The 72,089-nt window shown below is 39.7% G+C and overlaps 1 protein-coding gene across 5 annotated transcripts; it reads right to left on the reverse strand.

The window, feature by feature from the left end:
• Positions 1–296: 296 nt before the first annotated feature.
• Positions 297–31,578, reverse strand: ssuh2.L (ssu-2 homolog L homeolog). 5 transcript variants are annotated; one of them, XM_018259022.2, is made up of 14 exons: positions 31,441–31,578; positions 27,966–28,039; positions 14,389–14,474; positions 13,114–13,356; positions 11,988–12,066; positions 10,760–10,889; positions 9,842–9,902; positions 8,394–8,518; positions 8,209–8,271; positions 6,271–6,353; positions 5,661–5,750; positions 3,654–3,759; positions 2,203–2,310; positions 297–1,914 (listed from the first exon to the last, which is right to left on the reverse strand). In XM_018259022.2, the coding sequence occupies exons 3-14, from the start codon at positions 14,468–14,470 to the stop codon at positions 1,774–1,776; spliced, it is 1,311 nt and encodes a 436-aa protein (XP_018114511.1). In that variant the 5' UTR covers positions 14,471–14,474; positions 27,966–28,039; positions 31,441–31,578; the 3' UTR covers positions 297–1,773. The 5 variants fall into 5 exon arrangements, with proteins under 5 accessions (XP_018114511.1, XP_018114513.1, XP_018114516.1 ...); XM_018259024.2 differs by lacking the exon at positions 31,441–31,578 and adding an exon at positions 30,439–30,620; XM_018259027.2 differs by lacking the exon at positions 14,389–14,474 and having other exon boundaries at positions 31,441–31,567.
• Between the last annotated feature and the right edge of the window lie 40,511 nt (positions 31,579–72,089).

Below are 72,089 nucleotides of genomic sequence, written 5' to 3' on the forward strand. Positions count from 1 at the left end.
CTGTGGGCCAGTCCGACACTGTGACTGATGTCCAGAGAGCATAACTAGTCCTTTGGATCAATGGCTGCTCTCACTGAGCCCAGGGATTCCATCCTGAAATGGCAACAATTGCAAGTACTGTTTGACCTTACAAGATCCCGGCTCAGTCACCATCCTTGGCGCTGTGACCCAGTGTTTAGCTTCCAGAGAACATACTTGGGACGGCCAATCAAAGCAAACCAATGAAATAGGACGTAATACCGATTAAGATGGCGAGTGTGCACAATGCTTTCAATAAATTTAGAAAAAGACGTATGGAGAGTTTCTGCACAACCTGTGTTTATTAATTACTGGAATTCATTAGGACTATGGCATTAAAAACAGTTTTTAATACTTTAGACTATTACAATATCTTGTTTACCCAATTCACAATAATGTATATCCTCTTGTTAAATGCCATTTTCTATTGACTAACTTCCATGCCCTCAATCTGCTCCAGCCACACCCATTATACCTCATGTATATGATATGCAATTAAACAGTACTGTATTATATTCTCAGGGCAATGGGTGGTATAGCTATATTGGTTAAGATCTGGTACTCTTCAGCTGTTATTGTTGATCATGCAGCAAATTTTATAAATGTATACAGTGTGTCATTATACAACAATACTATAAATGGTGGGCATAACATTCTGAACTCCATTGTTAAATATTTTGCCTTTCTCTTAAAAAAAAAAACATTGTCCCTTCCAATGGAAATGGGACTTGTTTACAGAGACTCACCATACCAGATGCCAACCCACAGCATTTCCCCTTACAAAGCTCACACAAAGAACGTTGAACCGATCCAGAGAGCCTCTCTAAACCAGATACAAACTTTATCAGCGCTGAGTGATCTTTATACAGCTTGTTTGGTTTTAATGTTATTTACTAAAATTCTAATTTATCTCATCTTTTTATTAAACCAAGCTCAACCAAACTCCAATCCACTTATGTCACTTAAACTCCCATTAAATTATTTATCAATAAAAAAAATTCGGAAAAGTTGGTGCTGGAAAAGACTCTATAAAATTGAGCGAAAACTTGAAAAAAACTTGAAAAAAACATTGCGCTTTCTTGAAAAAACATGGTGCTGATTTTTAGCAATTCTTTAACCTCTAATAAATGAGATTGCAAATGATAGTTTTAACAGGAATACAAGATATAAAAAAAATATGGATTTCTTATATGAATTTCTTATATGAATTTTCTATATGGTTAGTCCTCCCGCATATACATACACACACACACACACACACACACATAGGGGCAGATTTATCAACGGTCGAATTAAGAGTTAATGGGAGTTTGTAAAAACACCCATAAACTCCCTTGAACTCGAAACTCGACAAACAATTTTTCAAACTTGGGTGAATGGGATCAACCCGCAAACTCAGATCAAATTCAAATCGAGTTTTTTCCTCTGATGGAAGGCTGCAAGCAACTCCAAATTGATCCCAGGACGTCCCACATAGGCTAAAACAGCAATTCGGCAGGTTTAAGGTGGTGAATAGTAGAATTAGAGTTCTTAAAAGGGCTAGTACATGATAAATTTCAAAAATCGAATTTGAAATCTAATTTTAACTATTCCCTCGTCGAATTCTACTTGAAAAACTCGAAAATTCAAATTTTCACTTCGACTCTTGATAAATCTGCCCCATAATGTATGAAAGACTATAATAAATTGTAAATTGAGACACAATGTTGAGTTATATGCACACAAGATAGATATATGTGGTGTTTAGTAGAGGTTCTAGAGCAAGACGCAGCAGCACTTCTGTGGATAGTTTGTTGTGTAAACCTTGTTCTCTCTGCCATAGACAAAGTACGAGTATGGATTTCCTTTCCAGGTGTAATTCACTTTAGTGAGTGGCAGCAACTCAATGGTTTGTCTCTGTGGGGGTGAAAAAAAGAAGTCAGTCTATTGTCTGAACCAGTGATGGATAAAATTCTCACAAAAAATTTGCGAAAAAATATTGAAAATCGAAATTGACACCCGCGTCGAATTTTGGACAAATAGTCGACGCGTCAGTTTTGAGGCGAGCGACTTTGCGGACACGTGTCCAAAATTTTTTGACGCAGGCAAATTTTTTTTTACAGATACTGTTTATATAATCATGATAGGCAGAATTGCAGTTATTTGATATTTAATAAAAGAAACAAAACCTTTAATAGCACTTACTTGTTTTAGTATTCTGCTTGTAGAATTAAATTTGGAATAATGTTCATTCTGTCCATCCTGAGAAGCTTTATTAATGGATTGTTTGGGGAAAGTGACTAGTGGAGGTACCTAAGTTATAAATAACAAGAACATGTAAAAATTCCCATTATTAATGCTTATGTTTTATTAGAATACAGTGTTTTGACATTCATTACGATAGACAGACAGACAGACAGACAGACAGACAGACAGATACAGTAGATAGATAGATAGATACGATAGATAGATAGATAGATAGACAGATAGATAGATAGATACGGTAGATAGACAGACAGACAGACAGACAGACAGACAGACAGACAGACAGATAGATAGATAGATAGATAGATAGATAGATAGATAGATAGACAGACAGACAGATAGATAGATAGATACGGTAGATAGATAGATAGCAGTGTCACACTGGGACACCAGGGGCCCACCAGAAAACCTTAGACCAGGGGCCCACCAAAAGTTTTTATACCAGGGGCCCACCCTCAGTACTATTTTCTTCCTCTCCTCACTCAACCTCTATTTTCCTAGTCTCTTTTCTTTACATGCTGTAATCTATTATTCTAACTATTTAGAATAAATAGTTAGAAATTCATAGAAATAGGGAATTGCCATGAAATAGGCCAAATGTTTAGAAACAAGAGACCCACTGACACCTGGGCCCACCAGGACTTTTCCTGGTATTCCTGTGGGCCAGTCTGACACTATTGATAGATAGGTAGATATAGACAGACAGACAGACAGACAGACAGACAGATAGATAGATAGATAGATAGATAGATAGATATAGATAGACATAGATAGATAGATAAATAAATAGACCTATAGACAGATAGACAGATAGAGCAATAGATAGATAGGTAGAGAGATGGATGGTAGATAGATAGATACAGTAGATAGATAGATAGATAGATAGATAGATAGATAGATAGATAGATAGATAGATAGATAGATAGATAGATAGATAGATAGATAGATACAGTAGATAGATGATAGATGATAGATAGATAGATAGATAGATAGATAGATAGATGATAGATGAATATTGATTTGTATTCTTCAATATAATCAGCTATGGGCAATTTGTAAAAAAGTTGACCAAATCAACCCAAGTCAAATTCATCTTGTGTTGGCAGCTTAGCAGTACTTCCAGCTGATCAGGTTGGGTGAGGATTTCTGCCCTTGAAAGGAAAATGTCTTTATATAGCCATAGCCCATGTCCTTAAGTTAGACATATCTGTACTTTTTTTGTACATGGCAAGAAAAAGTATGTGGCTTTCCAGCTGCAGTTTACACAGAGGACAAACAGAGGAAAGATGGAAACTGAAGCCTGACCACAGGCCCCTGATCTCTTGGTGATTTTTGTTCTACAATATCTTAGAATAACCAGAGTATGTTCTGACCCTTTACATTTTTCTTACCAAGTGTTGCTCATCTGTGAAAATCTTCTCTCCTGTCACCTTCTTGAAGTTATCAGTAGGAAAATCTGAGTTGTGATCAGCAACAAACTCAAATATGTTATTTCTCCTATAGGGGCACAAAAAAAAGTGAAGATCATTGCAAATTACATCCTATTCTCACTATCCTTGTCCTAAATGCCTTATTAACTTGCACATTGTTCTTTATGCACCACTTAAAGCCTAGCAAGCCTCCTTTTTCACCACCTAAAAACACCTACTTATTTATCATACTGCTTAAAATAATTAACTCCAAAAAATCAAGTGTAAAAAGTTGTGTCAAATAAACAGCAAATGTATGAAGTTGTGTGGATAATTTACTGTGGATTTACTGGGGAGTCTTAAACTTAGTGCATTACTGCTAGTTATTCATGCAAGTCCAAGTTTTCTAATCTTACACAGTAATCTATTAAAGTCAATGGAAAAAAAATCAAGTGGCATGTAAGTTCCAGCTGGAAAAAAGGTGAAAAATAGGAATAGGAATATTTCCCATAGCATATTTAAGCGGCAGGGTATGCGATCACTGAAAATCAATACACAGTTTGTTGAGTACAAAATTACTATAAGTAGAAATTACAGCAGTGTCTTTTTATGCCTTCAGTGATTTCTTGTGGCCCATTGTAAATCCCTGTAATGTTGTTCTCTATAAATCTTTGGTTCAACAAAAAACAAAAATAATTCAAATAAAATTAAACTTTAAAGCTGTTGTGGGCATCATTCCCAAAAACTAGCACCGTGTACTACCAACTAAAAAGCCCAAACATCCCTACCACATGAGAAAACAACCGTGATAGTAACCCCCTTAACCTCCCAACGTAACTGCAATCCAATATTGTTCCAAAAAAGGTAGGACAAATAAAGCAGAAGAACAAGCCCCTTGTTGACACTGTCTGTATGGCACCAATAGAGGACTATAGTATATCATGGTGTGAATATCAACAAAGATGTTGCTTCTCACCAGTTAATGGATGTTGATGTACCTTTATTTTGTTTATATCTCTTTTTCTAAGAGAACATTTGTTTTAAGAGAACAAAATATATTTGTGAACCTTGAATTATTGAGGACTATAGAGCATGATTTGTGTCCACTAACTTCTCCCACTTGCAGAGTAACATTAAAGGACACCATGTAACAAGAAACCCAAATTGATGATATATTTAAACAGGGGCGGACTGGGCCGGTGGGACGCTGGGAAAAAACCTGGTGGGTCCCGCCGACCCAGACTCTCTGTGACTGCTGCCCTGAATGTTCTCCTCCTGGCCTGGTCGCACAAGGTACGAGGGGGGGGGAGGTGCATGCGAAGCTGGGGGCCCGGAGGGAGCTTTACAATATGGGTGGGGGTGGCAGGGGCCCCTGAGACAGCAGCCCCGTTGGGCCCTGGGCCCCCCAGTCCAACCCTGTATCTAAATCAAACTATATGCCATCTAGTAGAGTAGAAAAAGATATATCTATGGATTGCACAATCAGACTTATATAAATGAATCAAAATTTATTGTATCATACTATTAAAAACTTACAAACATCATAGAAAAACCGACGCGTTGGTCGAAACGCATCGGTTTTTCTATGATGTTTGTAAGTTTTTAATAATATGATACAATAAATTTTGATTCATTTATATAAGTCTGATTGTGCAATCCATAGATATATCTTTTTCTACTCTACTAGATGGCATATAGTTTGATTTAGATACAGGGTTGGACTGGGGGGCCCAGGGCCCAACGGGGCTGCTGTCTCAGGGGCCCCTGCCACCCCCACCCATATTGTAAAGCTCCCTCCGGGCCCCCAGCTTCGCATGCACCTCCCCCCCCTCGTACCTTGTCTGATTGTGCAATCCATAGATATATCTTTTTCTATGACATGTTTTAGGAGGCTATGATTGGGCAGCCCCCCTTGGATTAGCACCTCAGCATGCTAACGGGTGTGCGCCTTCCAAATTTAATTTTGATCTAGTAGAGTAGAGACTTTACCATGTGACGGTCAGTTGAATGTAGTTCACAACTTTCCCCTTGCCAGAGCATCCTTCGCAACACTGCATTGCACCACTACATGATCTACAGCTGTAGGTGGAGAAGTAGACATATATTTGGTTTTGGAGCATTAAAAAAACCTAAAAGCAAACACAATGCAAAATAGCCAACCTTAAGCTCTTCAACTATTGCTCAACTACACATGTAACACATCCCTCTTTTAAGTGGGATTTTTCAAGTGTCAAGCAATAAGAGGGCAGCCATTCCTTAAGACTTGCCATCATGCAAGGAGAGCAAATAAGAAAAATTGTAGAAAAAATGTAGGCAACCAGACTAGACAATTAACAAAATGCAAAAAGTACTTTTGGCTAGAACCAGAAGGACAGAGACTTGAAAACAAATTGTAGGATGGATAAGCCACACAAGTTTCATACATGATCTTAGTGGAAGTGCAGTGGTCATGCATCTAAACCACAAGTTAGACTGCCCCATTGAATAAATATGGTGTCAAGAAATAAATAAAATGATGTGCCTGTAGTTAGAATCCCCAGCACTGGTGAGCTGACAGGTTAGAATAGAGGAGCCCTGGGGGGCTGAATTTAATGATCACCTTTCAGTTCCATTGCCGCTACAGGTGGAGCACTGTTCATCATCTACATGTTTTCCTGTCCCATGACACCAAGTGCACTTCACCTGTATCGATTTTGGATAAAAAATACAAAGATAAAGCAAAATGCTCTTGCTTGAAATTTCTTCAAAAGTTTTACACATAATAGCTATCCAGCTTTTTTAGGTTCAGCTGCTTATGGCTGGTCACACCCCTTGTAGGATTACAAGCACAAAAGGAGGTCTATGTGAGGGGATTACAAAAATCTTGGGAACAAGGTGAAGAACAATGCTAAATCTGCAAGCTGTGCCAGTAGGACAAATAAACCGCACTCACAGGTCTTTTAAAAACAAAAAAATTGTGATTATATTTCAACTCCTAAACCCGAGCCTTCTTCAGGAAGTGCAAACACTGCAAAACAACAACCCCTTATAAAGATCATAATGGCGCCAAAAAGCAATAATGACATGATGACAAAGTGTTTACGGTGCATGATTATCCAGGCACCGTAACGCCCATGGAGCTGTTCATTGTTATGTGCCGATTTATCAATAAGATATTTATCTATTAGCGCGGAGACTGTTTATCTGTGTCATACTCATTTTACCCTCTGTTATCTGAGATAAATAGATGTTGGAAGCAGAGCGTTTACTAAGTGTGTGTCTATGTGGCTGTAGAAATATAGGGCGGTCCTAAGCATTTTATATGGGGTATAAACGCCAACAGAAATCTGCTGTTTGGCCCTGGGCTTAAGGGCTAGTCCACACGAGGAGATTCAGGGAGATTTTCAGTGAGGCAACTTTGGGCGACTATTGAAAACGCATCGCCGCGTGTGCATTAGCGCAGGCCACTTTGCATTGTAACCTATGGGGAAAACCGCAGAGGCAGTTCGGGGAGATAGTCGCTCAAAAGACAAGGTGATTAGTCGCCAGGCGACAAAATCTCCCCAAATCTCCTCGTGTGGCCTTACTCTATACAAAATTAATTTATAATGAGAGTGAGTTACCCTTGTAATGGTGCTGAAAGTGTATTTACCCCAATGCGAGTCTTTAAAATCTTTACAAAAGCATTTACTGCAGCACATATCTGACAAATAAAAACACTACACATACCTCTAATATAAGGAATAATGTTATTTTGATTATAAAATATACTAGTGACAGAGGAGATTCATAAACATATAAAAGGCATAAGGCTCACCAGCAGTGACATCATTAAGCACCAATTAAAACCTATGACATCACCAAGTACTGTGTCCAACTATATGGCTTATGGTTTGCATGAGATGTTATCCTAAAAGCGATGTTTATCTTAAATATGTGCATATGTTTTAAAAAAAATGGGCTAATGCATATTTATTAAATAAACTGGATAATATGGAATTAATTGGCAATGGGGCTCCTCATGGGGATGTTGAATGTGTCACTTCCAGTTGTTATTGGTGGGATCCCAGGGGTTGAACATTTTTCTTTCCAAGGGGGCAGGCCTATTTCGATAAACAGACAGCACCACACTTGAGGTAAATTCTTAAAAGGCCTTTATTCCAAAAGGGCTTATTTCAGGATAAACAAATAGCAGTGACGTTTCAGGCTTTTTTCAAGGGGGCAGGCCTGTCTCATTTGCTAGACCTACACCCTTGTCTCAAATCCACAACCTGCACACTACCTGCTAAATGTTTATCCAGAATTCACCTGCTACCCCACCATGAAACAAAAATTGATGTTATTAGCAGGTGGTAAGACGTTGGAAAGGGAGCAGTGGTTTTGACAGAGATGTGCAGTTAGTTCAGCTGTGGGAAACCAACCTAAGCTTCTACCGGAATCTACCAAATAGTCACTCCCATACATCATGCAGAAGATATCAAGTATTTAAAATTATTTTTTATACCACATCATTCATAGAAATATAGTCTTTCTACCCTACCCATTTATACCCACTCACCCGACCAGTTCCAGCACATTTGGTGCAGACGGTTTTGCCTATGCCCATGCACTGTGGACAGGTCTGTAAATAAAAGACAATATATGAATGTATAATAGCTAGACACTGCACAGAAAGGCTAGAACACTAGAATGGCAACCAATCGCTTTCTTGCAAGGAGTGACAGTACATTATTTATCGGTTACCTTTACAGAGGAGGTGCCAGGAACAGGCATTTTCTTCTCATCATCCTTAAACAGAGTTGAACATGGCACAGGAATATCCCAAGGCTGTGGAGGAGGTCCATACGCCCCTAAATCAGTTGAATGACCTGGAGAATAAAACAGGATGGTACACTTATATTATTATAGTACACAAGGGCTATGAATAACCTGCAAGATATATCCTTATATAATAGACAAAAGCCATGAATATCCTGTAAATTATATCCTTATAAACGGTGAGTTCTGATGTCATCAGTTATAAACGGTGAGTTCTGATGTCATTTGTCACATGACTCATTGAAATTTGTGTATTATAATAAATAAAGTACCCCCAGTTGTAAAATATGAGGATATTAGAAGTTACCTCGTAGTTCCATGACCTGTATAAAAACACTCGGCCTTCGGCCTCGTGTTTTTATATGGTCATGAAACTCCTCGGTAACTTATAATATCCTTATATTTTACAAAAGGGGGTACTTTATTCACTATATAATACAGTAGTACTTAGTGATGTCATCAGTTTTCATTTGGGCTTGGTGATGGCACTTGTTTCACATGATTCATGGAAATGTGTGTATATTAAGAGGTAATGTATTCTTCATGTCAAATATGAGGATATTAGCAGCCATCTTGGAGCTCCATGACTTGAAAGTGAGTACTTGGCCTACACCTCCTACCTTTATATGGTCAATGATCTACTGTGACTTAATAGGACTACAACCTACAAGAAGGACAGACATTCAGTTGTACACAGCTGTAAATAGTGTTTTTATGAACCATGCCTTGTTGACGCTTTTCCTTTGGGATCACTGACTCCAATGTATTTATCAGTAATACCTACACGAGTTAGCTAGACAATGGGTTCACTCTGTGTCACTCTGTTAGATCCTTAACCATTTTCCATTGAAACAAATGCTGTGACATGTTGCTCTATGTGACATCAAGACAACAGGGGTACATTAAATACCCTAGGGATGCAAGTGCCAGAGCGCTAATGGGCTCAAGAGCATATCCATTATTGCTCAATTACAAAGCACATGCACCCAGATCAAAATTGTGGAACTCACTGCAGAGAGCAATGTCAGAAGGTGCTTCCAAGCCCTGCACTTATAGGGCCTCAATTCAGGCTGCACCTTCTGCAGCTCCCTACCTTGTGCCTCTGGATGATGTGCAAGATAGAGGATTAGTATGGGAAGTCTACCTGTCTCCCCTCACCCACCCCTCACCAATACAGCATTGACTAACACAGTCTACTTTGTATTAGATAGAGGAGCCCAGGTTTCTGAACTCCAAAATGGAGCCCAAAAGCCTGCAGCGAGTTACACAATTTAGGATGCATCCTGCAAACATGGCCGATTGTGTTTTGTGAGTGGGCTTGAATGCTTATCCTGTGAAAGGGACACTCATTTCAGTCTGCCATTGCTACTGACCATCAAACGGCTTTATCTGCCAGTCAAATGCCCGCGCCTCTGTGAAGGTTTCCAGTCGATACTGAAAAGTAATCAGGTGAAAAAAATAGATTACAATCTGTGACTCAAAATGGTATTGTTTTTAAATTCCTTCCTACTAGTGCTGCAGACACTGGCACAATACAGGGTTCAAAATTGCTTTTCTTGGGGCCCATGCAGGAAGCCCTACCAGTAGTATTGGTAGGTAGGGATGGGCGAATTTTTTCGCCTCGTTTCGCCGAAAAAATGACGCCCATAGACTCGTATGGCAGCGTGCGTCAAAAAAAAAAAAAGACGCGCGTCAAAACAGTTTCGCCGCGCGACAAATTTTTTTGACGCCCATAGACTTTAATGGGCGTCTGCGACATTTTGCCGGCAGCGAATTTTTGGCGAAGCGAAACGGGTCAAATTCGCCCATCCCTGTTGGTAGGTGCAGAGCACAGCAGAGTCCCATATATTTAATTCAGCAATCAGTACAACTCTTTGGGGAGAATTCACAAAAATGTTGATAACTGAAAAAGTCATATTTGCATAGACTTATTTACAGACCAATTTTGCATAATTTTTTCAACCTCTATCAACAATTTTTTGGGACATTGCTATTTTTGTAATGTATTTACAACCTTTTTTTCCACCAAAATGGCTCCGACATAATAAAAATGCCAGAAAAATGTTGATTTTGCCTGTCTGTATAAATAAATTATTATTTGTTGGACAAATGATTATTTCACAGTGCAAAAACCATAGTTTTTTTCACTTTGTATATGACACTTGAGAATTTGACAGCACTAGTTCAAATCCATAAAACTAGATACCTACTGGGAATTTGTTGTGCTTACAACATTTTTACAATTTGGCAATGGATTGGTACAGTGAAGATCACTGAAGAGAAGTACTCACCCTGTAGGTATTAAAGGGATTGAACTCCTTGAATACCATTTCTTTTGCTGCTGAGGTGCCGTAACAACAAGATTCCTTGGCGTACTGTAGAAAGGCTTCTTTGGCAGCATCTTCTGTAATATTGGGGATCCTGCAGAAGAAGGAAGACTAAACATGCTGTGCACAAATAGATCACTGTGGGTAGCAACTGCAGATATGGGTTGGACAGTAGTGAATGGATGCGGGCGTCATAATTGGCATGGGCGTCAAAATTCGCGCTTCGCTAATTTTTCACTGTTTTGCAAATTTCGCTGGAAACGGGAGAAATTCGCCCATCACTAGTTGGCAGACTGTGGATTAAAGGAGGCGTCTTTGCCTTTGAGATACATATGAGGTGCTCTGTCCCTTTACATGAGTAGTTTCCATTTTATCAGTGGAAATACAACCAACTATGAAAAATAATAGCTGCCACATGATAAATTCTTGATTCAAAGTGATTTGATGATTACATTTTTGCTTCTTTTACTCTATACATGTTTTTATGCATTCAGTATACACGTGATTACTTTAGGAGATAAACCAATACTGCTTTCAACTGCAATTCCACTTTCAAATAACTTTAAAAACGTTAGGGTCGGGTGGGAGTCGAGGGAAATCCTGACCCCGCACATCACTACTGCACACCCAGGACTGCTGCCTTCCCAGGCTCTGCAGGACCTGTCTCCAATAAGTATTTACTATTATCTTAGTACATGGTTAGTACAGTTTTATTTTTACAGAGAAAAAAGCAATATTTTGAATTATCTGCTTAAACTTAAGTCTAATGAAGATGGCCTTCCTGTAATCTGAAGCTTTCTGGATAATAGGTTTCCTGATAAAAAATCCCATACCTGTATAAACATTTGTTTTATAAACAGCTCTTAATAAAAGTTTACATAACTGATTTCTACATGTACAATTCACACTGTAATTAAGTAACACTATAGCATTACTATAGTTGTGATTTTTTAATGACCCTATTGGATCTATCAGGAACACAAACTTGTTCCATTCAGAAGCCTCAACAAAGAACAACATTAACAGATATAGCACAAGCACCCGACTAAAGGTGGCCATAGATGCAAAGATCCTCTCGTTTGGCGATGTTGCCAAACGAATCCTCAATTCGTACGATAGGTTCTGTGTGTCTATGGCCACTTTAACAGTAAAGACAAATAAAGTGGTAAGCGACAATTCTAGTGAATCTTACGCCCATTCTGCGTTTTCAGGAGACGGCCGAGCAGGACCTGGGATCAAGGCTGGAGGGGGAGGTGGTAGGAACCTGCCACCTGGAAATAAATAAATAAAATCAGTATTTCTCGTAAGAAAAATATACAGTTACCTACCAAAATAAAAGAAACATATTAACAATGGAGACATTGTAAAGTAGAAGCAGATGCTCTGCACCATGTGTGGCTCTGAAGTTGATTAAGCCATCCAGCCTTGTTTAGAGTCCAGTCACGCAAAGTTTGTCTTCACTACATTGGGCTAATTAGATTGCAGTGAGGGATTGTCTTCTGGTATATAAATTTCAGTACGGGGGTTATATTAATTGGCAGGACAGGCCAAGCTACTCAAATATGGGGTCATGGTTATTAATGGGCGAATCTGTGCGGTTTTGCTTCGCCGAAAAATTTGCGAACTTACCGCAAAATGCCAAAAAATTAGTCAAACGCATTGAAGTCAATAAGCATGAAAATAATTTCTATATGCGCGACTTTTTTGTCCAAATGCATTAAAGTCAACGGACATCTGAATAATTTTAACGTCCGTCAATTCTTTATGCGCACTACTATTGACACACAACAATTTTTTTCCGTCGCAACAGATTCTTTACCAGTGAATTTTCAAATTTATTCGCTGGCGGCAAAACGTGGAAATTCGCGCCTGTCTAGTTTATACGCCTTATCACTAATCATGGTTAAAGGAGGAAACCTCAGAGACTCAGCAAGTTCTAGCCATGTATTATCTGTACATCAGGTACATATCCAACGTGCCGTGGTTATGGTCTTCATAAACTGATGTAAATGGATTATTATTTAAGACATTTAAGACCTACGTAACACGATTCCACATTGTACTGATAGGAACATAGAAATGCTCTCATAGAAATGCTGCTACTTCTATTTCAAATAGGTTCTGACATGACTCTCAGTCTAATTAAACAGCAAATATTCTGTTTGACATATGGCTGATATGACATATGATATTTAAAGGAAGACCCCACATGGTCCTCTATACTCTTCTTCCTGTAGGACGGCTGTTCTACCCTTCACTATAGGATTAAGTCTAGAGAACCAAAAAAAGTTAAAGAATGCATGACTTGGGTCACTTACTGTTATCACCAGTGTTCATTCCTTCATAGCCAGGAACAGGACCAAACATGTCAGATGAAGGAGCAGTCGGGCCAAGTGCACCTGCACTAAGGAGAGGCACGGAGGGATTATCCATTCCAACCGGTGGATAATGAGGTGCAGCAAAATTGCTGTTTAGATTATTTGGATACGGATTTACTGGAGCCACAAAAGGAGCCGCACCCATTGGCTGAGAAGGTGGAGGAGCATACATTGTGTTCACACCTGGCATGGGAAGAGGAAGGGTTTGGAAAGGAGAGAAAGACACAGTGGAACATATGGATTTGTTAACAAAAAAAAATAAATTCTAATTCACTTTATACCAAGATTTAAGAAAATCCACCGTAATTTTAGGTGGTAGCCACTTGTGGATTTCTTGGTGTGGGAGTGCATACATGTCTTCCAGTCACCTACATTTCTGTGGGGCATGGCATGGATGGAAAGTAATAATGGATATATTTCTGAGTGACCTATTGTACCATTTTAACTTTTTGGGTGGCTAATTCACCTCCTAATGCAGCAAAGGCATTTCTGCTGTGGTGGGAATGAATTTGACACAGTTAATGACTATAATGGGTAGCACTCTTATGAAAATACCAGCAATAATCTCCTGAAAATAGTTATGTTATAATCTTAATGGTGGAACTCATCTACATCTAATAAAATGTAGAAGTGTATGAAAAGCTTTTTTAGGGTCAGGGCACAAAGGCAGATTCAGGGAGATTAGTCACCCCGCGACCAATCCCTCTTCGTCGGGGCGACTAATCTCCCTGAACTGCCTCTCTTGCCTTCCCACTGTCTTAAATGTAAATCGTCGGTAGAATGGCGATTCATTTTCCGAAGTCGACCGAAGTTGCAGGAAACTGCCTGAATCTGCCTGTGTGCCCTGACCCTTAGGGTGTACAATCAAGTGCCTTCAGGCTTAAAAAGGACCTACAAACATAGGTAGATGCTAATCGTTATACCAGCTGTAAAGGCACTTTGGGATGGGAGTTCCATCACCTGTATAAAGTCTTTGGCCATTTTCTTCTTTAGAAGCACCCCCCCCCATACTTCTTTTGGATTTTTGTACTCAACGCCAATCTTACGTTAAAAACTTGGTAGGGAAAACAATGGAAATGTCCCCAATTCCAACCACACCTCCAGTCAATCCCTACTACATGTGTTATGTTGGATTGGTTCCCTGCACTAGGTACAGGTCTGACCTTATTTTAGTGAGAGTGTATCACAAGAAGGAAATGATTGGTAATTGCTCACCAGGATATGCATTCATCATGGGTTGGGACGGGTGACCCATTTGGTGCGGTTGGTCCACTGTTCCATAATATGACCCTTCCATGTTTCTGAGAAATTAATTGTATAAAGAATGGCAAATCAAATACGGAAAATACAATTTATTTTTTTATGCATTCATTTTTTATTGAGACAGGAAACTGCTTAAAATTGTGCCGTTTTGAACATTTTATAGGGCCAATAATAATATTAAAGCATCAGCAAAATGGAATGCTGGGCCATCGCCTTCTCCAATCATTTGACTTGGCACATGGATAACCAATGCCTTGGTACCCCTTTCATTCTCCTTTAAGGGGTTCACCTTCCAAAACATTTTTCTATGTGTGCCCGTTTTTCTAATATTGTATAAGTCTCATGTTTTCACCTTTCTAAAGCAGCTCTGGGAGGGGGGTGGGTCGGAACTCTCTAAATGTTCCATATTGATATATTTAGTCAATACATTTCTTATCTTTCTCCCTGCAGAGCAAAATCCCTGAGTTTCATTACAGGCAGCTGTTAGAATTGATACAATAGTTGCTAAGATCCCACAGATGCTGCTGAGAAATGTATCAACTAAATGTTGCAAAATTGTAACAGTTCAGAGTCTGCGCCTGAATTACTGAGCTGCCAGACTCAATCACCAGAGACAGGGACATTAAACTTTAAACTTAGATTTTGGAAAAACAGTAAAAAAATAAATAATGGAAAGTAATTGAAAAAAGTATTTTTCTCTGGGGAACAATCTAAAAAACAACTCAACTGAAAAAGTGTTTGGAAGGTGAACAGCCCCTTTAAAGGAGAACTAAACCCTTAAAATTAATATGGCTAAAAAATATGACGTAAAAATCTGGGCCCCCTACCAACCCCCCCCCACACACACACATTGGGCTGGAATACAGCATTACTGGGTTGGGAGAGCAAGTAGTAGGGCGAGGATTAGGCACTCGGTCAGCTCTATGTCCTGCTCTATAAAGAGGAGCAGGACATAGAGCTAGTTATGTGATCTGCCTACAAAGACACTGCAATGATCCCTGCGTGTGATACAGAGATAGAGGAATGCAGAAAATCCCAACTTAAATAAAGAACTTAAAACAATGAATTTGATAACATAAACAAATTATCTGTTGTCGCTAATTTTTAAGTGACTCAAATTCAAATGTTAACGGTTGCATAAACTTGCCAGAAGACAATGGTCAAACCAGCATACAACTGCATCGAAACAATAATCAGATCACAGCTAATTTGCATACAATTCACATAGACAAATAGAGATATACCTGTCAGACCATCTCTTTTACATTACAAACCAGCAGAGCCCCTGTGATACGCTGCTTGAAGCACATGGGTCATGGAAAATGCAATATGAAAACTGAGCAAATCAGAGCCATGAATATGCAGTGCATAAGGCTTAACAAGTTCTTATTTAGAAATAAGCTGCAAGTCAGAATGTCTGTTGTGATCTAATTGATAGTCTGATTTAACTAAAGTAGCATGATCAGTCTGGACCAATGGTCCCCAACCAGTAGCTCTCTACATGTTGCTCTCCAACCCCTTGGATGTTGCTCTCAGGGTCCTCAAAGCAGGAGCTTATTTTTGAATTTCAAGCTTGAAAGCAAGTTTTAATTGCATAAAAACTAAGTATAGTGCCAAGTAGAGCCCCTTGTTGGCTGCCTGTCAACATAGGGGCTACCAAATAGCCAATCACAGCCCTTATTTGGCACCCAAGGGACTTTTTCATGTTTGTGTTGCTCCCCAACTCTTTTTACATTTGAATGTGGCTCACAGGTAAAAAAGGTTGGGGACCACTGCTCTGGACCAAGGGGGAAATAGAGAATTCAGGGGCAAATGCATGCACTTGTACATAATATTTAAAATGAAGGCTAGAATGTGAAGTCTCAAGGTAAAATTGTCTTTTTCACTGAATGTTTCAGTCAATAGCAGAACTACAAGAAAGCCAATAAATTTAGTGCATCGTGTAGTCTCTATCTTTCTAACCTATACATCAATAGGTCATTCTAGGTTAATATAATCAGCTTAATTTATTGCATACCTTCCAGCAGAGTGGCTCCACAGAAAATTTCCCCAACAGCAGTGGGAGGTGCCCAGCCAGCACAAAAAAACAAGTGGGGAGAGCCCGCCCAGCCAGCACAAAAAAAAGAGACCCGCCCAGCCAGCACAAAAAACAAGTGGGGAGAGCCCGCCCAGCCAGCACAAAAGAAGAAAGGCAAAAAAAAAAATTGTAAAACAAAAAAAAACTAAAAAAAAAGTCAGTGGTTCCGGCGCCCCCGAGGGAGAGCGGGGCCAGGTGCAACTGCACCCCCTGCTCCCCTGGTAGTTACGCCACTGCTAAAAATGTCATTTTATATATATTGAACTTATTGCACCAGCCTAAAGTTTCAGCTTGTCAATAGCAGCAATGATCCAGGACTTCAAATTTGTCACAGGGGGTCACCATCTTGCTTGGAAAGTGTGTGACACTCACATGCTCAGTGGGCTCTGAGCAGCTGTTGAGAAGCTAAGCTTAGGGGTCGTCACTAATTATCCAGCAGAAAATGAGGTTGTCCTTAAATAAAAGCTGACGCTACAGGGCTGATTATTAATTGATGCTAATTGCACTGGTTTCTGTGCTACCATGTAGTAATTATCTGTATTAATTACTAATCAGCCTTATATTGTGACATTTCTATTCTATGTGTACTGTATATTGTGAGTGGGTCCCTAAGCTCAGTAAGTGACAGCAGCACAGAGCATGTGCAGTTAGGGCAGCCATCAGGGGGGGGACAAGGGGGAGAGTTGTAGGGGGCCCGGCCACGCCACACTTTGATTAGCCGGGCCCCCCTGCTTTCTGAGAGCTGCTGACTTTGGGAAGGCAGGCCGGGAGCACATGGGGAGGTATCTTCTGTCCATTACTTCCCCTTATTGGTCAATAAGTTTAAGCTGCTCAGGGATTGGATAGCGGAGGTTTGAACTTCTCCTCCAGCTCATCCAATCACCATGCAGCTTTACCAGGACTTGAAATTCTGTGACCAATAAGGGAATAAAATGCTGTCACTGGAAGAAGATGCAGCCACTTGTGCTCCCCTCCTCCCTTCTGTAGTTGGCAGCTCACTGACAGCAGGTGGGCCAAGCTAATGAAGTGTAACATGGCAAGGCCCCCCTAAAGGTAACCCTTTGTGGTCCCTGTTGTGTGGTGGGGCCCTGGGCACCAAATTTTTTTTAAACTTCTGGGAGGGCAAGTGTTTTTACATGGACATTTAAGCGGGGCCCTGGCCACCAATTTTCTTATAATGTGGGGGGGGGGCTGGCCAACAATATTTTTTAATGGGGGGCCCTGACCACAAATGTTTTTTTTAATGGGGGGCCCTGGCAACAAATGTTTTTTTCAATGAGGGGCCTTGACCACCAATATTTTTTAATGGGGGGCCCTGACCACAACTGTTTTTTTCAATGGGGGGCCCTGACCACCAATATTTTTTTATAAACATGTGGGAACCATAGCCATCAATGTTTTTTTTTTTTTAGTGTGGTGGGAAGGGCGGACCTGTAGGTGGGGCTTGTGGTGGGCGCAGCCCAGGGGGCCCAGGAAATTTTTTTATATCGGCCCTGCGATTTCTGATGGCCCTGTGTGCAGTGAATCAGCAGAAAAGAAGATGGGGAGCTACTGGGGCATCTTTGGAGACACAGACCTTTACTGCTAAAGGACTGTGGTTGCCTTGGGCTGGTATAGAAGCACAAAACATAATGTACAACATTTCTACTTACTTCTTTAGTTAGGCTTTAGTTCTCCTTTAAGCCCTATAGCAACCACACAGCAGCTGACATTAGGAGGCCGATTTAAGCCAAAACCCCAGGTAGTATCTCAGGCAAGGTTTTGGGGGAAATAAAACATCATTACTTGAGGTATTTTTCCATGAACAGGCTTTCTTAAAGGGATTCTGTCATGATTTTTATGGTTTACTTTTTAATCCCAACTTACACTGTTTATAATACAAATAATTCACTACTATTTAAAGGGGTTGTTAACTTTTAGTATAATGTAGAGAGTGAAATTGTATAAAAAGCTGCAATTGGTTTTCATTATTATTTGTAGTTTTTGAGTTATTTAGCTTTTTATTCAGCAGCTCTCTAGTTTACAATTTTAGCAATCTGGTTGCTAGGGTCCATATTACCCTAGCAACCATGCATGGATTTGAATAGAGGGTCTAAACAGAAAGATTAGTGATAAAAAGTATGAATAACAATAATGAGTAGCGTTACAGAGCATTTGTTTATTTAGACGGGGGTTACTGACCCCATTTGAAAGCTGGAGAGAGTCAATGGCAAATAATTCAAAAACTATACAAAATAAAATAATGAAGGGCAATTGAAAAGTTGATTAGAACTGGCCATTATATAACATATTAAAAGTTAGCTTAACTTTGAACCACCCCTTTAAAATGTTATTCTTGAACCAACTTGTATTTTTTAAGCTGTAATATGGGTGTGGAGGCAGCCATCTCAGCGCATTGTCCCTGATCCTGAGCTTTCAGAAGGAGCCAGCACTTCAGGATGGAACTGCTTTGAGACAGCTATTGTTTTCACCCTTTCCATTGAATTACACCACGACATGGGTCGTGCTCCCCCAGTGGCACACATGAGAATAGCACCCAAGCAGGAAAAAAAGCAGGGGCTTCAGCAATCATGCAATCAAATCCTTAGAGGTGTGAGATAGCTGCTATCTGGTTAGCTACCTGCATTGTTCTGTTGACTTGCAGTGTAGCAGTAAAGAGCGAGTGAACTTTATCAGAGCACAAGTCACATGACCTGAGGGCTCCTGGGAAACTGACAATATGTCTAGCCCCATGCTAAATTTCAATTTGCAAAAATCAGTCAATGGGGACTTTATCGCACAATTTTTTTCAAACCGAGCAACATTTTTTTTTTCTCCTATACAGTCTATGGGCATTTCTGCGCAACAAAATATTATGCTAATCCCTACTTTTTCTTATTTAAGAAAGCCCATTCACTCAGGGAAAAATACCTCAAGAGGTCATTTAACCCGAAACCTTGCATGAGTTCCTATACTCACTCGGGGCTGCCATAATGACTGCACAAGATTTTAAGATAATTTAAAAAAAAACACAACTAATTGCAATTTTGCTGTTTATATCACATTATAATATAAGAAAGGTGAACTAACCATTCAGAAGAGCAGGAAGCACAGCCACTATTTGTTTTTGGAAAAGTGGGAAATGGAAACCATAAAGAAACATTCACCATCCTCTGTCTAGAAAATTCCATATTATTTCATTAACCAGAACAGCAGAGGAGTATTTTTGCGCAACAGACACTGCTTTGTCAGCTCAAGCGTGGCAATCTGCCACAAAAATCTGGGAGGATCACAGGTTGGAAATCCCTTATATATGGGTTATACTTACACCAGTTATAAGTACGAACCTTGCCATTCCAACTACAATACATTACAAGCTTAGTTAAAAAATAACCTACTTCCCCTTTAACTACTATGGATGGGGGTGAAAACGTGACATACAGTTTCCGCCGCTGTGTCACTCCCTCATTAACCCTGCTTTGTGTAAGTTGATATTCTCTATGAATACGGCACAAATCTGATCCATGAAAAATGGAAATAAAAAGGTATGGGAGATGTTATCCAGAAAGCCGTTATCCAGAAAGCTCCAAATTATGGAATGCCGTCTCCCATAGACTCAATTTTATCCGAATAATCCAAATTTTTTAAAAGTGATTTCCTTTTTCTCTGTTATAATAAAACAGTAGCTTGTACTTGATCCCAAATAAGATATAATTAATCCTTATTGGAAGCAAAACCAGCCTATTGGGTTTATTTAATGTTTACATGATTTTCTATTATCCGGAAAACCCCAGGTCCTGAGCATTCTGGATAACGAGTTCCATACCTGTATAAGGATTTCTGAAATGAATTACAAAACTACAGCCTGCTAGAAAGAGGCACACACAGTGAAACAGAGTTCTGCAACTGTCAACTCTCTCTGCAACTGTCTGTGTGTGTCTGTATTACTATGTATCACTGTGCATCTGTCTCTGACTGCCATCATGTCCCTTGCACAGCCCCTGCTAATATTATACCAACCCTCCCTGCCCTACAAGCTGAGTATACATCCCCTCTACCTGAGCAGGTTGCGTTCCTCCATTCTCTTGGAGCAGTTCTCACACAATGCCAGGGAAGAAAACTGAACTGCACTAGTCACTTCCTCGTTTATCTACTTCTTGTGTTGCAAAATGTTAACCATTACTATAGCTTCAAGGAGAAGGAAAGGTTAAAATTAAGTAAGCCTTATCAGAAAGGTCCATCTAAATATACCAGTAAACCCCCAAAGTAATGTTGCTCTGAGTCCCCTGTCAAAAGAAACACTGCATTGCTTTCCTTCTATTGTGTACACATGGGCTTTTGTATCAGACTTCCTGCCTACAGCTTAAACCTCATTGCCCTGGGCAAGAGCATGCTCAGTTTGCTCCTCTCCCCCCCCCCCACCCCTCCCTTCTCTACTGTAATCTGAGCCCAGAGCAGGGAGAGACTCAGGCAGGAAGTGATGTCACACCATGTTAATACTGCAGCTCCTATCCTAAACAAACAAAGTTTCTAGAGCTTTTTACGCAGGTATGGTAAAACATTCTACAGAATAAATATAGCATTCTAGCTTGAGTTATTGCAGCTTATCTATTGGCAATAAAATGCCTCCGTAGCTTTCCTTCTCCTTTCATATCAGTTAACATTTGCAACCACTAAATATAAACCACTAACATCACATGATCACAGAATAAATGTATCAACGCAAGGAGTCGCCTTTTAACAAAATGTTATTAATTCTGTTTACACTATGCATCAGAAATATAACTCGGCAGTAAATATTTAAAATTTTTAGATTTAATTACGAGATCACAAAATATTTAGCAAATATGAATTGTATACTAAAAAGGTTTAGTTTGCGCTCACGTAGTTCTAAAAGTTTTACTTCTCAAGACATACTCAAATTCATATGCCTCATCCTCCCCTGTGGATTACACAGCACATGATTGAAAACCTAAGGGGACGCTAACCACAATTTTTATAATCCTAACAAACCCCCTACCAGGTTTATGTTCAACCGGCAAAGCAGGGCATGCATGGGCTGGTTATGGCACACACAGGGAGCATAGGGCAGGCAAAGTATGGCACACTCAGGGAGCATAGGGCAGGAAGAGTATGGCACATACAAGGAGCATAGGGCAGGCAGAATATGGCACACTCGGGAGCATAGGGAAGGAAGAGTATGAAACACACAGGAACATAGGGCAGGCAATAAGTGAAAACTTTCTTTGTGCACCAACACTATAGGTGTGGACTGTGTGAAGGGAAAACCAGTCAGGAATGGCAAAGCAGATAGACTTAGCTCTAGTGCAAGGCCGGATCACTTTGATCTAGAGTTGACACCTTATGGCCTGTCTAAGTCCAGGCAGGGAATGGGGTTATGACATCAGGGGCTATGATGCAGATCACCATGTCAATCCAGTGTCGGACTGGGACACCAGGGGCCCACCCAAAAACCTTTGACTAGGGGCCCACTAATTAATCTTAGACCAGGGGCCCACTCTTTATACTATTATTATTCCTCTTCTCACTCAACCTCTATTTTCCTAGTCTCTTTTCTTTACATACTATAATATAATATTCCATCTATTTAGCCACTTTGTTCTCATAGAAATAGGGAATGGCAATGAAATAGGCCAAATGTCTAGCAGCACGAGGGCCCACTGACACCTTGGCCCACCGGGACTTTTCCAGGTATCCCGGTGGGCCTGTGTCAATCATAAGAAATCCTGCCCGGTTTTCCCAATTTGAAAAATGGGGCAGGTAGTTTGGCACAGACAGGTGGCACTGATAGGAAACTGACAGGTGGCAACCCTATTTTGATCCCTATAACACTTCATGGGATTCTCTCATGCCAGCTTGGAGAGCGTTGCTGCTGTCTTATCCCAATACTTTCCTCTGTCCGTATCTGAAACCAGCTTTGTGCAGCAGGAGGGGAGCGGAGGCGGGTCAGATTACTGGAGACACACTCAGCAGAAGTAGAGTGAAAAAAAGTGCCACAGTCCCTCTGCACAGAGTACTTCAATTTACAAATTGTATACCTCCCAACTGTCCCATTTTTCGCAGGACAGTACTGATTTTGACAGCTCAACCCACAGTCCTGGATTGTTACTGAAATGTCCCGACTTAATTGGCCCAGAATATGTGGCGGGTGCACTTGGATACTTTTGTAACAATTTAAGATGAGCAAAGAAACAATTGTAACTATTTCAGATAAGCAGGTCTCTTGGGGAAACGGTGACTTGTAGCTTAAAGGGCAATATACCTTCATTAGCAAAACTGTGATAACACATAAAACCTGACCCTAACAACCTCCAGAAATGTGTTCAGACTTTCTATAACCTGCCAAATTTTGTAAAATGGACATGGTAATTAGGGGTTGTAGCCATAGAATGGGTGTGGTCGAAGAATTTTCACTGCGCAGTGTGCAACGACACTTTTTGTCCCTCTTTCTATTTTCAAAATGTTGGAAGGTATGATATTGGCCAATGAGGGAATTAAATGTGGTGCTTCTTGATTGGCCAAGTTGCATAGTGAAGTCTTCTATGTGAAGGACCTGCTAAGCTCACTGCCTGAATGCCGCCGATCCCTGGGATTCACAGGGGCCAAGGGGACTGCAGCTCTGAAACGGGGTAGATCCCCGGCATTTGGGGATGGACGTTAACCTTATATTGGGGTCCTTTGTTGACATTATTAATGTCAAATTCAGGAAGATGGATTAAAATTGGAAAAATGCTTGTGCTTTCAACTTTTTAAAGTTATAAAAAGGACTTTGTGGTAGGGTGTTGCAATAATTGTATTCAGATGGATGTGACTGTTTTTCAGTGATTTTCTGGCATACATTTTTATATAAGTCAGTGCTGCTTCTGCTCTTTAGAGACTGAATAAACTGAAAGATCCTTGCAGGAACCTTTGTATTTAGTGAAAGTTCTCAGCAACTTCTCCACATTACAGATAACACAGAGCTCAGTCACAGCCTCTGATGTTGCACATAAAGCAATACAATTGCCCATAGGACATGGAGCTATCTTGGGCTACTGGTATAGGATCCGTTATCTGGAAGCCTGTCATCCATAAAGCTCCAAATTACAGGAAAGCCATCTTCCATAGGCTTCATTATAATCATATCGTTTACATTTTTAAAAACAATTCTTTTTTTCTCTGTAATAATAAAACAGTACCTTGCACTTGGTCCCTACTAAGATATAATTAATCCTTATTGAAGGTGAAACAATTCAGCCCCCTGGGCAACGAGGCTGGAGGGCTCTCATGTCGGTCCTGCGACAAGATTGTCGCAGGGCCGACATAAAAGAGGCAGACACAACTGCCTTACTGCACTGCTTCCTCCTCTTACCTCGTGCTCCAGCGACGCCCACACACAGTAGACCTCTAACGTCCATATTTAGGGTGATTTTTCTTTGTACGCAAAACATTGTGTGCGATAAATACGCAAACTGCAACATTTTTAGGCGATTTTCAGAAATGTTGTAAAAACCTCTGTTGGTAGTTTGGTGTAGAAAGACGTCTTTATCTTTGTTGGATTCGTCAGAATGTGTACTTTCCAAAAATATATGTTTTGGGGGGTCTTTGCTGTGAGGAGGGTTTTGAGGCACATAATATGTCAAAGACAACATTTCAAAAGAGAGATGTGAGTACCTCCAACAATAATAAGTCAATCAGTTAAAAAATTTAAAAATTCATTAGGACATAAGAGACAAGACCTAACGTGTTTCATGCCTGCTGGGGCACTTACTCATGAGTAAGTGCCCCAGCTGGCACGAAATGCATTAGGTCTTGTCTCTTATGTCCAAATACATTTTTCAATTTTTTAACTGATTGACTTATTATTGTTGGAGGTACTCACATCTCTCTTTTGAAATGTTGTCTTGGACTTGCACCCTGGGACTGGGGTGAATTGTGAGTAATGTATATCCTCCAAGATTTACTTAATATTTGTTTTTGAATTATTAATTATTTTGGAGTAGTACCTATTAGTATATATTTTTTTGGCATTGGCACAAACCCTACCATTATACATAATATGTCAAGTCAAGGGTCTATGTTCACAGAAGGCAAATCGGCAGCGGAGAAAACTCATATGCACTATTTTTATTTGGGGTCCGCACATGCCAGCTGCCTTGGTATATCAATGCATATTGGGCATCAAACTGTTCAGTAGACCCTTGGCATCAATATTAATGGTGTTTTGCAATTGTATGTAAGAAATTTGGTGAGATAAATGTGGCCAATTGCAATATTCAGAAATGTAAAAAACCATTGTTTTTATCGCCAAATTTCGGAAAGGCTTGCGACTTGGTACTTTGGAGTACAAAGACATGCATACCCAATTTGGATTCGGGGGAATGTGTACTTTCTGAAAATATATGGTTTTCTGGGGTGAACTTACTATATTTTTTAATTTGCCCTCCCCCCAAGCTATGTAAATGTGTCGATTTTGCAGTATCTGGAATTACAGAACTGATAGCTCAAATTGGGTGTCTACATTTTAGGGCCCCTATATGCCACATGCTTGGGTACACCTATACATATTGGGCATCAAACTGTTCAGTGGACCAGGCTTCCATATTTGGGGTGTTTTACCTTGGTACCTAATGATGTGTGGGAGATATGATGCTGTAAGTTGGAAGCTTTGAGGTAATTTTTCAAAAAATTCACCAATTTCTATAAAACATTATAACTTTAAGAAACAAACTTTAAGACACTTGGTAGCTTGGAGTACAAAGATATATTTACCCATTTTGATTCATCAGAATCTGTTCTTTCTAATAATGGGTAGTTTTCTTGGGTAAACCTATTGTTAGTGGAATGTTAGGCCTTGAAATCAGAAGTATGCCGTTTGGGGAGCGGTGCTTTGGAAATTTGGTCTTGTAGTGCTTAGAGATTTTGATCTATACAAGTGAGAAATCTCCAAAAAACTATATATATTTGGTATTGCTGCATTCAGGAGACATAGACCTTTCCAAATCGGCTGTGTTCTCATACATAAAATAAATGATGTTTCTGATATATGTGATTGTTCTTTGTGAAACATGATTTTTTTCATTTTATTAGACACTTAGAAGCCTATATTTTTTTTACAGAAGTAAAATTACACCAACATTCTTACATATTTTGAAAGTTCAGGTTGTCCTGAAAAAAACAATATATTGTTTTCCTGGGTAAACTAAAAGACCACCCCAGGAAAGGCCCTTAAAGTGAAAGAGTACAAAATGACTAAAAACTGCTTGGCAGTAGATGTTCGCATCTAGGACAAAACGGCTGGCAGGGAAAGGGTTAAGTAACCCATACTGCAGTGGAAAAGCCAACACCCAAGAGCTATAGCTAAGGGGCCATTGGTTGGACAAACAGATTTGATAGCTAATGCTGAATTATTGAGAGGTTTTATTGTAGCCCAGGCCACCCACTCACTGCAGACTACTCTGTTTCCCAGTTGGTGCACAACTTGCTTCATGCTCAACTGCAGGGAAGGAATTTTAATCCATGTTTACTTTTCTTTACTCCACCTTTAGTTGTTAAATTTTTTGTGTTAATCCAGGTATCTGTATCATTGCTATGCTGTATTGTAGGCACACTTTAAGCTCCAAAGGGGTATATATAAATATTGTATCCTTGACTCATTACCCACCCTGGGAACACTTAGCAAAAGAATTCCATCAGGGACAACTGCATAGGGGCTTTCATTATGGATATAAATTATAGGCCCTTTTATTTTTCTCATTTTAGATTAAGTCCCTTTTAACTTCCAAGAGGATAAGACACACCCAATGTTTCCTCCCCATTTTCTGGCTTACCCAGTCCTTCTACATGATATCAATGGGGCTGGCCCCACTTCCACAGCAGATCATTTAAATACCAAAGCCCACAATGGGGGAAGGGAGAATGTGGCATTTGAGATCCTGATGCAATATAATCTCATTTGCTTCCTGAAAACTCTCTGTCCGGGAAAAGCATGGAAGGAAGGGGGGCAGGGTTAAATGAATGGATCCATAATACTTGCAGAGATTGTCTGGCATTTACCAGCTTTTATTTATACATGTACAGGTAGGGGACCTATTATCCTGAATCAGGGGTGCTTCGCCAATGAGGCGAGTTGAGGCTGTGCCCCACTAGGTACCAGGGGCAACAAAAATGCTGCTCCTGGTATTTTAAGAGCGAATTTCCAGGAGAGGGGGGGCAGCAGCAGCTGCTGCCTCAGGTGGCGGAGGGGCCAGGATCGCCCCTGTCCTGAATGCTTTCTGGATACAGGGTCTTTGGATTCCCATACCTTAAGTCCGCTAAAACTTATTTATATATTAAATAAACCCAATAGGATTGTGTTGGCTCCAGTAATTAATTAGATTAATTATATCCTAGTTTGGAGTACAAGCTACTGTTTTATTATTATAGAGAAATGTTAACAAAATTTAATTATTTACTTAAAAGGATTCAATGGGAGGTGGCTTGCCATAATTTGGAGTTTTCTGGTTTCCGTTTAATGGATCTCATACCTGTATATAATCCAATGGCATAAGATTTATAGTGGCCCCACCCTTTTAAAGTTGGACCCCTATCAGTGGCGTAACTAGATATTACTGGGCCCCACAGCAAATTATTTTTCAGGCCCACAAAATGTTTTGGGGTTGACTTGTTTCTCCAATATGTATTGAAATTTTATATGAATTAGGACCTCGTGGGGCCCCTATACCTCCTGGGCCCCCCTGCAGCCGCAGGGTCTGCTTCCTCTATAGTTACGCCCCTGACCCCTATGCTTTCCACATAGTAAGTTTCAATGCAAAAGTGCATCTTTTTAACACTTTCCATGCTAAGTTATTAGATGCAATGTGGGGCACAAGGGTGTTTACTATATAACCCCATTGTGTAGAATCTAGGGTCCTACCAAGTTAAAAAGGAGAGCATATAGGGTTCTGGAGTCTATATAGGTTGGGGATATTTACTTTAGGGATGCACCAAATCCAGGATTCGGTTCGGGATTCGGCCTTTTTCAGCAGGATTCGGATTCGGCCGAATCCTTCTGTCCGGCCGAACCGAATCCTAATTTGCATATGCAAATTAGGGGCGGGGAGGGAAATTGCGTCACTTTTTGTCAGAAAACAAAGAAGTAAAAAATGTTTTCCCCTTCCCACCCCTAAATTGCATATGCCAATTAGGGTTCGGATTCGGTTCGGTATTCGGCCGAATCCTTCGTGAAGGATTCGGGGGTTCAGCCGAATCCAAAAAAGTGGATTCGGTGCATCCCTAATTTACTTACAATATTGCTATTAAGACTGATGGGGTCAGCAACACATTGCTTTTTTTTTTAAAAAAAAGAAGGGATACACATGGACACATCTGCATTCAGTGCTCAGTTAAGGGGGTGACAAAGCTCTAACCCTCCTGCAGAGCCATACAACACGTGCCCTGTTCATATAATACATGTAAATAATATGGGACGTACCGGTAATATTTCTGATCGTTCTTGTTGCTCCAGAAGCTGCTGAATGTCTCGGGATAGTCTGACTTGATTCTTCCCTGAAAAACAACACAATGTGCTGTCGCTCCTTAGGAGGATGGGAGGAGTACAAGGGGGGTTGGTCTCTTAAAGAAACAGTAACATCAAGAAAAAGTCTTTTAAAGTCATTTAAGGATAATGTCCTGTTGCCATGCATTGGTAAAACTGGTGTGTCTGCTTCAGAAATGCTACTGTAGCTTATAGAGTTATGGGACCGGTTATCCTGAATGTCTGGGACCTGCGGTTTTCCAGATAAGGGATCTTTTCGTAATCTCCATGCTTTAAGAGTAAACCACATAGGAGATTCAGTAGGATGGTGTCAGGTCGACAAAAACGCATTCTACAAGTCGGATGTAGTTGCACAGTTGTCAAAATATAATGGGACTGATACAAAAATGTGATGGGTAAACTGCACCGAAAATTTACCATCCGACGTGAGATGAATATTAGATAAAATCTGATGGTGTCTGACCAACTTTTATTTCGGACTTTCCCATCTCCCGACCTGCCACTAACCATTCAGATCAAATAAAGTAGTTAAAGAACAGATCAGCCGATGTTCTGCCCCTGACAGCAATCGTACGAAAGTTATGTCCGGCCAAAGCTGGTGACAGTCTCCCTCTGAAAATCGTACGATCGGCAATACATGCAGAGATATTATCGGCAGCCGACAGAAATCTACCAAACGACCGATCTCCGTGGGACAAAAAATGTCGGGACTCTCCACGCACGGTCCGAAAATCGTACGAATCGAGGATTTCTACAATTGGATCTTTGCGTCTATGGCCAGCTTAAGACTCTTACAAAATCATTAACAGGTAAGGGACCGGTTATCCAGAATGCTCGAGACCTGGGTTTTTCCGGTTAATGGATCTTTCCGTAATTAGGATCTCCATACCTTTAAGTCTACTACAAAATCATGTAAACATGAAATAAAGCCAATAGGCTGGTTTTGCTTCCATTAAGGATTGATATTTTAGTTTGGGTCAAGTACAAGGTACTGTTTTATCTTTACAGTTAAAAGAGAAATCATTTTAAAACATTTGAAATATTTGATTAAAATTTTTTTTTGTATAAGTTGATACCCTTTCTGTATAAACCACTTGGTACAAACAAAACACACTATGGGACAAATTCACTAACCTGCAGAGTTGCGCTAGTGCAGGCTTCGACGCACTTCGCCAGGCCGCCGCTTATTCACTAAAATCCAAAGTTGCGCTCAGGGAGGCGAAAGGTAGCAATATTGCACTAGCGTTAATTCGTCAAGCAAAGCGAAGTTACACTAGCGAAGCCTAATTTGCATACAGCGCCAAGTTAAAGTACAATGGACGTATATGTAGCAGCAAATACATACCTCCCAACATTTTGGAAGTAAAAAGAGGGACAAAAAATTTTTTCCCGCACGTAGCACAGCAATTTTTTGAGCATACCCTTTCTGTGGCCACACCCCCTAATTACCATGTTTGTTTTACAAAATTTGGCAGGTGATGAAAGTTTGAAAATATTTCTCCTCATCTAAACTGTGTTTTTGTGTCTCAAAATTGTTACAAAGTATCTTATTTGCACCTGTTAGCTGTTCTGGGCTCTCTGCTAAAAGCCAATTAAGTGAGAAATTTTTGTTTCTTTTTCTGGCTGTTCAGTGCATAGAAAAGAGGGACTTTCCAGTACAAATGATGGACTGCGGGTTGAGCTGTCAAAAGAGGGACTGTCCCTCCGAAAAAGGGACAGTTGGGAGGTATGCTACACAAGCCTGGGAAAGCTTCATAAAATAAAATAGAGTTGTTATTTTACCCGATACATGTGCCCACTGTATAGTTTAGGTGCCATATGTTAGGAAATGTAGGGGGGAAGGAGTGTACCCCCAAAAAAATTTCCGATCTTTTTCAGCCTATCACCCTTAAATGTACTGCTTGTAGATTTTGATCTATACAAGTGAGAAATCTCCATAAAACTATATATATTTGGTATTGCCGTGTTCAGGAGACATAGACCTTTCCAAATCGGCTGTGTTCTCATACATAAAATAAATTATGTTTTTAATATATGTAATTGTTCTTTGTGAAACTTTTTTTTTTCCATTTTATTAGACACTTAGAAGCCTATATTTTTTTACAGAAGTAAAATTACACCAAAATTCTTACATATTGTGAAAGTTCGGGTTGTCCTGAAAAAAACAATATATTGTTTTCCTGGGTAAACTAAAAGACCACCCCAGGAAAGGCCCTTAAAGTGAAAGAGTACAAAAGGTCTAAAAACTGCTTGGCAGTAGATGTTCGCAACTAGGACAAAACGGCTGGCAGGGAAAGGGTTAAGTATCCCATACTGCAGTGGAAGAGCCAACACCCAAGACCTATAGCTAAGGGGCCATTGGTTGGACAAACAGATTTTATAGCTAATGTGAAAGTATTGAGAGGCTTACCCAGTCCTTCTACATGATATCGATCGGGCTGGCCCCACTTCCACAGCAGATCATTTAAATAGCAAAGCCCACAATGGGGGAAGGGAGAATGTGGTGTTTGAGATCCTGATGCCCCTAATGCAATAAAATCTCATTTGCTTCCTGAGAAATCTCTGTCCAGGAAAAGCATGGAAGGGAGGGGGGCAGGGTTACGGTAAATGAATGGATCCATAATACTTGCAGAGATTTCCTGGCATTTACCAGCCTTGATTTATATAAGTACAGGTAGGGGACCTATTATCCAGAATGCTTTCTGGATAATCCAGAATGCTTTCTGGATAAGGGGTCTTTGGATTCCCATACCTTAAGTCCGCTAAAACTTATTTATGTATTAAATAAACCCAATAGGATTGTGTTGGCTCCAATAATTAATTAGATTAATTATATCCTAGTTTGGATTACAAGCTACTGTTTTATTATTATAGAGAAATGTTAACAAAATGTAATTATTTACTTAAAAGGATTCATTGGGAGGTGACTTGCCATAATTTGGAGTTTTCTGGTTTCCGTATAATGGATCTCATACCTGTATATAATCCAATGGCATAAGATTTATAGTGGCCCAACCTTTTAAAGTTGGACCCCTATGCGTTCCACATAGTAAGTTTCCATGCAAAAGTGCATCTTTTTAACCCTTTCCATGCTAAGTTATCAGATGCAATGTGGGGCACAAGGGGGTTTACCATATAACCCCATCGTGTAGAATACCAAGTACCAAGTTAAAAAGGGGAGCATATACGGTTCTGGAGTCTATATAGGTTGGGGATAATTACTTACAATATTGCTATTAAGACTGATGGGGGGGGGAACACATTGCTTTTTTTTAAAAAAAAAAGAAGGGATAGACATGGACACATCTGCATTCAGTGCTCAGTTAAGGGGGTGACAAAGCTCTAACCCTCCTGCAGAGCCATACAACACGTGCCCTGTTCATATAATACATATAAATAATATGGGACGTACCGGTAATATTTCTGATCGTTCTTGTTGCTCCAGAAGCTGCTGAATGTCTCCGGATAGTCTGACTTGATTCTTCCCTGAAAAACAACACAATGTGCTGTGGCTCCTTAGGGGGATGGGAGGAGTACAAGGTCTCTTAAAGAAACAGTAACATCAAGAAAAAGTCTTTTAAAGTCATTTAAAGATAATGTCCTGTTGCCATGCATTGGTAAAACTGGTGTGTCTGCTTCAGAAATGCTACTGTAGCTTATAGAGTTATGGTACCGGTTATCCTGAATGTCTGGGACCTGTGGTTTTCCAGATAAGGGGTCTTTTCGCAATCTCCATGCTTTAAGAGTAAACCACATAGGAGATTCAGTAGGATGGTGTCAGGTCGACAAAACGCATTCTACAAGTCGGATGTAGTTGCACAGTTGTCAAAATATAATGGGACTGATACAAAAATGTGATGGGTAAACTGCACCGAAAATTTACCATCCGACGTGAGTTGAATATTAGATAAAATCTGATGGTGTCTGACCAACTTTTATTTTGAACTTTCCCATCTCCCGACCTGCCACTAACCATTCAGATCAAATAAAGTAGAAAAGAACAGATCAGCCGATGTTCTGCCCCTGACAGCAATCGTACGAAAGTTATGTCTGACGAAAGCTGGTTTCCCTGAAAATCGTACGATCGGCAATACATGCAGAGAAATTATCTGCAGCCGACAGAAATCTTTTTATCTGTCCGATCGACCAAACAACCGATCTCCGTGGGACGAAAAATGTCGGGACTCTCCACGCACGGTCCGAAAATCGTATGAATTGAGGATTTCTACAATTGGATCTTTGCGTCTATGGCCAGTTTAAGACTCTTACAAAATCATTAACAGGTAAGGGACCTGTTATCCAGAATGCTTGAGACCTGGGGTTTTCCGGTTAATGGATCTTTCCGTAATTAGGATCTCCATACCTTTAAGTCTACTACAAAATCATGTAAACTTGAAATAAAGCCAATAGGCTGGTTTTGCTTCCAATAAGGATTAATGATATTTTAGTTTGGGTCAAGTACAACATACTGTTTTATCTTTACAGTTTAAAGAGAAATCATTTTAAAACATTTGAATTATTTGATTAAATTTTTTTTTGTATAAGTTGATACCATTTCTGTATAAGCCACTTGGTACAAACAAAGCACACTATGGGGCAAATTCACTTACCTGCAGAGTTGCGCTAGTGCAGGCTTCGACGCACTTCGCCAGGCTGCCGCTAATTCACTTAAATCCGAAGTTGCGCTCAGGGAGGCGAAAGGTAGCGAAGTTGCACTAGCGTTAATTCGTCAATTCGTTAATTGGTTAATACGCTAGCGATGCCTAATTTGCATACAGCGGCAAGTTAAAGTTGAATGGACGTATATGTAGCAGCAAATACATTACACTACACAAGCCCTGGAAAGCTTCATAGAATAAAATAGAGTTGTTATTTTACCCGATACATGTGTCCACTTTATAGTTTAGGTGCCATATGTTAGGAAATGTAGGGGGGAAGGAGGGTAGCCCCGAAAAAATTTACGATCTTTTTCAGCCTATCACCCTTAAAAAAGTAAAGGACGCCAGCGTTTTTTGGGACTTAGAAGAAATTTCAACTTTTTTTGAAGCAAGCCCTATCTACCCTATTGCACTTCACTTGGTCTGAGGTGGCGAAGGCAAGTCTGGCGCAAAAAGTAACGTTCAGTAAAATGCGCAAGTTAGTGAATTAGCGTAGTTACGTCCCTTCCTCATAGCGCAACTTCACCTGGCGTAAGGGTGCGAAGTAGCACTAGAGTAGGTCCACTTTGCTAGCGAATTTACGCCATCGCCTGTTAGTAAATCGGCGAAGTAACCAAATGACGTCACGCTGGCGAATTTGCCCCATACTCTCCAGAGTCCCCACAGTACCACTTCAGCTAATGTGTCTGGGTCTCCTAAGCAATGTGGTGGGACCCCTAAGCAATGAGCTTAGTAGACAATCTGTCTTTTCTGGTAGATGCTGATTCAGGGTGTTTTGTTGGCCAAATGAATCCAGCTAATTGTTTAATTACCATTCAAATTGATTAGATGTTATTCTGTGCAGCAAACTGCCCCTACTCATACTCTGTGCCATTAACAGTGAGAGGAAGCCTAATTGTAAAACCTGTTCTTCTGGTTTTTTTTTTGTTCTTTTATATATTTTGTTTATTTTCATGGGTGGGAGGAAAACATCTACACAACTGCAGTTTGTCAAATTCCATTTATCCTCTGTCACTATGAATGAGTACAATTTTTTCAGCTGGCGTTGATTCACAGTATAATTCCCGTTTGTTGAATGGCAAAGAATATCATGAATTTGTATGCCTACAATGTCAGACTGGGGTGTGAATACACAGTAAATGATGGGTATGTCCATTGTTTGTAAGTCTAACCAGGGATCAGATATTGTTTTGTTGCCTGTGAGAAGGGAAACCTTTCTTAAAGGAGAAGGAAAGGTTAAAACTAAGTAAGCCTTATCAGAAAGGTCCACCTAAATATACCAGTAAACCCTCGAAATAATGCTGCTCTGAGTCCCCTGTCACAGCATTTCTTTCATTCTATTATGTACACATGGGCTCCTGTATAAGACTTCCTGCTTAAACTTCCTTGCCCCGGGCAAGAGCATGCTCAGTTTGCTCCTCTTTACCCGCCCATATCTACTGTAATCTGAGCCCATGAGTGAGCAGAGAGAGACTCAAGCAGGAAGTGATGTCACACCAAGCTACAGAATAAATATAGCATTCTAGCTTGCACTATTGCAGCTAATCTATTGGCAATTAAATGCCTCCGTAGCTTTCCTTCTCCTTTAATGGGGTTATTCCCCTTTAAATTAATTTGTAGTATGAGTGAAATTCTGAGACAATTTGCAATTGGTTTTCATTTTTTAGCATTTGTGGTTTATGAATTATTTAGCTTTTTATTCAGCAGCTCTCCAGTTTGCAATTATAGCAACAATGCAGTGTTTTGAATTAGAGACTGGAATATGAATAGGAAAGGATGTGACTACAAAAAGGAGTAATAAAAAGTAGCAATAACAATAAATTGGTAATAAAAAGTAATAAATAAATATTTAATAAATTAAGTAATAAAAAGTAGCAATAAAAATAAATTGGTAGGCTGACAGAGCAGTGGTTTTTCAAGTGGGGTCATTGACCCCCATCTGAAAGCTGGAAAGAGTCCACTGAAAAAAGGGAAATAATCAGTGGTACAGGCTGATACATTAGATAGCTTTAAGAAGGGGTTGGATGGTGTTTAGCAAGTGAGAGAATACAGGATTATGGAAGATAGCTCATAGTACAAGTTGATCCAGGGACTAGTCGGAAAAAAAATAAATGATGAAGACCAACTAAAAAGTTGCTTATAATTGGCCATTCTATAATATACTAAATGTTAACTGAAATGTGAGCCACTCCTTTAAAAGCCATGGCTGTCCACCCCCCTGGCCTAAATTTCACTGTTCCCCCAACATCAACCCCAGATGAGAGCCCAGTTTTCAATACATGTGGCAAGGTCTGATTGGTAAGCAACAAAATTACCAAGCACGCGATGGCAAGTTAAGCGGAGCAACCCCCTGCACGTTTAATTGCATTGTCTGACAAAAGGGGCCGCCCCAAAATGTTGGATCAATTTACGCAATTAAACATGCAGGGGTTCGCCCCGCTTAACTTGGTAATTTTATTGCCAACAAGAGTTGCCGATCTCTCTAATTGGCACTAGGCACTTTTATTATTTGAGAGACCGGGGAAAGGAGGAAAATCATTTCTTTTTGCCAAGGTGTATTAGGTCACTGCAACAGGTAACCGCACCCACGGACCCAGGTAAATATTATATATAGGAGAAACTGGCTATTGATGGTGCTAATTCATCCCCAGAAATCCAGAGAGTTCAGAAAAAGCCAATGGCAGCACAAATGGGCATAAAAGTACCCATCCGCATACCCCAGCTGTTTTGAAAAGATTTTTTTTATCTTCTGCCATCAGTTTCTTATCTGGGCTGAGCAGCTTTCTTTGTGAATCTGTAAGGGTCAGGGCACACAGGCAGATTCGGGGAGATTAATAGCTCAGCAACAAATCTCCTCTTCTTCGGGGCGACTAATCTCACCCAACTGTCTCCCCTGTCTTCCCGCTGGCTAAAATGAAAATGGCCGGCGGGATGGCACTCGGAGCAATTTGTTTTCCAAAGTCGCCCGAAGTTTCCTCATGAGGCAATTTTCATTTTAGCCGGCGGGAAGGCAGGGGAGGCAGTTCAGGGAGATTAGTCGCCCCGAAGAAGAGGAGATTTGTCGCTGGGGCCCGGGAGACTAATCTCCCCCCAAATCTGCCTGTGTGCCCTGACACTAAAGAGGCAGAACTTTTCTGAATGTGGGTGTATTTGAGTAAACCAGGGAGTGTCTTAATCCATCATGACTGGACAGATTATGGGTGTGGCCTATAATGTTTCCATTTGTCGTTAGTTCACTTTTTTTTTGTAAACCAACCCTACTTATGTCTCATTATAATAAAACATTGGCACTTTATTATTAACCTCACTAGCAACCTTCACATGGTAAGTTCAGAGAAAAACAAAATCATTTTGAAAAATGCTTCTCAGCACGTTACCAAGACTATACATCATTCATATCAATCCCAGTGCCCTAGTGGAGTTTACAATCTAAAGTCACACACACACACGTGAATTTTATGAGAAACCAGCTTGTTTGGGAGGAAACTGGATTACCCATAGGAATTCCATGTAGACATCTTTCTCTCCAAAGTTATTTCCAATGTACAAAACTGGGTTTCTTTGAACTTCCTACCCTTAAAGGGATACTGTCATAGGGAAGAAACATTTTGTCAAAATGAATCAGTTAATAGTGCTGCTCCAGCAGAATTCTGCACTGAAATCCATTTCTCAAAAGAGCAAACACATTTTTTTATATTAAATTTTGAAATCTGACATGGGGCTAGACATTTTGTCAATTTCCCAGCTGCCCCTCGTCATGTGACTTGTGCCTGCAATTTAGGAGAGAAATGTTTTCTGGCAGGTTGCTGTTTTTCCTTCTCAATGTAACTGAATGTGTCTCAGTGGGACATGGGTTTTTACTATTGAGTGTTGTTCTTAGATCTACCAGGCAGCTGTTATCTTGTGTTAGGGAGCTGTTATCTGGTTACCTTCCCATTGCTCTTTTGTTTGGCTGCTGGGGAGAAAATGGAGGGGGGTGATATCACTCCAACTTGCAGTACAGCAGTAAAGAGTGATTGAAGTTTATCAGAGCACAAATCACATGACTTGGGGCAGCTGGGAAATTGACAATTTGTCTAGCCCCATGTCAGATTTCAAAATAAAAAAAATCTGTTTGTTCTTTTGAGAAATGGATTTCAGTGCAGAATTCTGCTGGAGCAGCACTATTAACTGATTAATTTCGGAGAAAAAAAAAAATTTCCATGACAGTATCCCTTTAAGGTGGCCATAGACTCAAAGATCTGCTCATTTGGCGACATCGGCAAACGAGCGGATCTTTTCCCGATATGCAACTAATGGCATGGCTATATCTGGGGTAATCCGAATGTTTGACCGTAAAGTCAAACGATCGGATTACGATACGCCAAGGGGCTCTGACGAGTCAGTCAGGTAAAAATCAATCATTCCTGATCGATATCGTGGCCAGATATCGATCGGGAAGACCCGTTGGAAGCCCCCATACACGGGCAGATAAGCTGTCAAATTGGTCTAAATGACCGATATCGGCAGCTTTATCTGCGTGTGTGTGGTCACCATCCTATTTCATACTGTTAGGTGGATGAAGAGGTTTGGGTCCCATTGAAAGAGATGAGAGAAGTTTCCCCAGTGCATTGATCTGCAAGCTCACCTTCATGGATCCCAAAACTGTTCCTAAACATTAGTGGAGTGTGAATTTGGTAGGTTGTTCATCTTCAAATTAACTGTTTGTATAATATAGAGAGTGATATTGTGAGATAATTCGCAATTGGTTTTCAGTTTTTATTTTTTGTAGTTCTTGAGTTATTTGACTTTTTCTTCAGCAGCTCTCTGGTTTTCTATTTCAGCAATCTGGTTGCTAGGGTCCAAATTAATCTAGCAACCATGCATTGATTTGAATAACAGACCAGAATATAAATAGGAGAGTTCCCGAATACAAAGTTGAGTAATAAAATGTAACAATAACTATAAATTTGTAGCCTTACAGAGCATTCGTTTTATAGATGGGGTCAGTGACCCGCATTTGAAAGCTGGAGAGAATCAGAAGAAGAAGGTAAATAATTCAAAAACTATAAAAAAATAAATAGTGAAGACCAATTGAAAAGTTGCTTAGTATTAACCGTTCTATAACATACTAAAAGTTAACTTAAAGGTGAACCAACTTGAAGTATCTGAGTGTGAGAAGGAATTCTGTTGCAGTTTAGTGATGGGCAAATCTGAACCGTTTCGCATCTCCGCAAATTAACAAAACGGCAACATTTGGTGAAATACATTATAGTCGATGAGCTTCAAAAATTTTTTAACGCCTGACAAATGCGTGACAAATTTTTTTATGGGCAACCAATGTTTTCACCCATTAGAAAAACTTGCCCGAAAAATTTCACACATCACTAGACGCCAATCAGTGGAAGAAGAGAAGTGAAGAGGGCTTTGTACTGCTGATATGAAATTAAAGGGCATGTAAAGTCTAAAATAGAATAAGGCTAGAAATGCTGTATTTTGTATACTAAATATAAACATGAACTTACTGCACCACAAGCCTAATCAAACAAATAATTTATGCTTTCAAAGTTGGCTACAGGGGGTCACCATCTTGTAACTTTGTTAAACATCTTTGCAAGACTAAGACTGTGCACATGCTCAGTGTGGTCTGGGCTGCTTAGGGATCACTATAAACAAAGCTGCTTGAGCATGTAAAGGCAAAAAATAAAACCCCATTTTTACTTTCTTTAATGAAAAAGAAACCTATCTCCAATATACTTTAATTAAAAAATGTGTAACGTTTTTTTAAGAACCCTGACTGTATGCAGTGAAATTCTCCCTTCATTTACTGCTGTGGATAGGAATTGTCAGATGGTCCCTAACTGCTGAGCAGGGAAACAATCATACTTATGAACAGCAGGGGGAGCCCCCGCCTTACTTCCCAGCCATGCAGAACTCAAGCAGCTTTGTTTATGACGATCCCTAAGCAGCCTAGACCACACTGAGCATGTGCACAGTCTTAGTCTTGCAAAGATGTTTAACAAAGTTACAAGATGGTGACTCCCTGTAGCCAACTTTGAAAGCATAAATTATTTGTTTGATTAGGCTTGTGGTGCAGTAAGTTCGTGTTTATATTTAGTATACAAAATACAGCATTTCTAGCATTATTCTATTTTAGACTTTACATGCTCTTTAAGCAATAAAATGACACTGGTGGAGGTTGGCCAAAAATAGTATTGGCAGGGAGGATTGCTTTTGGCTGTTTTTTGTATGGCACATATATTATAGTCTGCTGGGATAGTGAGCAAAGGTTGGTTAGTTATCATAATTTTATTTTTTAGGCAGCTTATTATTATTGCTCAATGCTGGAATATTTGCTGTTATCCAGATGATAAATTAATATTTGTTTAATAAAGCGACTGCAACATTTTCCCCACCAGCTTTTGTCTTGCATGTTTTATCATGTATCCATGAGTGTGGGAGGGACTGCCTGCTCCATGTAACAGAGAATCAGTTTACAGGCATCAGTCTGGCAATAATTCCAGAAGCTTTTACAGCTGGAGTGGGGGGTGTTAAGCAGGAGCTTCTTAAAGGGGAACTATTGCAAAAATTAAAATTTAAAATTAGCTTCATCATAGTGAAATAAGAAAGTTCCTAAATAGAATCAATTAAAAATTCTGTACCGTTTCTGAAATAAAGTTTATCTTTACTATTCCTCTCTCAGCATCTGTTTCTCCTCATTTTGTCTTCATTCAGGAGTTGGGTGTCAGATTAATGATCCTCTTGCCTAGAAGATGTATTAGAGCTCACTCTATTAAAATCACCAGAATCCTGTCTCTCTACATGCAGGATTTGTGCAAAAGACAGTTATTTTGTTAGAATTTGTTTGTACTGGAATCAGTTATTTGAGTGAGCTCTAATACATCTGCTAGGAAAGGATCCCCCCTATAAGATATATTGGATCATTCATCTGACACCCAACTGCTGCATGAAGACAGAATGAAGAGAAACAGATGCTGAGAGAGGAATAGTGAACATAAACTTGATTATTTCAGAAACAATGCAGAATTTTAATTGATTCTATTTAGAAAGTTTCTTACTTCAGTAGGGGGAAGCTTATATTAAATTTTCATTTTTGTGATAGTTCCCCGCATGAATGCATTATACATGTATACATTTTCATATCTCCGAATTTCCCATTATAAAAGTCAGAGTAACTGTCACACAGTATTGATGTTTAGGGGCAGATTTATCAAAGGTCGAGGTGAATTTTCGAATGAAAAAAAAAATCACATTTCGAGCTATTTTTTGTGTACTTCGACTAGGGAAGAATCCAAGGGGCAAATTCACTAACATGCGAAGTTGCGCCAGGCGTAGTTTCGCCAGCGGTTCGCAAATTCACTAAAATCCGAAGTTGCGCACAGGGGTAGCGTAAGGTTGCGGAGTTGCGCTAGAGTTGTTTCGCTATATAAAGCGAAGTTGCGCTAGCGAAGGCTAATTTGCATACGGCGCGAAATTCAAATTTCAATGGAGGAACACGTATCTGCACTACAAATGCCTAGAAAACCTTCAAATCTGCAAATAAAAATTTTATTTTGCCCTACACATGTGCCCACTGTATAGGTAAGTTGCCATGAGTCAGGAAATGTAGGGGGGAGGAAGGGGAGCCCCAAAAAATTTTCGATCTTTTTCAGCCTATCACCCATAATGTAGAAAACACGCCAGCGTTTTTTGGGACTTAGAAAAAAATTTGACTTTTTTTTAAACAATCCCTATCTACTCTATTGCGCTTCGCCAGGTCTGAGGTGGCGAAGGAAGTCTAGCGTAAAAGGTAGCGTTCGCTACACTGCGCAAGTTAGTGAATTTGCGTAGTTTCGTCACTAGCGAAGATTCGCCTGGCGTAAGGTTGCGAAGTAACACTAGCGAAACTACGCCAGCGTTCGTTAGTGAATTTGCGCAGTAGCGAAAATGCCCAACGCTAGCGAATTAATGCTAGCGTTCGGCGCTTCGCGCGTTAGTGAATTTGCCCCCAAATTCGATTTTAATTTGAAAAAAATTCAAAAATTTGAATATCAAAATCTTTCATGTACTATTCAACTTCGACCATTCACCATCTAAAACCTGCCGAATTGCTGTTTTAGCCTATGGGGGACCTCTTAGAACCCATTTGGAGTCAATTGGTGGACTTTGAAAAATCAAGGTTTTTTTGGGGAAAAACTTCGAATCAAATTCGATCTAATGCGATATTCCTTCGATTCGCACAATTCGAATTCGGACGAATACGGACCTATTCGATCGAAAATGGACCTATTCGACCAATAAAAAACTTTGACTTAATTTCAGTTGGTCTTTTTGAATTCGAATTTCGAAGTTTTTTCAATTCGGAATTCGACCCTTGATAAATATGCCCCCATGTGTGCCTGGAATCTGTAGGAAGAAAAATGACCAATGAATATAATATTGTTTAGAGAGAGAAGTTATTACAACAAAATAACAAAAGACTAAAGGAACAGATAAAGGGTTATAATAAAATGCATTATAGCAAATAAAATGACCGTTTATGTTACATTCAGATGAACTACTGCTTAGATGTTAGATACAGAGATATACAGTACAGTACTAGCCAAAATACTTCTAGCCTGTATAATTAAGGGGGTTATTTATGAAAGGTCGAATTTTAGAGCTTTGTGAGGTTTTTTATACCTCAAATGAACTCACAACTCGAATGGTTTATAATTTAAGAAAAAACTCGAATGAAAAAAACTTCGAATTAATAGAGTTTGCCACGGAAAAAACTAGAATCACTCGAGTTAATCAAGTTTCGAGTGAAACCCACAGAAAAAACTCGAACATTATGAAGGCGAGGGGTGGGCGAATTTTTTCGCCTTGTTTCGCCGAAAAAATGACGCCCATAGACTTGTATTGTGGCGAGCGTCAAAAAAAAAAAAGACACGCGACATGGACTTTAATGGGCGTCTGCGACAATTCGACGGCGGCGAATTTTTGGCGAAACGAAACGGGTCAAATTCGCCCATCCCTAAAGGCGACAAACATCTTAAAATGGTTCACGGGACCTTTGCCATTAACTTCTACATGACCCGAAAGGTTTTAGATGGTGTATTTACGATTTTGAACTATTTCCAGCTTTGGGGGTATAGTAAACCTAGAAAAATTCAAGTTTTTTTTTAAATACCCTCGTAAACTCAAATTTATCCGGTAAAATACTACTCCGCCTTTGATAAATAACCCCCTCGGTATGAAAATAGTACAGGATCCTTTGCTCAGTGAGAGTAAGCTTATTGAGAAATATGAACCTTTAAAAAAAAAACAAAAAAAAAAGAGCAGAATAGAAAAATACATAAAAGAGAAAGGAATATACTTGATAACTGGTCAGTCTTTTATAATACTACTATTTAGTCAACTTGAGAAGTAACAAAAACAGAGCTCCTAATCTGGTTACAATTATTTAAATTGCTCAGACTCAGGCAGAGCAAGTCTTAACAAAAGAGTTTTGTGTGTTGAGTAATGCTGAGCTTATTATAGCATTTCAACAATACAGTTGGTTTTACTTGTGCAATACCACTAGGTGGCGATCCTGCTCTACTGAACAGTTCACTGATGGAACTGCAACAACACAGTTTAGCTCAACACTGGAAATCAGAGCAGAATCAGACAGTGATTGGAATCACGTTGGTTACTGTATCTCTTATACCTTAGCAACAAGACTGTTATATTGTAGAAGCCCATCACTGTCTTTTAAAGGGGTTGTTCACCTTTAAATTAACTTTTACTTGATGTAGAGAGTCATATTCTGAGACAACTTGCAATTGGTTTTATTTTTTATTATTTGTGGTTTTTGAGCTATTTAGCTTTTTATTCAGCAGCTCTCCAGTTTGCAATTTCAGCAATCTGCTGGCTAGTGTCAGGAGCGCTCCTTCGCAGAGCGATCCACTTCAAAATTAAGATGGCGCCGCCCAGGCTGTGCCAGGCATCTGACATCATCGCGCTGAATGTAAATTCTAAATAGAAAGACGTGGGTTCAATGCCCGAGTATAGGTCTTTACTTGTAAAGTTCCTGGGTGCTCCTAAATTCCTTCCTTGATTGATTCATCAGTTCTAGACTCACCTGCTTGTTCTAGACTACATTTCCGGAAAACCCCAGTTCCTGAGCATTCTGGACAACAGGTCCCATACCTTTATTAGCAGCGCAAAAACGGCTAATATCTTGAAAACAATAGTAAAATAATTAGATTCAGCACTGACCCTAGCAACCAAACAACAGTTGCTCTACGAGACTAAAATGTTATTATTATTGTTACTTTCTCTTCCTTATCATTCTATTCCGACCCCCTTTTATTTATTTTACAATCATTCAAACTACTGGTTGCTAAGGTGATAGTGTACCAACAGTGTCACCTTTTGGTCAGTTTTCTAAATGTAATCCATTCCGGGACAATGTGACAGAAGAAAGAAGAATTATTCGGCTCTTCTCTGCTCTGGGAAGTCATGGCAACAATATGAGGTTTCTGATCCCTTCTCTGAGCAGAGCAACATTAAAAAATAGTCCTCCTTTCCTTTGTCATGTTCTTTCAACTGAATCACATTTGAATAACTGACCAGCAGGTGGCACTGTTGTTGGTAAATTCTTTATGTTACTATACATTTATCTTGAAATCTTCAAAAATAGCTCAGGGAGCTACGGTTCAGAGGCTACGGAAAGACCTTTGCGTCCAAGGCAATACATTCATTTATCAAGAAGAAAATTGCTATCAACAGCAATTTAGGCAAAGATAATTACAAGAAGGAAGTTATTAATAAGCTGCTAAAATAATCTATATGCTACAAGCCGCACGTATCTTCATTCCCAAGGACTGGAAGTTAATCATTCCCCCGACTGAGAGAAACGTGATTTCATACATTAGGGGAAATAGCCGCACTCTGACATATAGTAGGAAAAGCAGACAGTTCTGGAAAACATAGTGACTGTCTATTCCAAGGAACAGGGACACCTAAAGCCTCTACTCATCCCAAAATCTACTTTTAAAGGGGTTGTTCACATTTTAACTTTTAGTATGATGTAGACAGTGATATTCTGAGTAGAGATGTCGCGAACTGTTCGCCGGCGAACTTGTTCGCGCGAACATCGGGTGTTCGCGCTCGCCGGAAGTTCGCGAACGTCGCGCGACGTTCGCCATTTTGGGTTCGCCATTGTTGGCGCTTTTTTTTGCCCTCTCACCCCAGACCAGCAGGTACATGGCAGCCAATCAGGAAGCTCTCCCCTGGACCACTCCCCTTCCCTATAAAAACCGAAGCCCTGCAGCGTTTTTTCACTCTGCCTGTGTGTGCTGAAGAGATAGTGTAGGGAGAGAGCTGCTGCCTGTTAGTGATTTCAGGGACAGTTGAAAGTTTGCTGGCTAGTAATCGTTTTGATACTGCTCTGTTATTGGAGGGACAGAAGTCTGCAGGGGTTTGAGGGACATTTAAGCTTAGGTAGCTTTGCTGGCTAGTAATCTACCTTCTACTGCAGTGCTCTGTATGTAGCTGCAGTGGGCAGCTGTCCTGCTTCTGATCTCATCTGCTGACTGCTGCAATAACAGGCAGATTTTTCAGATACATTTTTGCCCTTGATCCCCCTCTGGCATGCCACTGTCCAGGTCGTTGCACCCTTTAAACAACTTTAAAATCATTTTTCTGGCCAGAAATGTCTTTTCTAGATGTTAAAGTTCGCCTTCCCATTGAAGTCTATGGGGTTCGCGAACCGTTCGCGAACCGCTCGCGTTTTTGCGCAAGTTCGCGAATATGTTCGCGAACTTTTTTTCCGACGTTCGCTACATCCCTAATTCTGAGACAATTTGCAATTGGTTTTCATTTTTTCTTATTTAAGTTTTTTTAAATTATTTAGATTTTTATTCAGCAGCTCTCCAGTGTAGACTTACAGAGCATTTGTTTTTGGATGGGGTCAGTGACCCTCATTTAAAAGTTGGAAAGAAGGCAAATAATTCAAAAACGATGAAAAAAATGATGGCCCATTGAAAAGTTGCTTAGAATTAGTCATTCTATAACATACTAAAAGTTAATTTTAAGATGAACCACTCCTTTAAATCATGTACAATTAGTGATGGGCGAATAAATTTGCCTGGCGCTAATTCGGGACGTTTTGCTGCCGGTGAATACATTTTCGAAACTCCCGCAAAAAATTGAATGAATTTGATTTGATCAAAAAAAATCTGGAAGTGCATTGGAAAAGTCGCTCAAAATTGACGCGAATTGACGCGGGCGTCAAAATATGAGTTTCGCATTTTTTTCAACGTTTCACGAATTTTGCTGGGAATTCGCAAATTCTTCGATGAAGCGAAACGGGAGAAATTTGCCCATCACTATGTACAATCATTGTGCCATAACAGAATTGTGTTCATATATGGAAAGAAACCGAGGTTAATCAAATGTACGAAAAGTGAGTGAAAAAAATACATCAGAGAAAGATTTTATAATAGGAAAAAATGGGAAAAAAATACTGCTCAAAATAGTTTTCTTTTGCGTTTCTATACTTAGAGAACCCAGGTGAGTATAGGGCTTGTTTAATAATACCAGAATAAAAAAATGAAAGGCAGGCCAACTCTTAAAATAAAACCCGCTGTTTATTAACCCATTAAAAAACAGGTGGCTGAAGTGTAGGGGACACCTAACGCGTTTTGGGAACACCCCTCATAGGCTATGATGAAGGGGTGATCCCAAAACAGGTTAGGTGTCCCCTACACTTCAGCCACCTGTTTTTTAATGGTCTGATAAACAGCAGTTTTTATTTTAAGAAGCGGTCTGCCCTTTCATTTTTTTATTTTGGTTTTGGTATTACGCAGTCGAGGAGCTCTGCATGGTTGTGGGCGCACCGAATCCTCTGCAGTCCCTCTGGCACAACTTGTGATGGCAGCCAGGGTGAGTCTGTGTTGAACTGTTACTAACATTTGATTTGGTAAAGCCTCAGGCTCTCAATGTTGCCTGTTCAGGAAGGTATTTGTTTTTATACACATGAGGGGTCATTTAGGACCCCAAGAGTGTACTCCTTCAAAGAATATCGGCACCCTCCAGGGCCCCAATGCGGTCTGCGCCTCCTGTTGCTCCATACCTTTTGCATCTGAAAGATGCACATGATACAGGTTAGGTAGGGGGTGGTGGGGGATTGTGCTTACATACCTCCCAACTGCCGCCTGTCTCAAATCAAACATTGCCTAAAGCAGGGGTCCCCAAACCTTTTTACTTGTGAGCCCAGGCCCGGACTGAGAATTAAATAGGCCCTGGCATTTCAGGTACACAGAGGCCCAATCAGCCCACACAGAGGCCCAAACAGCCCCCACTAGCCCACTAAATACTGACTTTCTATGGCACCTTATAGCAGCCCCTCTGGCATTTGCCAGAACCCACAGATTGCATGCTGGGCCTGTGTGAGCCACATTTAAATGTAAAAAAGAGTTGGAGAGCAACTCAAGCATGAAAAAGACCATGGGGATGTCAAATAAGGGCTACTACTGGCTGTTTGGTAGCCCCTATATGGACTAGTAGTCTACAGGAGGATCTGTTTGGCAGTACACCTGGTTTTTATACAACCAAAACTTGCCTCCAGGCCTGGAATACAAAAATAAGCACCTGCTTTGAGGCCACTGGGAGCAATATCCAAGGGGTTGGTGAGAAACTGTTGGTGAGAAACATGTTGCTCGCAAGCTACTGGTTGGGGACCGCTGGCCTCAAGTATGCAACACTCAATCCAAGGTTTATCTGCAGGTCTCTGTGCTCTGAAACAGCTAGTTGCCCAATGCCCCACTCAGGGGGCAAAATGCACCCTTTTCTGTACTTTGCACCCAGGTGGGGCACTACAAAAGAGCCCAAATGTATCTTGGCCCAAAGTACTTTTTGCGTACACATTCTTAGCTACAGACAGAGGAAAATGCAATTATCTGGAAATGGAAAATGGAAATGTGACGTTGCTCTGCTCTGAAAAATAAGTTAGTGAGTAGAAATTCGTTTCTGTGATTAATTTTAAGCAGAGAAACCTTACAAGACTTTCCTTTTCTCACTTACTTAAAGAAAATATAAACCTTTAAAATAAATTGATGTAAAAATGATCAGAGTGATATTCTAAGTACTTTTGCAATTGACTTTATTATTTATTATTATTTCAAAATAGTATGAAAAATGTATGCTGCCACCATAATGAATTTTGTAAGAATAGCACCACCTGCTGATCAGTTTCTCACGGTGATACATTCGGGGGGAACATGACAGAAGAAAAACAGAGAACTGTTCTGATGTTGCTCTGCTCAGGGAAGACATGAGAAAGGTTATCTGATGTTTCTCATTTCAGCCAGTCTGATGAAATGACCAGCAGGGGGAGCTGTTGTTTAAAGTTTCTTTATATTTGCAGTGTAAAACTGCTTATATTTTGAAAACAATATAAATAAAAATAACGTATGTGCTCAGAGGAGTAATTTTACATCAACTTATTTTGAAGGTTTACATTACCTTACAATAGAATCTAATCAAAAACAGTTTTTTTGCATAATGACATCCATTTGTAATTTGTCATTTCTATTGAAACCAGTATCTGTTGACATCGTCTCTTGCTTCTGAGCTGAAAACAAATACTGTTTTTACATTTACAAAGAACTCGTCATAAGTACCAAAAAATTTAAAAAGTAAATAGAAACTTTCAGAAAGTATGGAGCTTTTTAAGATACTTTTCCTCTAATGTTAATATTTCATTTCTTTTTTTAGTTAAATCAGCACAGATATGGGAACATAAATACTGCAAATGTCACAGCTGCTCCCCCGCTATTCCCAACTTGATGAATTTCTTATGCAAAATCCTGCATATTGGTGAATATTTATACAGGAGCAATCATCTGCATTTGATCCAACAGCACAGCCTTCTAAATTTAAAAAAAAAAAACTCACTTCAAGATTAAGACATAGGACCCCAGGGGAGAAAGAAATTAAGTAACTAGATTGCCCTTTAAACAGATTATGAAAATGGAACAGTGCAGTAAGTGATTAGTCTTTAAAATTGACCTTTGATGCATAAATATGGGAAGGAGTTAAGGTATTTACTAAACACACATAAATCAGTACCGGGCAATCATATTATTCTTTATAATATAAATATGGGGAAAGGGCCTTTGAGTTTTAATCAACTTTTAATGAAATAATGATCCATTGGCTACTAGAGGAGGAGGGTGAATATTTTGTGATGGGAGGCTACCAATAGAAGGCTTTTTAGATAACTTATAATTATATATAAATATAGAGCAGTTGGTTGTCTTTTAGGGAGGCTAAGCCTCCCTATATTTTCATTACTCTCTGCAAAGTCAGACTGGGGTGTGCGAGGCCTACCAAGGCTGCTACCCCAGGGGCAACCCGACTGCCAGCCCCTCCCCCCACGTGCGTTATACTTACTTTTGCTGCAATCGGGGGAGGGAGGGCAGTGGGGGAGCCATGGCGGACGGCAAGGCTGGGGTGGATTGGGTTCGGGTTAGTGGGCCCCATGAGTGCCAGGGCCCACCACGATTTCTCCTATTGTCCCTCCACCCCAGTCTAACCCTGACTCTCTGTTGGCTTCAGTAGGAACCTCCCTATGGAATCCAGTTTGCCGCCAGTACTTACCCAAGAAGAGGGCTTTGTTTGGTTGTTGCCTTTCTGCCAGTGGGCTTAGAGCTTGGACACAAGTCAGTTGGAGGATTTTGAAACAACATTAATTTTAATGTGTATTGCTTAACAAATCCATAGAGCAGTGGTTCCCAAAATGTAGACTGTCTCCTTGGGAGGCCCAAAGTAGTGGCTCAGTAGGGGAGCAGTTTGAAGGATAATTAGAGTAAGATTTTGGGAGAACAGATTCATGATGTCATATATACTCATTGAAGTCTAACCTGGAAATTAGTTAGGTCCACATTTGGGGGAACACTGGTTTGCAGATCAAGACAATGTTGTCAATGTTGTAACACAACAAAGTTTTCATATATTTATATCATTGCCAATGGGTAAATGAGACAATAAAAAAATGTTGGACCACAAAGGGGTCTAAAACCATTACCATATGGTCAATGTTGTAGGATTCAGGTCACAACCATGCTCCTTATCTAAAAATGGAAGCAAGAAGTCCAGAGGGCCACTGTCTGTGGGTAAGTACTGGGGAGATGCTGGATTTATTTTCCCTTGGAAGGTTCTTCCTGGAGCCAATGATAATGGTTTATCCCAAGATTCACATTATTCTACCTAAGTGGGCTGACATAGTAGCTTTCTATCGCCACCATACATTATGAGATATTGTTGGCCATTTTGTCCATCTCGTTCAACTGACAGAACAGAATCATGTCACTGCATATACAGTATAGTTAAATTTCCTGAATAATATTCAAACAGAGCAGAGGCATAAATATAGAAGAAGCAGACCCCGTGGGGGTTTGAGGAACAGGGGGACCTGAACTGCGTGGTCAGCTTCCTCTATTAGCCAATCACTGGGGCCATAAGAAACCCTTTATAAAGACATGCGAGTTACTGCCTGTGACTGTGCCATACACCTATGCAGGTTACATTTTCATTCTAATAGGAAAGTTTTGGGGATGGGAAATCTTTCCTAGTCATGCTTAGCTAGTTTCTTATAATTATGTGCTGTCACTAATGCTCAGAGACAGTGCAGGGTTGGAAACAAAGTGGGCAGTGAGGTGGGATAGGGCTGTGTAATTAATCAAGGCCTTGTTTCCCTCTAGTTCTGTTATTGTCTCGTCCCTGGGAAAGCACTAGATAGGGATTTGAAGAATAATAAGCAATAAAGGTGCCCTAACACTTCTTTATCTTTATACATGCAAATGTATGTAATTTAACAGAGAATATGTTAATCATATATTATCTTATTATAGATGTCGTTTTCTTATTTTCCTTCTTAATTCGATTTTTTATTCTCTTCCCATGTTCTTGCCCGTGTACTCATTCTTTTTTATTTTGGATGTTTCATTCTTTGTTCATTTCCTTTATCTTTATCTTTCCATTTCCTTTATCACCTTGTGTCCTGACTTCCAGTGATGATTATTCATGCCCTTTCTCTCTTGCTTTCACATTCATTATCTTTTCCATTCTTGTGCTTCTTTATCTTCCTTCTCTTCAGCTGTTTTTTTCTTTCCCAGTCTGTCAGACATTGTTAGGACCTTTCTTTAGAATATTTAAAGTTTCTCTTGTTTTCTCTTTTTTCCCTCCATGTTCCTCTAGTTCTACCTATCTTTCTGTTGTAAAATTCAGTTTACCTTGTCTGTTCCAATTTTGCTGTCACCTTGTGTCTTGTTTCCTGCGTTTCTTTTTCCTCACTTAATTTCTCTTTTCTATTCACTTTGTGTATCTGTCCTGTTCCTTCCTTCAGAGCAGGTTAATATTGGCTAGTAGATGGTTATGATGTGGACTGAATAATGTCATAATACATTGCTACATATTGCATAGATCCATGCATTCATTTAATAAGGCTTATGTATTCTACAAACGGGGTGTCAGGGTCTACTGGGGTTATATCCTTGGACTTCCTGGTTGTTGGCCGCTCACCCCAACCACCGGATCAGGAGAGCAGTTGGCAAGTTCTCATTACCTTGTCATCTGGGTCCTGGGCTTAAAGGAAAACTATACCCCCAAAATGAATACTTGAGCAACAGATCAAGTGGCATATTAAAGAATCTCATCAAACTGGTATATACATTTAAGTAAATATTGCCCTTTTACATCTCTTGCCTTGAACCACCATGATGGTCTCTGTGCTGCCTCAGAGATCACCTGACCAGAAATACTGCAACTCTAACTGTAACAGGAAGAAGTGTGGAAGCAAAAGACAGAACTCTGTCTGTTGATTGGCTCATGTGACCTAATAAGTATAGTTTGTTTGGTATGTTAGTGTGCACAGTGAATCTTACGATCCCAGGGGGCGGCCCTTATTTTTTAAAATGGCAGTTTTCTATTTATGATTACCCAATGGCACATACTACTGAAAAGGTATATTATTATGAAAATAGTTTATTTACATGAAGCAGGTTTTTACATATGAGCTGTATTATGCAATCTATTTTTATAGAAACCTACATTGTTTGAGGGGTATAATTTTCCTTTAACTATTTCCCCGCAGCATTCTTATTGGTGGGCTGGGGTCAGCCAATCAGGGCTGTCCCTGCCCTATATATATATATATATATATATATATATATATATATATAGTCCACGAGGTAGCCAGCACTCTCGATAAAAGGTTTGAGTCGCCTGGGTGCAGTATCAAAATATAGATATATACCAAGCAAGAGAAGGATCCGCACTCTCAGGTCTTAAATACTGTCAAAAAAGTTTTATTAAAACATGCGAGTCTGACGTTTCGGCCTCCTCCGAGGCCTTTCTCAAAGTATCAAATTGTTTGTGAGAATGCCTTAAATACAAGAATTGGCGGGAATCTAGACAAATAGAAACAGACGTATTGATTACATCACCAGAACATCACTGCCAATTTAAATATCACTACTAACATCTCAATAAATATATTAAAAAGTGCATAGCACAAATATAAATAGCATTATTGTTAATAATCTCTATATAAGGAAATATTACTTACTAACTGTTAAAATTATCATGTAATGTAACATTGTTTCAATATACTACTTTTACTCTCACTTGTCACTATATTTGTCACAGTGTTGAACAATGTTGCAAAAAAGTTTACACAGAAAATAATGAGCACATTTGACAGGCCTGCTCTGGAGCTCAGTCCATCCTATATGTTCAGTATAAAAGCTACCACTCGTTGCACCCCTAGGGAATAATAAAATAATAGAGACTTACTAATGTATAGAAAATCACGCTTGTGTGCTTCCCAGCTATGTGATTTAGGACCTATTATCCGGTATGGAAGCATCCATAGTGGATCTCACACCCTTTCAGCTATCTAGAGACCCCCATTTAAGTCTATTCCTACTTATCATGAGATTAACGGGCTAAAGACGTGTAGCGTGCGTAAAGACAATTTGTGTGTAATAATTAACCCTACATGCCCAGTGATCAGTCCTCCATATTCACATAAAAAGTTCCCAATGTCAATGTGTCATGACTACATCTGTGTAGGAGGAAATCCCAAATCACCAATTCACTTATTTTAACCCTTAGTGCATGTCTATAACATAACATATTAGCGTGATTCCAATATTGACATATTAGCGTAATACAGATATTCATCCAGTGTTCCTTAAGACCACCCTGCTGTATAAATAAACCCAAAAAACAAACAAAAAACAAAACAACAAAAAAACAAAAAATACTTCAAAATTATGTATGCAAAAAAAGTCTATATATATGCAAGTGAAAATATTATTAAAGTTGTATAAAATATTATTAAAGTTATATAAAATATATGACCAAGTCCCAGTGTCCTGCACAGTGCACAGTTCCAATCCGCATCTCAAGAAATTGTAATAGATTCTCTGTTTAAATCAATAGTCAGTGTTACTGGGGGATGTTTAAAGGTATAAAGTCACCCATATCTATGCGTTAACTATGCGGCCAGTCCGCGGGGTAGTGGGAAATAACATGCTCATATCCCCACGATTTGTACGAGCCGGGCAATGAAACCATCAGGGAGCGGCCCACCAGCGATGAGTATGTGTAGCATACAGATAAACCCTGCATCGACCCGGCAGCCTCCAGCGTGGAACAATGTCCACTTATGCCAAACACAGTCAGATGTAACAAGGAGGTGCATTGATCTTACCCAGACCATCCAGATAAGCGAGGCAATGGTATACAGATGAATGTGCGCCCATATGAATCAAACAGCAGCCAAAGTTGTATAGCACACAGCGCATCCAGACCCAGGTGATGTTAACGAGTGGGTCCGCCCTTCACAAGCCGTCCAGGTCTTCAAAGCAATCATATAGCGAGTATGCAAACTGAACTAATACCAACAGGTATAACGTAAGTAAAAGCCTTCAGAAATTGCTGCATCGGTTAATACAGATTAGTTTTCTCTTAGTAGATCGCCGAGAGATTGCTGCACCGGTTTAGGGACATAGTGGGCATCCATACATTTATATTTTAGTCGTTTTGAATCAAATATACCTTCGTGGAAAATGTTGGGGTCACTTCATCCATCTCTCCTTATTCCATGAGGGTAGCGTGAAGATGGACACCAATCCAAATCCGCACACATCGGTGATCATTCTGATGGATTGGTAGTCTCCACTCCAGACCATTACAGGCCTCTGGGGGATGTATCGACACGTCAGTTTGCAAACTGTTTTCAGCGCCAATCTTGAAACGAACATTCTGTAATTACATAATTTGTTATATCAAGATAGCTGAAAGGGTGTGAGATCCACTATGGATGCTTCCATACCGGATAATAGGTCCTAAATCACATAGCTGGGAAGCACACAAGCGTGATTTTCTATACATTAGTAAGTCTCTATTATTTTATTATTCCCTAGGGGTGCAACGAGTGGTAGCTTTTATACTGAACATATAGGATGGACTGAGCTCCAGAGCAGGCCTGTCAACTGTGCTCATTATTTTCTGTGTAAACTTTTTGCAACATTGTTCAACACTGTGACAAATATAGTGACAAGTGAGAGTAAAAGTAGTATATTGAAACAATGTTACATTACATGATAATTTTAACAGTTAGTAAGTAATATTTCCTTATATAGAGATTATTAACAATAATGCTATTTATATTTGTGCTATGCACTTTTTAATATATTTATTGAGATGTTAGTAGTGATATTTAAATTGGCAGTGATGTTCTGGTGATGTAATCAATACGTCTGTTTCTATTTGTCTAGATTCCCGCCAATTCTTGTATTTAAGGCATTCTCACAAACAATTTGATACTTTGAGAAAGGCCTCGGAGGAGGCCGAAACGTCAGACTCGCATGTTTTAATAAAACTTTTTTGACAGTATTTAAGACCTGAGAGTGCGGATCCTTCTCTTGCTTGGTATATATATATATATATATATATATATATATATATATATATATATAGCCCAGTCGCGGTCATTGCCTGAGCATTGGCTACTGTTGGGAGCACTGTGGCCTACCCTAGCTCTTACTCCTTGTTTCCTGTCCTGTCCTGTCTGGTCTTACTCTTTGTGTAAAGTCACTCAACGACCTCCCTTCAGTTCTATTCCCAGCATGCATGCGTAAGGCACAGGTCCGCGTTGTCAGGAACACAAGCATCATTGGTCAATTTTGACCATGCCTGTGTCAAGACTTGGTTGTGCCATGACGCCTGCATCCCCACATTTGCCACCTTTTGTGGCACTTTAAATAGCCAAACAATAAGCTGACAGTGCTCGGTTATCAAGGTTTCTACTTGTGCCTGGAGTTATCCTTGTTATTGATTCCTGTTGTGACCTGGATCTGCTTCTGAGGGCAAATAAGGTCTTGAGCTGTATTAAAATGGGCATTGATTCACAGGAGGAGGGGTCATTCTTCCACTGTATAGAGTACTGGTAAGGCCCCATCTGGAATATGCCGTACAGTTTTGGTCTCCATAACTCAAACAGGACATTATTGTATTAGTGAGGGTACAGAGAAGGGCAACTAAGCTGGTGAAAGGTATGGAAAATCTTAGCTATGAGGAAACACTGGCCAAATGTTCACTCTGGAGAAGAGGAGATTAAGGGGTGATATGATAACTATGTATAAATATATAAGGGGATCATATAATAATCTCTCTAATGCTTTATTTACCAGTAGGTCTTTCCAGCTGACACAAGGTCACCCATTCCAATTAGAAGAAAAGAGGTTCCACCTAAATATTCAGAAGGGTTTTTTACAGTGAGAGCTGTGAAGATGTGGAATTCTCTCCCTGAATCAGTGGTACAGGCTGATACATTAGATAGCTTTAAGAAGGGGTTGGATGACTTTTTAGCAAGTGAGGGAATACAGGGTTATTGAAGAAGGCTCATAGTACAAGTTGATCCAGGGACTAGTCTGATTGCCATTTTGGAGTCAGAAAAGATTTTTTTCTCCCTCTGAGGCAAATTGGAGAGGCTTCAGATGGGGTTTTTTGCCTTCCTCTGGATCAACTGACAGGCAGGTTATATATAGATTTAAAAGGTTGAACTTGATGGACGTGTGTCTTTTTTCAACCTTACTTACTATTTATGTTACTATACCTGCTATCCCACACCCACAGTCCCTTCCCAGAGACTATTATGCCACTGCTACTACAGGCACCATACCTGCAGTTACATAATTCCCCAACACTCTTCCAACACTCTTCCAACCATTTCTTTTCTACAATAAGCAACATATTTTCTGCTTTCCATTTCAACAGAAGTAAAGTAAAAATATGGTAAATGTATATTTGTAGCTTCCAGTGTATGCATGAACATGTCACTTGCTTTTACATTTTACAGAAAAATGTATTATCTGTGTACAATGAACTGTACCATGGCAAAAAATACACTTTCTTATGAAAAGTCATTAGAGCATCAGAGCAAGCACATATTACTATTGAATGAATATTCAGGAAACTCCATCAGTAACTAATCATCTCCTTCAGGATTGCCCGTCTAGGAACCCATAGCAACTAGTAATTTGATTTTACATATTACACTAATGAAACTGCCTGTTGCTTGTTGGTGCATAAAGTCCCCATTGTACCTTGCTCATAAAGATACTAATACATAGGCCTATATTGGCACGAAACACAATTTATGTATGGACCAAAATAATCATAATGTTTATAGTAAGTGGGTGCACTCATTTGGGTGGGTAAAAAATCCTGCTGAACGAGGACTGATTAAGGGCAAAAACATTATGTCCTGGTTGGCCAAGAGTCGAATATACAAATCATCCTTATAAGTCCGCCTTGTATGTGACCAAACTATGCAAAGACCAGGCCAAACTATGTAAAGTTGATATGTGCAGCCAGCTTTAGTTTGAGTAGCTGTCACAATAAGAAGATTAGGGAAATGTTATTTTGGGTACCAAGATTTTTCTTGAATCTTATTTTTGTGGATATGTTTGCCTAAGACAAGGATCTGTAAAGCACCAGACCTGATTTATTATAGAAATAATGTAATCAAATACAAAAGGATGCAGCCATGTAGATTGTCTCTTTCCAACAAGGGATGCATGGACGAGGCATTCAGTTCATGACCAAAATTAGAATTCCATTTTGGAGTGCAGAAGAAAGAATATTACAAGATATCAAACTAGATATTTACATGGAGTAGTGAAATAGTCCAGAGCTAGAACTAAAGAAGGCATTATCTATACAACTATGGAAGAAGTGGCAGAGTATTTAGGGAATGTGATAAGCTTCCAAGAAGACATGTTTTCAGGGAACACCTGGATGTTCGGCAAGAGTCAGAATGAGCAATGTATAGAATTCCAGAGAGCAGGTGCTGCAAAGGAAATATCCAGGATATGGGGGAGTAGTAAATCATGAGCATGTAGTAAAGCATGAGCATGCCAAGTGAATGGCACTGACTGGCAAAAGAGGTTGGGGAGGGAGATATTTGGAGACAAATGAAGAGATGTTGGTAAGCACTTCTTCACTTCTTTAACAGCTTTATGGAATAGCACCAAACACTGTAATTTAGTTCTGCTTGAAACAGGAAACTGGTAGCTGTTTAAAGCATTGGTGACTTGATGAGCCAGAAAAAAAATTGCCCTCGGTGCCATATTCTGAATGGACTGGACCTTTTTTGGCCCATCAAGAGCAAACAAGGGCAGCAATTACCAAAACAGCTGTAAATGAGAGTGTTTTTAAGTAAGGGCATGTCTGTCATGCCCCTAGTCTTCAAGTATACAATATATTGAGAATTCAAGAGCATGACCATGTTTAACACTCCATCACATGCATTAGAAGATCCTGTGACTTCACAAAATGCATTATATGGAAAGTGGCTTTACCTATGATGTCATGAAATTACATGGCACATTACACTTAATGTAACTCTACAAATGTCCATATATTTGGTTAAGCTATTATAACCCTAACTTGGTTACTGTCTCTTTAAATAGCAATTAACCCTTGCAATCCAGTGCCATGAGTCCCTTTTGCATATGAAAAGTACTGGGATTTACAGAACAGTGTCTCCACCTAGGGAACACTGAAGAGCACACCTCAGGGGAGTTCCACTAGGAAAAAAAAAGTTTGCAATAAAACAAATATATACTTTATGTAAAACTGTATTTAGCAACTGTAAATGCAAATCACACAATATCACTTTACTCTGGGGAACCTGTGTGGACTATCAACCCCTGGCACAGTCTCTTAATGCAACAGTCTCACACTCCACTCCAGGTGGATAAATGTAGAATAAATCCGGTCAGTTCAATGTCCCTTCCCCAAGAGCTCTTAGATCCCCAGGTAGCGCTACCTGCCCCAAACTACCTTTCCCTTTGAAAATAGTAGCCGCTCCCACGTGGCAGGTATACAAGCAAGACCTGTCCTCACCCTGGGGAAACACACCATAGCCAAAGTATCCACAAGCAGGAGTTAGAAACTGGCTCTCCTTGATGTTCAAATACTTTCTAGAGCAAAACACAACCTTTCCTTCTCCTTCTACCTGGAAACTCCTTTAAAGTAGCACTGTCACACTACACAGATCTGCATCTCTCTGGCTGCTGCAGCAGGGATCCCTTTATAATCTGTCTGTAACCCTGTATATGTGGCTCCAAAGTCAGGCACTCCCTCTCTCCCAAGGATGCACAGGATGGTGTCACTGATCCCCTACACTATTATAAAATCTGTGGATTGTAATGATACCATAAGAAGGTTTGTTGGCTTTGGGTTGCACATGGTAGTTTCTGTTTCTTCCCTTGTTCAAGGGGGCTTATTTACCATAGGAGTGTTCATACATCACGAGGAAGCCCTGTAAATGTACTGTAGTAAATTTGTTGTTCTCTTTGATGGCTCTAGAGCAGGGGTCTCCAACCTTTTTTTACTCATGAGTCACATTCATTTGTAAAAAGAGTTGGGGAGCAACACCAGATTGAAAAATAAGGGGTGTCAAATAAGGCATATGATTGGCTATTTGGTAGCCCCTAAGGGTACTGGCAGCCTACAGAGGGCTCAGTTTGGTAGTACACCTAGTTTTTATGCAACCAAAACTTGTCTCCAAGCCAGGAATTCAAAAATAAGCTCCTGCTTTGAGACCACTGGGAGCAACATCCAAGGGGTTGGCGAGCAACATGTTGCCTGTGAGCCACTGGTTGGGGGACACTGCCCATAACCATCTATTTATAGGGTTCCTCATGTTGCATAGGGCATGCCCTTGGAGGAATTGCAAGTTCTTCTCTCAGAAGCAGAGAGGAAGAGCTAAATTCTCTGTGTAACTGTTGAAATTCCTAAAGAAGTTTGATGTCTTTTCAATTTAGCCTCTGAAACATCCTCAGATTAATAAATGAAATATGACCCATTTTCCTCTGAGGGAATACCATATCCTGCATTAGTCTGACTCCACTTGGAGATGGAGAAGTGTGACCTTTCCAGAAGCGAAGAAGCTCACTAAACTCTCTGGAGGAATGTATACACAAGTGTGTTTATATACATCCTGCTAGTGGTATGTACTGTCATGTGTTAGAACAATGTATATAGTGAGCAACAAGGATAATGGTCAGACATATGAAGCAGTCCCAGATGTCTTGGTCCCAAGTCTTGGGCAGCAAACACAGCATGGGAGTGTTGTGATTCTGCTGACCTTTGCCTGCCTATTCCAAACTTAGTAGGAATGCTTGACCCAGGGATGCCTAAACATTAGTAATGTGGAGGGGGTGTATACATTCACTGAAATCATAGCATTAGGGTTTACCACGTTAAATGTGGTAGAAAATGTCACATTATTGCATTGCAATGGAATAACATACCGTTTTTTTAAAACAACAACACTCATTTTAGAAAAGATTGTACTTGCTAGCAAACCTAATGGGACTCATTTACCAGAGTCTGGGGGTAAAAGTACAATAGCACTAAGGGAACCAAGAGCCTGCCCCTTAGGACTTGTTCACCAACCCCATTAGCCCAAATAAGTATAGATTAAATTATAGTTTTTATTGCACAAGGTACAGACTGCAGCATCAAGGGGCACAGACAATATCTTTCTTTAATGCCTGCCATAGTAGCAGTGGGATAATACTCTCTGGAAAGGGACTGTGGCCTTTGAGATAGCAGGTATAGTAGGGAGAGATGGTGCCTATAGTAACAGTGGATAATAGTCTCTGGGAAGGGACTGTGACTGTGGGATAGCAGGTATAGTAGGGAGAGATGGTGCCTATAGTAACAGTGGGATAATAGTCTCTGGGAAGGGAGTGTGACTGTGGGATAGCAGGTATAGTAGGGAGAGATGGTGCCTATAATAACAGTGGGATAATAGTCTCTGGGAAGGGACTGTGGCTTTGGGATAGCAGGTATAGTAGGGAGAGATGGTACTTATAGTAGTAGTGGGGAAAAAAGCCTCTGGGCTACTATACACTTATCAGTGTTCTGCTCCATATGCCATAAATAAATCAGATGTCGTGTTGCAATATTAGGGCACAGCACAGAGATCTGATGGGCGCTGTAAGGACCTCTGCTCATTGGATCCTGTCCCAATAATCCCAGGATTAATATGTTTCTCTTGCAAATAAACAGACTCTGCCCAAGGACTCTCCAGGGTATTGCGGGAACGCAGGCCCAGGCTAATTTCATCACAGCCCAAAGTAACATTTTGTGATTCTGTATGAATATTTTGTTATTGCCAGTTTGGTGTAACAGGGAGACGTCTGGTCCCCTTCCAGAAATGAATAAACAACGACTGGAGTTTTTCCCAGAACATTTAATGAACATGAGGATAGTCGGGACTTTCAAAGCATTGGAGCCCACTATTGTCATGTATGAATGAGTTTACTAAAGGAAGCTCCTATCTAATGAATGGTAGACATAGCTGATTTTAAGAGGTGCAAACAGGGGCAGGTGTTCTGGGTCCCACAATTTATAGGAACTAGAGGAACAGCACTTATATGCAGAATCTCCTCTGTGCTACAGAAATGTATCTTTTTAAGGCTGTCAGCATTGCTGGGAAGTAGGGATGCACCGAATCCACTATTTTGGATTCAGCCGAAACCCCGAATCCTTCCCGAAAGATTCGGCTGAATATCGAACCAAATCCTAATTTGCATATGCAAATTAGGTGGGGAAAGGGAAACATTTTTTACTTCCTTGTTTTTTGACAAAAAGTCACACAATTTCCCTCCCGCCCTAATTTGCATATGCAATTTAGGATTCGGTTCGGCCCGGCAGAAGGTTTCGGCCGAATCCGAATCCTGCTGAAAAAGGCAGAACAAAGAAGAGACGTCAAATCAGAGGTAGTGTATATATACCAGAGGCATGCCTTTGGAAGGGATAAATGGTTAAGGTGCAAGGTTAAGCATGGGTGCAAATTTTGTAGGATAGTCAGGCAACTGTGGGTTATATATAGTTAGGCAAGATGGTGTAAGTCCAAACAATTTATTGTATAAATGAGCCAGCACAAACAGGACCTTAACAAATGCTATTTTATTGAAAGGTTCCATATTCCATCACCCTTTAACATAGTATAAAATAAGCCTGACATGTTTCGTACCTACATGGGGCACTTAGCAATAGGCTGCATGTAGGCACAAAATGCATCAGGTTTATTGTACACTTTGTTAAAGGGCGTCGTAACCTTTTAATAATACAATTGGCAGCATTTTTTGACTAAAGTCCTGTTTGTGCTGCCTGGTTTATGCAAGAAATTGTTGGGTGTTTCTCCTCAAGCTGAAGGTCAGGGGTATGGGCATCTGGACCCCCTGTGTGATGTGGTCAGTCTACCTTTTTTGTTCAGAACCTGAATCTTTGCAAGTCAGTGATGGCGTAAGTAACACATTGTATCAGGAACCTGTGCTTAATAATATCTGGGGAGCTGTGGGCTGAGTTTTTAACTTATATGGTCCTAGAAAGGGAATTACTAAGTGCATGTCTGCCACTAGACTATTACGTTTTGGGTTTGCTTTGTGGCTCACTGGCTGACAATGAAGCCAAAATGTATAGAAATGTTTTTGGGAAACAACTTATTTTCTTGATCGCTTTAACAGGTGTTTTCTTTACTTTAAAGTTTTATAGGTTTTTTCTTGTCTTTGCTTTTCCCTTATAAATGTGTTTTTTGAAGGTTTAGCATGTGGCCCGTATGTGTCTGTCGACCACATGTTGGAAGCTTTGGGGCTTGACCAATTCATTAGTATAACACTAGGGGTCAGTGTAGTCTTTTTTTGTAATTCAGATTTTTTTTTTAAATATGTACTTTTTTTTTCAGGGCTTGATATTGCTTTTTTATGAGCCTAGAGTTTGACTTTTATCTTTAATCTTTTAGAACAAAAATGTAATTATTTACATTTAAAATATTTACCTGCCTTTAGATTGTAAGCGCTACACTCTTACTATTCCGTAAATAATACATTATTGTAAGGCCCCTGTCTAACAATATTACTATGGTGAAGTGCTGCATAACTTGCTGGTGCTATATTAATGGGGGAAAAAAATATATATATATATTATATTATATAAATATATATATTTATAGGAATATATATATATATGTGTGTGTGTGTGTTCATTGCTACAAATATAATTTCATTGCTACAAATATAATTATATTTTCATTTACCAGTATGTACTATTTAGCTAATACACCACTATCAGAATCACTGGTTGCTACAAGCCCTGTTATTTGGCTGAGGATGCTGAGGGAATTAAAACCTTTCATTCTTTACTCTTAATCCTCTCTAGTAATTATTTTCCCAAACTGTTAAATAAATATTTATAAATGTTAGGTCATTGTTATAATAAAAGGATAACTCTATCCTGTTTATAAGTAAGTTGTGACTTCCATGTATCATTCACTTAAAAAGACAGTATACTATATGGACAGAGCGTACTGTGTGCATAGAACATTCTTTTCTGTGTGTTTGTATACGTTATGCTTGGATATTCCATGCAAAGGGGTTTGGCAAAGCTCAACTATGACAGATGTATTTTTTATCATCTTCCGTTACTACAATTATTATCTGTCAGATACTGCTACAGGTATAGGATCTATTTTCCAGAACACTAGGGAGATGGGGTTTTCTGGATGAGGAATTTTTCCATAATTTGGATTAACAAACCCAAAGTCTGCTAAAAATCATTTAAACATTAAATAAACCCAATTGGACTGTTTTACCACCAATGTGTATTCATACAGCTTAGTTGGGATCAAGTACAACCTACTCTTTTATATTTACAGAGAAAAAGAGAAAATCACTTTTAAAAATTATAATTATTATCTTAAAATGGAGTCTATGGGTGATTATCTAACCATAATTTGTAGCTGTACTAGAAAACAGTATCGGTTTTCAGGTCATTGTGCCTGATCCTGTGCTTTCAGAAAGAGCCAGCACTTCACAATGGAACTGCATTGAAATAAGCTATTGTTTCTCCTACTCAATGTATCTGACTTGGACTTTTATTATTGAGTGTTCTCATATCTACCGTACAAGGTGGGGAATGGGAGCATTTCTAGCAAATGCAGGTGTCAGGAGGCTGTTATCAATTTGCAGTGCAGCAGTAAAGCGTGACTGGAGTTTATCAGAGCACAAGTCACATGATTGAGGGCACCTTGAAAATTAACAACATGCCTAGCCCCATGTCAGATTTCAAAATTAAATATAAAAAAAGTCTGTTTGCTATTCTGAAAAACAGATTTCAATGCAGGATTCTGCAGGAGGAGCGCTATCAACTGATGCGTTTTGTAAAAAAACATATTTTCCCATGACAGAATCCCTTTAATATTCTTTTCAGTCCATGCCTCCTGCCAGTTGAGCACCATCCATATGCAGATTATAAAACAAAGTTCTACCCAGTATTCAGTCCAAAATTCAGAAGAATGGAGAAGAAAAGGTGCAGGGGAAAATTGTTAGGTCTGTGCTTTGCTAAACAAGTTGGCACGGTGCAGAGGTCTTACTGACCCCAGGCACAAGTGCATTTGCATGAAATAGAGAACTAATGGCCACAAGTTTTTACCCCTCAGTTCTCTAGCACTTGCCTTTGACATCTTCTTAAATGACCCCTATTTTCTTCTCTTTAGTGTTAATACTATACTCTACCCCTCTCTTAGCTACTCATACTCTACCCCACAACTATACATTTATTATATTTGTATCCTAAGGGTACTGACCCAACCACTACAACTTGTTGAATTATTGACTACTTTTCTTACACAACCCTGACTGCCTATGTGCTACAGAAACAAAGGTCAACTAAACCTACTACTAGCAAGGCAATGCCTCTAGCGCTAAACCTACGTAATTCTTCCTTCTTAAAGGGCATGTAAAGGCAAAAAAATAAAATCCAATTTTTACTTTCTTTAATGAAAAAGAAACCTATCTCCAATATACTTTAGTTCAAAAAAATGTGTACCGTTTTTATAAGAAACCTGACTGTATGCAGTGAAATTCTCCCTTCATTTACTGCTGAGGATAGGAATTGTCAGATGGTCCCTAACTGCTGAGCAGGGAAACAATCCTACTTATGAACAGCAGGGGGAGCCCCCGCCTTACTTCCCAGCCATGCAGAACTCAAGCAGCTTTGTTTGTTTCCCTGTAGAGCAGTCAGCTACTGTGTAGAGATTTGTATTGGATTTTATTTTTGCCTTTACATCCCCTTTACTGTTTCCAACTCCAGCTGCAGGGACAAAGATCATGGAGCCAGATTTAAACAGATAAACTGGGATTCTATTTGGAGGTTTATTTTGCTGCCGCCACTGGTTCTGCAGAGTTGGAGAAAGTTTGTATTAAACAATACAAAAACTATAAAATCAACATTCGATTACATGACAACAAAGTGCAGTCTGTATATTCTGATCATTAATCAGTCTTCTGGCAGATATTATTTGACTTGTGCTGTTTTGATCATTTATGATGATCCCTAAGCAGCCCAGACCACACTGAGCATGTGCACAATCTTAGTCTTGCAAAAATGTTTAACAAAGTTACAAGATGGTGACCCCCTGTAGCCAACTTTGAAAGCATAAATTATTTGTTTGATTAGACTTGTTGTGCAGTAAGTTCATGTTTATGTTTAGTATACAAAATACAGCATTTCTAGCCTTATTCTATTTTAGACTTTACTTCCCCTTTAAGGGGATTCAAGATATCACTGACCAAAGCTTCACAACTGCCCCTTTATGCTAGTGATCCTGTCTGTCATGAAGCTGCACTGTGCACTCTTATACAGTTCCTATTACCACCCTAGGGAAACATTCAGCTGTAGGAAATGTTCCACATCCCCTGTTCCCACTAAGGGGCACTAAAAAAGTGGCCTGTGTACCCTTTATAAGTGTCTTTATTACGGCATCTCTACTGATGCACACACACATTACAAAGAACAATTACCCCTTAATGTGGGGTTAAAATGATGGCTATTTTAGTAAAAGTGAATACTTTCTGGTTTGAGTGGTGCTTTAAGTGCCTTGAGTATCTGTGGGCGGAAGGGGGCACTTAACATGCAGGGATTGCAGGCTGAGATAGATGAAATGAAAAAAAATGTCACTGATACTTTCTGCCGATATTCTTTTAGCCAGAAAATCACATTCACCAAGTATTTACTAACAAGGCTCTGAAGCTTCTCCTGTGGTTCATTCTACAAATGCCACGTAGCCCTGCAAATAATTATTACTTTATCATTAATATGAAGTGACTCAGAGCAGAGCCTGACCCTTTCTCTGATCCGTGGCCCATTCTCTAAGCGCTAAGCTATTTATCACAACTATTGCCCTTTACCCGATCAAATCAAAGCAAATGGCTGATGACGTAAGTCTGTTTCCCTGTTAAAGGGGAAGTGACAAGCCAGTAGGATTGATATTAAAAATATCTGTTTAACCTTTTCAAATTCAGGGGTTAAAGGAACAGTTCACCTTCACTAAAAATATTGATTTGAAAGAGTAAACCATTTAATTTTTAGAGACATTGTTTTCAGCAGCAGCTGCTTCGGGCCCTACTGAGCATGCTCCCTGAGCTTAACTATGGTCTGTAGCAGAGCAACTATAACATTTCAGCTAATATACTAAAATATTAAATGGGAAGTCCACCTAAACAATGATAATCTCCACTTTCACTCTAACCTGGTATTGGTTTCACTCTGGCTAAACGTTACCAGATCCGTAGAATCATATTTACTATTACTTACAGGAGCACATTTAAGATTAACCCTTTTATCACAGGCATAGTTAGAAATTAGAAATTAGTCCCATATCTGTTGGCTTGGCTGTCCCTGTCATCATGCCCCTGCTCTTTCTGAATATAGGATATTTATATAGCCTTACTGGTGTATATTAATGTGCTATGCATGAGCTTAAAGAGTTATGGTTTGGTGTCAGATTGAAGAAGAATTGCCCGGCAGTACTCATCAAATCTGTTTTGACAGCACAGATAAATAGTGCATGTGAAAAGGCCACAACATTTTAATGCACATTAATTCAAACTTATGGCCTTGAGTTGTATCTTAGGTTAAAGGGCATGTAAAGTCTAAAATAGAATAAGGCTAGAAATGCTGTATTTTGTATAATAAATATAAACATGAACTTACTGCACCACAAGTCTAATCAAATAAATAATTTATGTTTTCAAAGTTGGCTACAGGGGGTCACCATCTTGTAACTTTGTTAAACATCTTTGCAAGACTAAGACTGTGCACATGCTCAGTGTGGTCTTGGCTGCTTAGGGATCATCATAAACAAAGCTGCTTGAGTTCTGCATGGCTGGGAAGTAAGGCGGGGGCTCCCCCTGCTGTTCATAAGTATGATTGTTTCCCTGCTCAGCAGTTAGGGACCATCTGACAATTCCTATCCACAGCCGTAAATGAAGGGAGAATTTCACTGCATTCAGTCAGGTTTCTTATAAAAACGGTACACATTTTTTAATTAAAGTATATTGGAGATAGGTTTCTTTTTCATTAAAGAAAGTAAAAATGGGATTTTATTTGCCTTTACATGCCCTTTAAATAAAGGTCCCCTCCCTCACAAGAGCTAATTTTCAATGCCATATGCCTGGCAGAATCGGGTTCGACTGGTTCCCTTCCCATGCATGCTGGGCTTGGGGTGGTATAAGGCTACTGTATTTATTAGAACTCCAGCCTTTCACAACTTTGAACACATTGTAAGCTCAGTTCAAGTGAGTTTTAAGTTCAAGTGAGTTTTAAGTTCATTCATTTGAAGTAGCCATATAAATCAAAGCATAGGAAGTCGTCATATTCAGTACTATGTGGACAGAATGTTATACCCACATCCCATTCTAGAGCACATGGCTTCCACTGAAAATTCTTTATTACCCACACATTACTCAGCTACATGCCATTTGTGTGATCAGTAAAATACAGGTACATGCATCTTATGCAGAATGCTCGGGACCTACGGTTTTCCGGATAAGTTATCTTTCTTTAAAGGGGTGGTTCACCAGTATATTATAGAATGGCCAGTTCTAAGCAACTTTTCAATTGGTCTTCATTATTTTTTTTATAGTTTTTTTTAATTATTTGCCTTTTCTTCTTACTCTTTCCAACTTTCAAAAGGGGGCCACTGACCCAATCTAAAACAAATGGTCTGTAAGGCTACACATTTACTGTTGTTGCTACTTTTTATAATCATCTTTCTATTCAGACCCTCTATAATCCAGTCTCATATTCAAATCAATGCATGGTTGCTTGGGTAATTTGGACCATAGCAACCAGACTGCTGAAACTGCAAACTGGAGAGCGGCTGAACAAAAAGATAACTAACTCAAATACCACAAATAATAAATGAAAACCAACTGCAAACTGTCTACAGCATATTAAGGGGCACATTTACTATGGGTCGAATATCGAGGGTTAATTAACTTCGATCGAACGATTCAAAGGATTTTAATCCATCGATCGAACGATTTTCCTTCGATCAGAAATTGCATAGAAAGCTTATGGGGAAGGTCCCTGTAGGCTAACATTGGTGCTCGGTAGGTTTTAGGTGGCGAAGTAGGTAGTCAAAGTTTTTTTTAAAGAGACAGTACTTCGACTATCGAATGGTCGAATAGTCGAACGATTTTTAGTTCGAATCGTTCGATTCGAAGTCGTAGTCAAAGGTCAAAGTATCCAATTCGATGGTTGAAGTAGCCAGATTTTTTAATTCTAATCCTTCACTCGAGCTAAGTAAATGTGCCCCCAAAAGTTAACTAAAAAGTGAACAACCCCTTTAATTTCGTGTCCTTACAAAGTCATGTTAAAAAATGATTCCAAGATTAATTAAACCCCATATGGTTGCATTGCTTCAAATAAGGATTAATTCCATATTAGTTGGAATCAAGTACAAGGTATGGTTCTATTATCACAGAGAGAAAGGAAATACTTTTTAAAATTTGAATTGTGAAATTTGTAATTCAAAACGTTCTAACTGGTTTTCAGATGACGGATCCCCATACCAGTACTGAGAGCCGTCTGTTTTCTAAAGTGTGGTAGATGGCGATGAAGACTTGCCTTTGGCTCCCGGGCATTTTGGCGCAATATGTAATACAGGCAATTTTAAAGAATTTTGGTAAAAGGACACCTTAATACCCATTAGCAATGAAGAATTATGACCTGGGATTATTGAATGATTTAATTTTCTTGTTGCGTCTAAAGGGCATACTTACCCTACAGCTCAGAGAAGGAAAAGAGTTTCTGCTACCTGCCACTCTCCTATAGTCAGCCCCAGGTACATCTTGCAGAGTCCTAATGTATGGCATATCAACCAACCCTGCTGCCCTGACATTTAGCTAGAATGCTCCCTACTACAAGGGAGGTAGGGTTTACCATTCAAATAATACCAAATTGCAAGTATTCAAACAAATGCCCAGGGCTCTCTGCTGCAATATTGTACTGATATACACAGGAACAAACTAAGTCTCCTCTTGTATGTGTTGCTGGAGTATTACACACTTGCCAATTTAATAACCATTCTGCCTCGTAGCACCCTGGGTATACACTGTGAGAAGGAGCAGGCAGATCCTTTTACAAAAATACCTTTTCACCATTATTTCACCATTATATATATATATATATATATATATATATATATATATATATATATATATATATATATATATATATATATATATATATATATATATATATATATATATATATATATATATATATATATATATATAGACAAATACAAGATTCCTCTGCACTCAACCCATTATCAATTTTTCAGTAGCAGTAGCAGTATGCACAAAATGTCTCTGTCTTAAATATATTGATAATGGGTTGAGTGCAGAGGACTCTTGTATTTGTCTATATGTATTTTGTGGTCACACCCTCATTGCACCCCCGCCTAATGTTTTTTAAAAACTAGTGGTGAGCACAACTTTCCCTTGTTTGTTATATATATATATATATATATATATATATATATATATATATATATATATATATATATATATATATATAGTCTCTTTTTTTAAAGCAAGTTGCATTCATCTGATCCCCCCCCCCCAGATGTCTTGTATTGCATAGGGCTCCCTTTTATCTAATTTGGGCCCTGGACTTCCTTTTATAACATAAATGCATAATGATGCAGCAGGGAACTGTATCACCCACACTATAGACAGGGTAAATCGGCTGAAGTTTTGAGTTTTGTAATTAAAGTCCACTGTAAATGTAAACAAGGGCTGATTTCGCACTCAGGGAGCAAAGAATAGGAACTTGTGAAATTGAAATGGGGAGGTGGGTGGCAGAGACCCTTCACAGCATGGTTAGTTGGCTTAGAATCACAGTATATTAAATATCTGTAGGCAATAGGGGAAAGTGATAAAGTGTAGGAGTCAATAATGCTGTAGGTGTGAATGTAATTACCTGTCATACACTGTGAGATCCACTCTCTAATTATTACCATGGAGACCAACAATTGAATAAATTGCAGGCCTGCTCAGATCTGTTGGGTGAGGGCTGCGTCAGTGTATAGTTCTCAACCAGATATTGGACAATCTACACAGTTCACTAAACTGCAAACACAGTATAGAGGGGCCCAGCCAGCAGCTTACCTCCGCCTGTGTTTGGCCAGCTTTACAAAACAACTGGATTTAGGAGAAATATAATCATGTTGGCTCTTGATCAACTAGCACTTGAAGGATGCATCTTTTCTTCAACTCACTGAAAATTGACACAAACTTTTGTAGGGCCCTATAGGGATACAGGCCCTATAGAGTTAATCTTTTCACCATTTCCTTGGGTTATTGGGTAGAATCCCTGTTACAAAATAACCTTTGCAGTGATAGGCTGAGAGATTTGATGACACTGCTCTGACTCACTCCTATATAGTGTGTGCAGGGAGTGGCCTCTTCCTCTTTTGCCTCTGGATGTGATTCCAGCTGGATGTGCTCAGGGGGACTGAGTGCAATAGGCCCAGAAGAAGGCATGTGCAGGCCCGGACTGGCAATCTGTGGGTTCTGGCAAATGCCAGAGGGGCTGCTATAAGGTTCTATAGAAAGTCAGTATTCAGTGGGCTGGTGAGGGCTGTTTGGGCCTCTGTATGGGCTGATTGGGCCTCTGTGTACTTGAAATGCCAGGGCCTATTTTAATTCTCAATCCGGACCTGGGCATGTGTCCAAGTCGGGGGACCAGGTAACCCCGTGAATGAGGAACAGATATACTAGGGCAGACTTGTCATAGTCTCTCTAGGAGAGAAAGGCAGAGAGGATAGAGAGAAAGAGCAGCTGATGCTCCAACAAGGATTTGCAGAAAGGGAGTAGCTTCCCAGAGGCTCTGTGTGTTGCCTCCAGTCAGGGACCTCAGTGAAGAGGGACTGTAGGGTAGAAGCTGCTTTCCTGACAACTTCCAGGAGGGAAAGGTTGTACGGCATTTGCCTGTGTACTCTCTGTGTGAGCCTGCCTTGTTCTGTGTGAACTCTCAATATGCTGTTTTCCTCAACTCCTGCGTGAGTATTAAACCTGTGGTCATTTGCCCTTTTTGGCATAATAAACCGTTCCTGATTGTTAAGAACCTCCTGGCGCCCAAGTTGTTTTTGTGTGCACAGTAGCCTGGGGGGGATGTAGTTGCACTACACCATAGAGGGAACACTTCCACTTAGCGAAGGCCCTGCCCTGGGTGTAAGTCGCGTGTAACCCATGCTCTAGTGTTCTCGCTGGTGAATTAACCTTGAGTGGCCCAAATAGGTGTTACACTTTTATGGCAGCTAAAAAATTGTGTGGAACTGACTTGTGACCAAGTAACAATATATCTAGTACAGGTAAAGGATCCCTTATCCAGAAACTGGATATCCAGAAAGCTCCGAATTACGGAATGTCTCCCACAGACTCCATTTTATCCAAATAATCCAAATTTTTAAAAATGACTTCCTTTTTCTCTGTAATAATAAAACAGTAGCTTGTACTTGATCCCAACTAAGATATAATTAATCCTTATTGGAAGCAAAACCAGCCTATTGGGTTTATTTAATGTTTAAATTAATTTCTAGTGAATTAATTTTTAAGGCATGAAGACCCAAATTATGGAAAGATCCATTATCCGTAAAACCACAGGTCCTGAGCATTCTAGATAGCAGGTCCCATACATGTAGTGCATTTCTTGTGAGTGGCCAGTGTACAGGGCTCCCTTGTGCCTTTACTTTACTGGCCTTGTACCTAGCACCTCTCTCATATTAATTGGCACAGATGGTATGCCAGCAATGTGTATGGTGTTTTTGTATCTTGTGTTTGTGCCCACAGGTACTGCCTCCTATTTAATGGCGGATGTTGTCTCTATCTTGGAGAATAAAGCTAAAACTAAACTAAAATCCTTGTAAAAGGGCACTGTTGCAAAGACTCCTCACTGAAAGCTGCCCTATCAACTTTGTTCATTATCAACTCCATACCGCGTCCACCAAGAAAAATACAGATTTACAATCAGAATAAATTTACTTTTTTTTTTACGTTTATTGCCACTTGAAGTACTAAAATCTATCGCTTTGCCTTGTATGAGACACTGTGCTCACTCACAAACCAAGCGCACACATACATGCTAGGTTACAGCAGCCAATTAATAGACAGAGCTGTGTCTTTTACTCTTCTTCTTCTCTTGTTACACTTTAGGGGCAGATTTATCAAGGGTCGAATTTCAAAGTGGTAAATACTTGGAAATTCGACCATCGAACGACTTTACTTCGACTTTGAAAGTCGAAACTTTTTTACATCGAATTTGCCCATTTGCGGTAGAAGTAAAATCGTTCGATCTAATGATTAAATCCTTTGAATTGAACGGTTCAAACGATTTTATCGTACGATCGTACGATTTTACTTCGACTTCAAAAAACGTAGAAAAATGCTGTAGAAGGTCCCCTTAGGCTAACATAGCACTTCGGCAGGTTTAAGTTGGCGAAATATTGAAGTTGAAGTTTTTTTTAAAGAGACAGTACTTCGATTATGGAATGGTCTTAGTATCCAAAAAATTACTTAGAATTTTGAATTTTTTTACTTCGAAAATTCCCTCGAATTCACTTCGACCCTTGATAAATCTGCCCCTTAGAACCTGTTGTATTTCCTGTCAGGTGATCAGTGAGTGACACACATAACATCACAAAATGTAAATGGACAATATTTACTGATGTGTATTGATAAGTTTTTTTTTAAAGGGGTTGTTCACCTTTAAATCAACTTTAAGTATAATGTAGAGAGTAATATTCTGGGACAATTTCCAATTGGTTTTCATTTTTTATTATTTGTGGCTTTTGAGTTATTGAGCTTTTTATTCAGCAGCTCTCCAGGTTGCAAGTTCAGCAGTCTGGTTACAACGGTCCAAATTACCTTAGCAACCATGCGTTGATCTGAATAAGAGACTAGAATGTGAATAGGAAAGGGGTTGAATAGAAAGATGAGTAATACAAAGTAACAATAACAATAAATGTGTAGCTTTACAGAACATTTGTTTTTAGATGGAGTCAGTGACCCCCATTTGAAAGCTGGAAGAAGTCAGAAGAAAAAGGCAAATAATTAAAGGGGAACTCCGGCTTCCAAACCAAAGTTTGATTAAGAGGCCCACATAACACAGATAATACCATAATTCAGCAGTCCCCAACCTTTTTTGGCCTGGGGACCGGTGTAGAGCCAAATTTTCTTTGCAAAGACTGGGGGGGGATAGGGGGAGTCGGGAGGGGGTCTGGATGGGTCGGCATCCAATTATGGCATGCGGGCATCCGCGTCCAATTCGGCGCCCCGCGGTAATTTGTCGCTAGGCTCGGCGGCCTAGCGGTTGGACGCCCGTGCCCTAATATACCCATCACAGTTACCTGTTTCTTTAATATAATATGATATAATAATATGAATAAATGCCATTTTCTATGCTGAAATCCAGCTGTTTAACAGTTATTCTCTTTCTACATCATTTGAAATCCGGA

This window comes from Xenopus laevis, chromosome 4L, assembly GCF_017654675.1.
Source record: "Xenopus laevis strain J_2021 chromosome 4L, Xenopus_laevis_v10.1, whole genome shotgun sequence".
Lineage (NCBI taxonomy): Eukaryota > Metazoa > Chordata > Amphibia > Anura > Pipidae > Xenopus > Xenopus laevis.

Bases quoted from the DNA above. Each gene is read 5' to 3' on its own strand.
- ssuh2.L (XM_018259022.2), bottom strand. From the start codon at position 14,470: ATGGAAGGGTCATATTATGGAACAGTGGACCAACCGCACCAAATGGGT. The intron at 13,357-14,388 runs GTGAGCAATTAC...TTCCCATGCCAG, and splicing joins CATGATGAATGCATATCCTG to GTGTGAACACAATGTATGCT. The intron at 5,751-6,270 runs GTGATCATTAAA...CTCCACCTACAG, and splicing joins AGCGGCAATGGAACTGAAAG to CTGTAGATCATGTAGTGGTG.